We start from the raw sequence: 72,089 nt of genomic DNA, 5'->3' as shown, positions 1-72,089 counted from the left end.
ATTATAAGGAAACTTTAAGTATTGGTGATATGTTGATGGTACTACCTTCATTTCATGAATCCATGGCCTGCCTAGTAATATATTGTATGACAATGGAATATCGAGAACCTGGAAAAGGACATCTCTCTTTACCGGTCCCACTCTGATTGGTAATGATACCAAACCTTTGGAGGTCCTCTCTTCTTCATCATAGGCTTTAATTGTTATTTTCTTTCCTGGATCAATGACATTTTCAAAGAATCCTAGTTTTGTAAGCAGATGATAAGTACAGATATTCAACCCCGTGCCTCCATCTATCAAAACACATTTAACTCTGTGTTTGTGGATCATGTCTTCAATATGCAATGGTTGGTTATGTGGATGATTTAATGAATTGTCATCTTCCTTAGAGAAGATCAAATAGTGAGGGGAAGTCAGATGACCCACCATAGACTGAAACTGATCAATGTCTAAATCTTTTGGAATGTTGGTAGTGAGCAATGCTTTGTCTAGGATTTCCTTGTGAGCAGATGAGAGTTGTAGCAATTCAAAAATTGAAATTTGAGCATTTGTCCTTTTCAATTGTTCAACCACGCTGTATCCAAAGGATGATGATGAGGTTAATCTTTTAAATTTGTCCAAGGTTGATTCCTTTTGTTTATTTGGCACGACTGTTGGACTTGATGTTTCTTGAGCTAGTTTGGAAGAACTAGCTCCTTGGAAGGTTTGGAAGGTAACTTTCTTTTGAGATCTGGTTAGAGCTTTTGCATATCATGATTCATTTGGTTTATCTTGAACTATAATCACATTACAATATTCTAAGTGTGAAGGTTCAATCATGTTGATAACGTTGTCGTGGCTGGCATAAGCATAATTTACCTTGGCACCTCCTTTGGTCTTTGAGGAATCACCTTGTTCATAAGTAGGCAAAGGGTCTTTAAATTCTTTATGATCACCATTGGTTGGATGGTTCCCAACAACAACTTTACCAGCGTCTATTAGATCCTGAATCTCATGTTTTAGCTTCATGCAATTGTTTATGTTATGACCCTTATTCCGATGGAAGTCACAGTATTCATTTTCTCTCCACCATCTTGGTTTGACATCCGAATCATATGGTCTGGGGTTATTTGGTAGTGTTATCAAGTTGTTTACCAATAGAGTTTTGAAAATAGACTCATATGATTCTTCAAGAGGAGTAAAATCACGCTTAGGTTTGGAAAGCCAAGGCTTTTCTTTGAACCATTCCTTTGTTTTCTTTGGTAGATTTTCTGCTACAATCTCAGCAGCTTTAAGTGCTTGTGTACCACTAGCCAAATTGAATATTGTTGATTTTGAGTTGGTTTTGATAGTGTCTACTACTCCATCATTAACAACATTCTTTTTGTTGTCTTTGACAAATTTCCAATACTTGTTCTTCTCTTTAGAGCTAGATCCTATTTGTGTTTCTTTCCAAGGTGTGATATCTCCCTTCTTTATGAGCAAATCTTCCATTCAAATGGCATTATCTACCATTTTGTTAAATGATGGGTGTACTTGCATTTGTACATTATATTTCAGTTCAGAGACCAAGTCATTGACAAATATATCCATTTTCTCAGAGTCTGGAATAGGTCGTGGGTACCTAGAGAACATCCTTCTCCAGCATTGGAGAAAAGTAAGAAGAGGTTGCCCTATTTTCTATTGAGTATTACAAAGATCGATCATAGTCACATGATGTCGAATGTTGTATGAGTATTGTTGTAAAAATAGTTGGATTAGTTCTTCGAATGTTTTTATTCCTTTGGGTAGACTTGAGAACCATTCCATTGCTTGACCCCTTAAACTCCTTGGGAAGAGATGCATGAGGTACATTTGATCATGCATGAATTCCATACAAGCAGCACTAAATTCCCTAACATGATCTTGAGGATCTGAGGTACCATCATATTTATCAAATTTTAGGATTTCCACTCGTGAAGGGAATGGAGGCATGTGTGAATTCTTGTCAAATGGAAAGGGACATATTGTTTCTAGAGAATATTGTTTCGGGGACTTGTCCTTATTCTTCAGCTCTGTGAGCTCTGTCCACAAAGCTAGTAATTGTTTGTGTACCATGATTATAGGTGGGTCTTCTCTTTTAGTAACAAGTGTCTGAACATCATATCCAATAGGAAGTTTGGCACCTTGATTTGCTAGTTCTAATAAATAGTCTTCCCTTTCTCAGGTCATGATAGTTTTCATCATTTTTCTAAAGTCTTTGTCTTTGTGACAGTCAAGGATTTCTTTTTCTGGAGGTTCAACAACTTCATCAATCTCACTTGATGATGAGGAGTCATTATGATTTTTAGGAATATTACTGTCATAGGGAGATTTCAGTTCATCAAAAATTGGTCCGCCTGATGACAACAGCATGTCAGTGAGGGGATCCTTCACGTAGAATTGATTATCTTGATAAGGGAAGGTTTGTTCTTTGCCTTTGGCTTGTTTCTTACGAGAACTCTTGGTTTGAATAGGCATTTTTATAGATTAGTGTGACCTAGAGTTGTTTTGTGATGCAAAGGTCAAGATCAATTTCAGAGCTAGTTTTTCTGTTTAGAGTATTGTTTGGGAGAAACAACTGAGATTTTGTTCGATTTCAGGAATGATCTATCCTGTCTAAGACGTTATCCAAGTTGATTCTAAGCATAGTGTAAGATGCAATTTGATTTCAGGAATGATCTATCCTGTATAAGACATTATCTAAGTGACTAAAATTTGATAGGTAGTTGATTGAACTAGCTGAGAGGTGATCGACCAAATCGTGCAACGCAAATGGCAGAGGTACACTGTCTTGATTTGTTTATGCTCAGAAAAATGATAACCAATATTATGTTTGTTGTAAGCTATTTTGAGGCAAGTTTGATTATTCTGTTCTAACAAAACCAGAGACTCGTACGACAGGATTTTCTGGACTGGACAATAATTTAGCAGTTACAGGATGACAATAATTATGTTTCGTATGAGTTGCTGCCTCGTACCATATGACAAATGGGCATGTACAGGATGACAAAAGACTGAGAACAATTCTATTTTGTATGACACAAGATACAGAGTCAGACAACAGAATAAAATGACTCGTACGACGCAGAATTGGGTCTAGGACGACAAACCAGAAGACTCGTACGACATAGGATGTAATATTAGATGATGAATTATCAGACTCATACGACTATTCATAGGACAGAGCTTAAAAATTTTGAGTTTTTTCGATTGCTAAGTATGACCAATTCTGAGATGGACTGATTTTTTACCAGGATAGACTATTTTCTGACACAGATAGAGTTTCGACTTAGGATAGACTAGTTTCTGACACGAACAGAGTTTCGACTTAGGATGGACTAGTTTCTAACATGGACAGAGTTTCGACTTAGGATGCACTACCTTCTAAGACAGACAGAGTTTTGACTCACTAAGTTGGTTCTGATCTTCACTGATTTTTTGTATTTCAGTTTTTGTTTTAGGGATGAAAACACAGAAAACAAGTAGTATGTATAGTGACTCCAATCATAGCATGCAAACCCTAAAGAATTTGGTGAGGAAAGAAAACCTTTTCTTGTAGACTCAGGTACACACCCAATAGCTAATCAGAAGTCGATCATTGAGTCTCACGCAATGGATTCTCAACATCGTATTATTCGACTCCAAATGCTAATGGGAGCACAAAATGACAAGTATCTTGGGAGAGTTACTATCTCTCTTGCACAAAGATTATCCCCCTTTCGGAGATGAACCGGGTAGCTTCTAATTTTAAATTGGATTTAGTCAGGGATTTGTTCAGCATGTTGAGGTATAAACTCAATTAAGAGGTCTCCCAGCCTTGAAAACCAAGGTTTAATATACCCAAAGGTACGGAGGAGAGTTATTCTCGAGCACTGCCATTGACTTGATTTTCATCAAATCACGTTTATTTTATAGTGGGTTGGAGTACTTGGCATCTAGTCGTTCCCACTTAGGTCGTTCCTCTCACACCGACCATAATGATTTTAAGATTTTTTCAACCCCTCGAGTGGGCAGGCCTACTAAAGATGTACAAATCTCAAACAAAGAAAAAGCTTCAAGGGTCTGGATTTCTAATTGTTTAGAAAAAGACAAGAGCATACTCTCCTACCTCTCAGAATCTTCTAAAAGCACAAAAGACAAATTTGTTCTTTAACCAGATAGCAAGTTAGATTTCTAAAAATGAATTTAAAGAATACATGATGTTTAGTCGATTCTCCTTCAGGCAACCTGCAAAGACAACGAATCAGTAGTCATATTGTCTTTGTGCAACAAGCATATTCTTCGACAAGCATTCTGCAAAAACTAGTTAGGCTGTGAAAAACTCTGAGATAGACAGATAAACAGTCAGGGTCAGTCATCAGAATAATCAATCAGAAATGAAAAAAAAATATGAAATTTGCCTCCTTTACCAGAAAATACAGAATCGTATGACAAATACTTGACTCGTACGAGACAGAATGCAGTATAATACGAGACCAGATTGTTGATGATGTTGACTCGTATGACAGATGATTTCTGATCGTACAATAGAATATCTGCTCGTATGATAGAAGGTCTACTCGTATGATAATATGTTTGTAATTCGTGCAACACCTGCAATTTGTCATTTCAGCCTATAAGAATTGTCGTACGAGATGTACGGACGAAAAACCAAAAAATTTGAAACCTGGAAAATAACAAAAAGGAAAGCAGTCAGTCTTGGAGGCCGAAAAAAATGTAGTCTTCGGGCCCCACGGTGGGCACCGGAGATGTGTGTGTGAAAAAGTGAACCTGTAGCTGCAAGCACAACACTTCAATTAAGTCATTATATGCATGGTTAGTAATCAATAATCAAATAAGAAATAAACCATAGCAAAGCAACTAATTGCCTTCTAAGAGATGCAAGTATAAGATTGCTCTCAGATTTTTATAAGCAATACTAGTGACTAGACTACACCAAGATGAAGGATTTAATCTATATGATATTAAGCTATATGGATGCAAGATGGATGAATAATTCAAGCAATAATAACCAATTCAAGCAACAATGGATGCAAGCAATAATGAATGTAAAATGGATGCAAGTAATCTAAAATAGCACAATGATTTCAATGACTCCAGAGCGAAATTAGCGTGATAATAATCTCCAAGCGTGTTCTCAAAAATCTCTAGGGTGAATTGGAATGAGAGATGAAGACTAAATTTATAGAGAATCACAAAAAAGCTCAATTTAGGATTAATTGAAAATAATTGAGAAATCAAGTTGAGTTAACCTTGAGATAGATTCCAATTATAGTTTAATTGAAATGCATTCAAATTAGAAGTCCAAGTTGCATTGGAAAATAATAATAAATTAATTCCATGCACCTCTGATAAAAATAGATAATTCTTTAATTTATTCAAAAAAAAGGTCTTTTCAATGCAACTGAACTTCTTTTTCTGAAAAGCTTTGAGTTCCAATTTTAGAGAATAATTCCATAATTCAATTAAATTGCTTTTCTGATTTCAAGTTTTAAATTTAGAAAAAGAAATAATATCTCAAGTTTGATTTCTCTCTTAATTCAATTCTTTTATTTTATTTTTTGTTTTGTTTCAATTCAACTCTTTGTAATAAATGAATTCATCTTTTGTAATAAATTAATCCTTTTTACATGATTGAATGGAAAATTTATTAATTAATTAAATATGCAAGGATATTTAATAAATTAAAATGGGATAATTGATCAAAATGATATTCTTGGAAATGATTCAATTAATTAAATCAATATTTAATTAATGTTGAGTGGTTGATTTGCCATGTGATTTTGGATAATTAAAGAATTAATAATGTGCTCAAGATTGATTTAATTGTCTTTGGTTAGGACCTTGGTGATGTTGTCGAGATTAAGGGCCCATGGTTTAGATGACCAATTTTAGGGTATTACAACCGCCATCAAATTCTTCAAGGGATAAGAACTTGTTTCTATCATCGGTCATGTGGTGTGAGAAGCCACTATCTATTACCCATTCATCAGTACTATCCATGTGAGATAACAATTCCTTTTCATCAGTCATATATTCCTTCACAAATACAAACACTATCTCCTCATTGTCATCTTATTTTGACTCTTCATCAGTCACACCTTCATCCACTACAACATAGCAATGTCCCTATCCTTTTCTTTTAAATTTCTTGAAATTTTCTTTTCTATCACCATTAGAACAATTTGTAGTAATGTGTCCAATCTTATTGCAGGAAAAATACTTCAAGGGTAATTTACCTTTATACTTACCGGTGCCTCTAGGAAATATTTTAGCCAATAGTGCCTCAAGTTCCAGTAGATGATCTTCATTATCACCCTCACCTCTGCTGCCGCCATGACTAGATTTGCAGTCATGATTATAAAAAATATCCTTTCTTTTCATAGAAGATGTACCAGTTACATAAGCTTTAAAAGCATATCCAGATGGTTTTGAAACACTATTATCAAAGTTGTTTAACTCAAATGCAGTCAACTTTCCAATAAGAGAATCAATAGTAACTTTATCTTTAGAAATAGATCTCAGTTCTTGAATTGCAGAAACTCTAATAGCATATTGTGGTAGGAGAGTTCTAAGCATTTTAATAACAACAATATCATTATCAATCTTACCTCCAACACTCTTACTACCACCTAAAACTTCTTTAATCCTTTATGTTGGCCATTTGGTAGAATTGATAATGTGTTTCACTGATGTTTTGTCATTGATGCCAACACTAGCTATTTGGATTCTTTACCGACACCCTTCTAGTCCCAGTAGGTTGAGTGGTTTCTGGTTAATTTGGATCCAACATGATCCGGTAGGCTTCAGTATAGTTTGGTGATGGAATTGGCTTGTTCATGATACTCATGCTCATATCCGGTTAGTTGGTTTTAATCTAGTGATCAGATGCTATCTTGCTTGCTTAGAAGCTTGGTTTTTGGTTTCGGCAAGGGTTTCACCGACAGAGCTTTTGATGAAGATCTTTGATGAATTGCATAAGTGGTGTTGGTGCATCTTCTGGTGGAATTTCAGGATATTGTTGGTGATAATGTTCAAGACTTGGTAGATGGAGATCATTGTTGTAGTGTGTGGACCTATATTGGGTCCCGATTGATCTAGGTTATGGACTGACTTTAATGTAATGTGTAGATTGTGTTAGGTCCCAGAGGCAACTAAGAGGGGGGAGTGAATTAGTTGTCCAATAAATACAAACCAAAACTAACTTAACCAAACTTAATGCTTAATGTTGGTAAACCAAACTTTAATGTTGGTAGATAGTTTTGTTGGGAGTATTTAAATCTGAGTCAAGTTTATAGGCCCATTTCAAAATTTTGCCCTGCATTTCCAAATGATTAAAATAAGTCAGTTTGAATGGCCTAGTTGGCAAGGGGGTAAAATGGAGCCAGTTGATTTTCAGAGGGTAAGGCTCAGGATTCATGTCCCACAACTTTCATTTGGCCTATGCAGTGATGTGCAACTTTCAGAACTCAATTTGGATAAGTTTACTAGGTACCCATTTCGAGGGGTGAGCTGAAAGTGCATTCTAGGCACAAGTGCAAATTTTATTAAGTAGCCTACTTTGGGTGTTTATATCTTTTGCCATGTTTATTATCATGAATAATTTCAAAATGGATTGAATTTTATGCATAAATGTGAGTCAACATGCAAAATTTCAAGTCCTTATGAATCCGTTTGCTCAGTTTTCAAAGCTCAATCCATTTGTAGTTTGTGATGTTTGCACAAGTGTAAAAATGTCCTGGTGAGCATCATGTCAGAATGTTTGTTCCGGGCTAATGTTGGTATAAATGGTGAGCTACGTTTCAAATTTCAAGGCTCTACCAATCCGTTTGATCGGTTTTCAAAAGAGCTCATTTTGCCATCAAATTCAGTTATCCGCACTCGTGTTATATCAGTTAATGTAGCCATTTTGGTGAGCGCACCATTTGCATCCTGTCAGTCTGGTGATCGAACTGAGAATTCAAAGATTTAATATGTACTTTAAGGTACCTATGTTTCAAATTTGAGGACCCACGGAGGTCGTTTGATATTTTTGAGAAAGGCATCATGTGTTGCCAGAACATTGACTTCATCAGGTCCGCAGTCTTGCCAAAGCCAGTTGGCCGTTTTCAGAAATTAATATCTCTTCACTCGGGACTCGTCTTGAGAAACCGTTTGGTAGATGTCATCCTTGTATATTAAAGTACATGCCTGTCAGATGGCGAGCTCCAGAAAGGTGTTTTGACAGGTTTGAAAATTACGTCTTCGCGATTAAATGCGAAAATTGTGGCGTAATTGCCTGAAGGTTGTAAAATGTGGATTAATGATCCGAAAACGATGCCGATCGTTCCTAGAGGTATGTTTGAGGCCTGTGAAGATATTCTAGAGGCCAGTAGTTTGAAATTGAAAATTTTTTTAGTCGGACCCACTTTGGGGTTCAACCTGGCTCATGCCTGTGCTTTAATTTTAATGGTGAAATGTTTTTTTCTCCTGGCAATATATGTGTATCCATATTGGATCAATTTGAATTCGCCAGTCAGACAGTGAGAGAGAAGAGAAACTCCAATACCAAATGCAAATTGGTATGTGGAAAATTGAAAGGTTTTCAAATTAAATAGAGCTGGCATGTTTTGATGCAAATGCACTTGGCAGCCATGGAGTGGAGTATGGTAAAGTTTTTTTTTTTTAAAACTTCAATAACATTCATATTGGCAAATGTGTGAGCAGCTCCAAACAAAGCAAATGTGATATCAAGTTTCAATTGCCAAGCAAATCCCTTCATGTGGGAGCAGCACAATGAAGCCTCCAAGCAATCTCTTAACCATAATTCCTCTCTGCTGTAGCAAGGTGAGTAGACTACAGAGACTTTTAGCAAATGCTATGTGGGGGTTTTCAGACTCTATCAAATGAAAATACCAGTAGCTCATGCCTCCTCCCTTGTCCAACATGGGGGTTTTCAAAGTTCAGAAAATGCATAAACTTTGAAGTAAATGCAAATGGCAAGTGCACATTGGCAGCACTCTCCCTTTGCATGGAGTGGTGATTGAAGAAAATTAATTAAATCTTTCAAGCAAATAGCAATGGTAGATCCTCCCATCTCACGTGGCATGTTTGAAGCTTTATAAACCTTCTAAATGAAATGGGAAGTGAAGCATGGAATCAAATGCAATTTGCAAATGTCCTCTTTCCCCAACGTGGTGCAGAGCCTAGTCTCCTTTGCCAGCAGCTTCCCTACAACGAAAGGGCATTAAAAAAAAAAAACTTTCAGCCAAGTGCAATTACCTGTTTTGTCCCTGCGTGGAGAGTGGGAGAACATCACAGTTTTAAAACCAACTGAAATGGCTTCCCTACGTGGAGTTTGGAGGGCAGCAATGAAATACTAAGCAAATAAACAGCAGCAAATGCATTGAACTTTGCTTGCACCGTCCTCCCTGCCATGGTGTTGAAAGGGGGTTTTAGTTTTTTTTAAAAGCAAGTGTATCAGTAGGAGTAATTCTCCTCCCACATGAAGTTTGTGAAGTAGTTGAAACAACAGCAAATGCATAACCCCCCCTTGTGTAGTGTTTGGGGAAGAGGCAATATGAAATAGTTTCAGTTTTAAAACCAATGTATCCAATAGCAGTATGGACAGGTAAAAGCGTTGAAGATGGAATGGAGTTGAAGAAGTTTCCAATTTAGAAGAAATCGCCATGAAAGTCTCAGAAAAGAGCTCTAAAAGTTTAGCTACAGGCAAATCACTTTATCCCACATTGGCTGGGAACTAGTATTTTCTGGTATTTATAGGCAAAAACGCACAATAGTAATATGTCTAAGCCATAAAGGCTTTTCACGGATGGTGATTGATGGCGCCCAAGGTGGGCCCACATGCGAGCACGGATCCTGAGGCGATGGAGGAGTTGACTGGATGGCGACTAGGTGGACCCCACGTTGGCAATCTTCCCGAGGCAGGTAGGCAAAATTTTGCAAAGAAAGGTCGGGTTAACGAGTGAGCAAGTTCGAGATGGATCGACGGTGCACGCTATTTCGCGAAAGGAAGATGCACGCGAGTTACACACTACGAAATAGCGAAAGTGAACGAGAGCCGTCCATGTGTCATGATAGGTGGCAGTCCAGTAGGCGGGTCCCGGTGAGGTGGCACACAATTGGTGCACAGGTGGCAGTCCAGTGGTGATGACGTGGCGGCCAAGTGGCAGTGACGAAGCAGATGATGTGGCAATGATGCAGTGTCATCCTAGGTGGCGTCCGATCAACACCATCGACCAATCAGAGGCCGCCACGTGGCAAGGCGTCAGAGCACAAATGAAGGCAAAAATAAAAATTAAAATGAATAAATGATATAGTTCTAGCTATATTAAAATTTGAAATATTTAAATGATTGAACACCAATGGGAATTAATTCGCCGAGGGTCTAAATTTTGGCCAAAATATAAAGTATTATATATCGCCGGAAAGCTCTCGGAGTGAGGAATCTGATTATGAGTTTAATTTTGACAAATGTGGGATATTTTGGAGGCAGTTTCCATAGGAACAAAATTCAGTTAGAGAGGAGACACTTGGCAATTCAGTTGCAGATTTGATTTTCTTCCCTCCTCTTTTTATTTTGAATTCTTATCAGTTGTAAGAGTTCTAGAAATTTGGAAAATGCTCCAGATTTGATGGCTTCCACTTTCTGAGTATCATAACCCAGATTTGTGAATGCTTCTGTTTGGTTTCAGGGTGCAGAGATTGCAGTGCATTGTTGTAAATATGATTTTAGTTGTAGGTCTTGCTTGTGTCAGGCATGAGTAAATTCCTCACAGTATTGTCTCTAGGTATGCATTTCATTATCATAAATTGAATCCTCAAGGAGGATGAAGATTTGTCAATTTTAAGGAAATTGTGTGACTGTTAGTAGGTATCCTTCAAGGAAGGTTTTAAATTCTATAGTCAGTCATAAATAATGAAATGTATTTCCAGATGTGATAAATTTGTGAATGAATCAAATAGTGCATTAATATAAGATATTGATGCATGAATATCTTGTTTAAGGAAAACAAACTTGCATCTATGATTCATATTTGTAGTTCTCTGAGTGACTCTGCTGCCCAATGAACAAGGCACTAGTCTTTGATAGATTTGGGAATGGTCTCAGATATACATTTTAAAAGACAAATCTATTTCCCTTTATGTTTAGGGGTTAATGTTCTATCCTTCCAAAGCCCTATTTCACCTATTATTTGTATAAGATCCAGCCCATCTGTACATGTTACCTAATTTGGTGAGCTTGTGGAATGGTTTGTCTGCTCATTGTTGATGCAGTCTTATGTTTGTGATTGTTGTATTCAATGCATCAAAAGGGTGTCCCCCCCTAGGTCTAGGAGAACCTGAAGTGTAGGAGGATCATTAGGATCCTATGTTATGTTGTCCCAGCCCTGAAGTGTTTCATTGATTGAGATTGGCTATCTCATAGATAGATTTACAGGTGTTTTGGGTTATCACTTTTGGTGAACAACAAAAATGGTGACTCTGCTGGGGAATAAATGGATATAAATGCTTGATTGATATGGTTAGAGGTTGAATGTGTTCCTAGTCCTATCAATTTCATATCCAGCCAGTCTGTCCATGGTGTATGCACAGAGTGTAAATTGGTTTCATGGTGAAGAAAATGCTCCTTGTTTTGGATCTGCAAAATGATATGTGTTTCATTTCATACTTTATGAAGGAGTAACAGTGAACTCATGGTTGAAAGTTGTGAGAAGTTCTTTCAGCTGTATGTGAATTTTTCTCAATTCCTTAGTTGGGTGGCAACTCTATGGTTCATACCAGTATTGAACAACCTGGAAGAGTGTTTGTTGCAACGAGATCGAAGGAGTAAAGAGAATTAAATTTGTGATTGAATGGTTCTGCTGTTCAAAATATCCTCTGTGCAAGAGGTGGCGACTCTAATGTAAAAGACCATGCTAAAGGTGAAGTAAATCTCCAAATCTACAAGAGTTTATAGCTGCAAATCTCCAGGTATTTTCAGAGGTTTCAAATGCAAAGATATTTGTTTTGAAAATTAGAATGTATAATGTCATTTTCCCATTTAGTGAACAGCACTAGTCTAGAGGGAAAGAAGAATTTCAAGATTAATTTGCATATCTATGTTGCTGCAATATCCAGTGTTTATGATCTTCAGTAGTATGCAAATTTGGAAAATTAGTGACTGCAAGGTTTTAAAAGATTTTTAAAAAACAGTAAGATGCATGACAATGGTTCAGTTAATGCTATAAATCTGATGGATCCAGATGTAGTTCTTAGATCCGAGAATCCTTTGTCAAATTTGAAAGAGATCAATATGGAAAATGAAAAATTTCTTCAAATGATCCAAGAGAGATTTGTCTGGTTGTTAAAAGGGAAAGTAGGGCTAAGAAGTAAAGGAGAATCATCATATGTCTTCTATGAAAGATTTTTAGCTGCATTGAATGAGCTTCCAACGGATAATAGACCCCCTGAGTCTGTTTTAATTGAGATATTCTTAGAGCTTTATGAGCCTAACTCAGTTAATTGGTCTACTGCCTTCAGAGAAGAATGTGTTGAATCTATTAAAAAATGGATAGATATGATTGAAAGTAACCAATCTGAAAATATACAAGAGATTAAAAATAATGAAGGAGATGAGCCTCTGAGTGGATGTACCTCCTATGATGTTGAATCTGATTATTCTCATCATGAAAGTTCAGATGTGTATTCAGAGCGAGAAGAAATTTGTGAGAACAATGATTGTTCAACTAATTATGAACCCCTTGAGGTTTCAGATGCTAATGATGTAGATCACCTTGTTGTTGATTTCAATCCACAATATGTTTGCGACTCCAGTTATGAAACTATGTTGCAACATGTAGCAACACATTATGAGTAGCGTGATAAAGGATATGATGCAAATGCAAGTTGTTGTCATGATGAAATAAATGTGCATAGGGACATGAACACTACAGATCCAATACCTTTATTAGATTGGGACAATGTTTACAGCACAGAGGATGAAGCCAAGGAAAATAAAGAAGGAGGTTCACTATGTAGTGAGCAAATTTCAAAACTCTTAGCTGTTGATTTTCAGAGATGTGGATTCAAAAATGTGCACAATCTTTCATACCCACTCAGTATATGTTTTAATTCTGATGATGTTTTTGAGGGTGTAAAAAATGATACATATGATGTTGATTCTCTTCCTATGTTTGATAGACAAAATGATAATGCATATATGGTTGATAGGTATGATAATGAAGGTTCATATGTTGATATGAATTCTGGCTTGGATATGCATTATGAGGATCTACCTTTTAGAAGACATGACAGATGTGGGGTGTTTTTCTCAGATTTGCAAGGAGGAAATGAACCATTGGCAAGTAAAAATCATGTATTTTCATGTGTGCAAAGTGCTGATAGAAAATGTGATCAGCAAGTGGAAGTGCAGTCATGTTATGAGGAAGTTTTCCTCTCTAGTTTGCAAGCCATCATTGTGGAAGAGTGTTCATCATTTGAGAAAACTAGTAATATAGATGTGCCTAATGTTTTCAACTTTCAGAATGATTTAGACTACTTTTCATTCCAGATGGGAAAGAATGGTAAAGAGTATGGCACTCTTATGTCACCTAGTGATCAGTCCTTTCAGCATGTGTTTGATTTTCAGAGATATCATGATTATGAACATGCTGCTGATTATGTTTTATGTGATCAGCTGATTAGAAATGGAAGTGTTTTTGATCAGGCAGATTGGAATGATGATCTCAACTTACCTCCAGTCTGTGGAAATGAAAATCATGTGTTTCACAGAGTTAAGAATTGATTTCAGTTTTGATGGCTCGGGGCCATTTAGAAGTTTTATATTTTGTACAGTCGCTTTGCTTTCTGTTGTGTGGTTTTCAATGAAGTGCCCTGCTATTTGGGTAGAATAAGGAGGCCCTGTTTTGAGAAGAGAAGAATTGACAGAAGAATGATCCGTTTTTGGGTGCTTTGCATAACCAAAGATATTTGGATTCTTGTGTTGATCTTGCAATCAACCATCCCCAGTCAGAGCCACTGTTGGGAGTGTTTAAAACTGAGTCAAGTTTATAGGCCCGTTTCAAAATTTTGCCCTACATTTCCAAATGATTAAAACAAGTCAGTTTGAATGGCCTAGTTAGCAAGGGGGTAAAATGGAGCCAGTTGATTTTCAGAGGGTAAGGCTCGAGATTCATGTCCCACACCTTTCATTTGGCCTATGCAGTGATGTGCAACTTTCAAAATTCAGTTTGGATAAGTTTACTAGGTACCCATTTCGAGGGGTGAGCTAAAAGTGCATTCTAGGCACAAGTGCAAATTTTATTAGGTAGCCTACTTTGGGTGTTTATATCTTTTGCCATGTTTATTATCATGAATAATTTCAAAATGGATTGAATTTTTATGCATAAATGTGAGTCAACATGCAAAATTTCAAGTCCTTATGAATCTGTTTGCTCAGTTTTCAAAGCTTAATCCATTTGTAGTTTGTGATGTTTGCACAAGTGTAAAAATGTCCTGGTGAGCATCATGTCCGAATGTTTGTTCCGGGCTAATGTTGGTATAAATGGTGAGCTACGTTTCAAATTTCAATTCTCTACCAATCCGTTTGATCGGTTTTCAAAAGAGCTCATTTTGCCATCAAATTCAGTTATCCGCACTCCAGTGTTATATCAGTTAATGTAGCCATTTTAGTGAGCGCACCATTTGCATCCTGTCAGTTTGGTGATCGAACTAAGAATTCAAAGATTTAATATGTACTTTAAGGTACCTATGTTTCAAATTTGAGGACCCACGGAGGTCGTTTGATATTTTTGAGAAAGGCATCATGTGTTGCCAGAACATTGACTTCATCAGGTCCGCAGTGTTGACAAAGCTAGTTGGCCGTTTTCGGAAATTAATATCTCTTCACTCGAGACCCGTCTTGAGAAACCGTTTGGTAGATGTCATCCTTGTGAATCAAAGTACATTCCTGTCAGATGGCGAGCTCTAGAAAGGTGTTTTGATAGGTTTGAAAATTACGTCTTCGCGATTAAATGCGAAAATTGTGGCGTAATTGCCTGAAGGTTGTAAAAAATGGATTAAAGATCCGAAAATGATGTCGATCATTCCCAGAGGTATGTTTGAGGTCTATGAAGATATTCCAGAGGCCAGTAGCTTGAAAATAAACTTTTTTTTAGTTGGACCCACTTTGGGGCCCGACCTGGCTCATGCCTGTGCTTTAATTTTAATGGTGAAATGTTCTTTTCTCCTGGCAATATATGTGTATCCATATTGGATCAATTTGAATTCGCCAGTCAGACAGCGAGAGAGAAGAGAAACTCCAATACCAAATACAAATTGGTATGTGGAAAATTGAAAGGTTTTCAAATTAAATAGAGCTGGCATGTTTTGATGCAAATGCACTTGGCAGCCGTGGAGTGGAGTATGGTAAGGTTTTTTTTTTTAAAAACTTCAATAACATGCATATTGGCAAATGTGTGAGTAGCTCCAAACAAAGAAAATGTGATATCACATTTCAATTGCCAAGCAAATCCCTCCAAGCAATCTCTTAACCATAATTCCTCTTTGCTATAGCAAGGTGAGTAGACTATAGAGACTTTCAGCAAATGCTATGTGGGGGTTTTCAGACTCTATCAAATGAAAATACCAGTAGATAGTGCCTCCTCCCTTGTCAATTATGGGGGTTTTCAAAGGTCAGAAAATGCATAAACTTTGAAGTAAATGCAAATGGCAAGTGCACATTGGCAGCACTCTCCCTTTGCATGGAATGGTGATTGAAGAAAATTAATTAAATCTTTCAAGCAAATAGCAATGGTAGATCCTCCCATCTCACATGGCATGTTTGAAGCTTTATAAACCTTCTAAATGAAATGGGAAGTGAAGCATGGAATCAAATGCAATTTGCAAATGTCCTCTTTCCCCAACATGGTGCAGAGCTCAGTCTCCTTTGCCAGCAGCTTCCCTACAATGAAAGGGCATTAAAAAAAAAAAACTTTCAGCCTATTGCAATTACTAGTTTTGTCCCTACGTGGAGAGTGGGAGACCATCACTGTTTTAAAACCAAATGAAATGGCTTCCCTGCGTGGAGTTTGGAGGGCAACAATGAAATACTAAGCAAATAAACAGCAGCAAATGCATTGAACTTTGCTTGCACCGTCCTCCCTGCCATGGTGTTGAAAGGGGATTTTAGTTTTTTTTAAAAGCAAGTTTATCAGTAGGAGTAATTCTCCTCCCACATGAAGTTTTGGAAGTAGTTGAAACAACAGCAAATGCGTAACCCCCCCTTGTGTAGCGTTTGGAGAAGAGGCAATATGAAATAGTTTCAGTTTTAAAACCAATGTATTCAATAGCAGTATGGACAGGTAAAAGCGTTGAAGATGGAATGGAGTTGAAGAAGTTTCAAATTTAGAAGAAATCACCATGAAAGTCTTAGAAAAGAGCTCCAAAAGTGCAGCTACAGGCAAATCACTTTATCCCACATTGGCTGGGAAGTGGTATTTTCTGGTATTTATAAGCAAAAACGCACAATAGTAATATGTCTAAGCCGTAAAGGCTTTTGACGGATGGTGCTTGATGGCGCCCAAGGTGGGCCCACATGTGAGAATGGATCCCGAGGCGACGAAGGAGTTGACTGGATGGCGACTAGGTGGACCCCATGTAGGCACGCTTCCTGAGGCAGGCAGGTGAAATTTTGCAGAGAAAGGTCGGGTTAACGAGTGAGCAAGTTCGAGTTGGATCGACGGTGCACACTATTTCGCGAAAGGAAGATGCATGCGAGTTACACACTACGAAATAGCGAAAGTGAATGAGAGATGTCCACGTGTCGTGATAGGTGGCAGTCCAGCAGGCGGGTCCCGGTGAGGTGGCACACAGTTGGCGCACAAGTGGCAGTCGAGTGGTGATGATGTGGCGGTGATGAGGTGTCATCCCAGGTGGCGTCTGATCAACCCCATCGACCAATCAAAGGCCACCATGTGGCAAGGCGTCAGAGCACAAATGGAGGCAAAAATCAAAATTAAAATGAATAAATGATATAGTTCTGACTATATTAAAATTTGAAATCTTTAAATGACTGAGCACAAATGGGAATTAATTCGCCGAGGGTCTAAATTTTGGACAAAATATAAAGCATTATATATCGCCAGAAAGCTCTCGGAGTGAGGAATCTGATTATGAGGTTAATTTTGACAAATGTGGGATATTTTGGAGGCAATTTCCATAGGAACAAAATTCAGTTAGTGAGGAGACACTTGGCAATTCAGTTGCAGATTTGATTTTCTTCCCTCCTCTTTTTATTCCGAATTCTCCTCAGTTGTAAGGGTTCCAGAAATTTAGAAAATGCTCCAAATTTGATGGCTTCCACTTTCTAAATATCATAACCCAGATTTGTGAATGCTTCTGTTTGGTTTCAGGGTACAGAGATTGCAGTGCAATGTTGTAAATATGATTTTAGTTGCAGGTCTTGCTTGTGTCAGGCATGAGTAAATTCCTCACAGTATTGTCTCTAGGTATGCATTTCATTATCATAAATTGAATCCTCAAGTAGGATGAAGATATGTCAATTTTAAGGAAATTGTGTGACTGTTATTAGGTATCCTTCAAGGAAGGTTTTAAATTCTATAGTCAGTCATAAATAATGAAAAGTATTTCCAGATCTGATAAATTTGTGAATGAATCAAATAGTGTGTTAATATAAGATATTGATGCATGAATATCTTGTTTAAGGAAAACAAACTTGCATCTATGATTCATATTTGTAGTTCTGTGAGTGACTTTGCTGCCCAATGAACAAGGCACTAGTCTTTGACAAATTTGGGAATGGTCTCAGATATACATTTTAAAAGACAAATCTATTTCCCTTTATGTTTAGGGGTTAATGTTCTATCCTTCCAAAGCTCTATTTCACCTATTATTTGTATAAGATCCAGCCCATCTGTACATGTTACCTAATTTGGCGAGCTTGTGGAATGGTTTGTCTGCTCATTGTTGATGCAGTCTTATGTTTGTGATTGTTGTATTCAATGCATCAAAAGGGTGTCCCCGCCTAGGTCTAGCAGAATCTGAAGTGTAGGAGGATCATTAGGATATTATGTTATGTTGTCCTAGCCCTGAAGTGTTTCATTGATTGAGATTGGCTATCTCATAGATAGATTTACAAGTGTTTTAGGTTATCACTTTTGGTGAACAACAAAAATGGTGACTCTGTTGGGGAATAAATGGATATAAATGCTTGATTGATATGGTTAGAGGTTGAATGTGTTCCTAGTCCTATCAATTTCATATCCAGCCAGTCTGTCCATGGTGTATGCACAGAGTGTAAATTGGTTTCATGGTGAAGAAAATGCTCCTTGTTTTGGATCTGCAAAATGAAATGTGTTTCATATCATACTTTATAAAGGAGTAACTGTGAATGAATGGTTGAAAGTTGTGAGAAGTTCTTTCAGTTGTATGTGAATTTTTCCCAATTCCTTAGTTGGGTGGCGACTCTATGGTTCATACCAGTATTGAACAACTTGGAAGAGTGTTTGTTGCAACGAGATCGAAGGAGTAAAGAGAATTAAATTTGTGATTTAATGGTTCTACTATTCAAAATATCCTGTGTGCAAGAGGTGGCGACTCTAATGTAAAAGACCATGCTAAAGGTGAAGTAAATCTCCAGATCTACAAGAGTTTAAAGCTGCAAATCTCCAGGTATTTTCAGAGGTTTCAAATGCAAAGATATTTGTTCGGAAACTTAGAATGTATAATGTCATTTTCCCATTTAGTGAACAGCACTAATCTAGAGGGAAAGAAGAATTTCAAGATTAATTTGCATATCTATGCTGCTACAATATCCAGTGTCTATGATCTTCAGTAGTATGCAAATTTGGAAAATTAGTGACTGCAAGGTTTTAAAAGATTTTTTTAAAACAGTAAGATGCATGACAATGGTTCAGTGAATGCTATAAACTTGATGGATCCAGATGTAGTTCGTAGATCCGAGAATCCTTTGTCAAATTTGAAAGAGATCAATATAGAAATTGAAAAATGTCTTCAAATGATCCAAGAGAGATTTGTCTGGTTGTTAAAATGGAAAGTAGGGCTAAGAAGTAAAGGAGAATCATCATATGTCTTCTATGAAAGATTTTTAGCTGCATTGAATGAGCTTTCAACTGATAATAGACCCCCTGAGTCTTTTTTAATTGAGATATTCTTAGAGCTTTATGAGCCTAACTCAGTTAATTGGTCTATTGCCTTCAGAGAAGAATGTGTTGAATCTATTAAAAAATGGATAGATATGATTGAAAGTAACCAATCTGAAAATATACACAAGATTAAAAATAATGAAGGAGATGAGCCCCTGAGTGGATGTACCTCCTATGATGCTGAATCTGATTATTCTCATCATGAAAGTTCAGATGTGTATTCAGAGCGAGAAGAAATTTGTGAGAACAATGATTGTTCAACTAATTATGAACCCCTTGAGGTTTCAGATGCTAATGATGTAGATCACCTTGTTGTTGATTTCAATCCACAATATGTTTGCGACCCCAGTTATGAAACTATGTTGCAACATGTAGCAACACATTATGAGCAGCGTGATAAAGGATATGATGCAAATGCAAGTTGTTGTGATGATGAAATAAATGTGCATAGGGACATGAACACTGCCGATCCAATACCTTTATCAAATTGGGACAATGTTTACAGCACAGAGGATGAAGCCAAGGAAAATGAAGAAGGAGGTTCACTATGTAGTGAGCAAATTTCAAAACTCTTAGCTGTTGATTTTCAGAGATGTGGATTCAAAAATGTGCCCAATCTTTCATACCCACTCAGTATATGTTTTGATTCTGATGATGTTTTTGAGGGTGTAAAAAATGATACATATGATGTTGATTCTCTTCCTATGTTTGATAGACAAAATGATAATGCATATATGGTTGATAGGTATGATAATGAAGGTTCATATGTTGATATGAATTCTGGCTTTGATATGCATTATGAGGATCTACCTTTTAGAAGACATGATAGATCTGGGGTGTTTTTCTCAGATTTGCAAGGAGGAAATGAACCATTGGCAATTAAAAATCATGTATTTTCATGTGTGCAAAGTGTTGATAGAAAATGTGATCAGCAAGTGGAAGTGCAGTCATGTTATGAGGAAGTTTTCCTCTCTAGTTTGCAAGCCATCATTGTGGAAGAGTGTTCATCATTTGAGGAAACTAGTAATATAGATGTGTCTAATGTTTTCAACTTTCAGAATGAGTTAGACTACTTTTCATTTCAGATGGGAAAGAATGGTAAAGAGTATGGCACTCTTATGTCACCTAGTGATCAGTCCTTTCAGCATGTGTTTGATTTTCAGAGATATCATGATTATGAACATGCTGCTGATTATTTTTTATGTGATTAGCTGATTAGAAATGGAAGTGTTTTTGATCAGGCAGATTGAAAAGATGATATCAACTTACCTCCAGTTTGTGGAAATGAAAATCATGTGTTTCACAGAGCTAAGAATTGATTTCAGTTTTGATGGGTCGGGGCCATTTAGAAGTTGTATATTTTGTACAGTCGCTTTGCTTTCTGTTGTGTGGTTTTCAATAAAGTGCCCTGCTGTTTGGGTAGAATAAGAAGGCCCTATTTTGAGAAGAGAAGAATTGAGAGAAGAATGATCCGTTTTTGGGTGCTCTGCATAACCAAAGATATTTGGATTCTTGTGTTGATCTTGCAATCAACCATCCCCAGTCAGAGCCACTGTTGGGAGTATTTAAAACTGAGTCAAGTTTATAGGCCCATTTCAAAATTTTGCCCTGCATTTCCAAATGATTAAAATAAGTCAGTTTGAATGGCCTAGTTAGCAAGGGGGTAAAATGGAGCCAGTTGATTTTCAGAGGGTAAGGCTCGGGATTCATGTCCCACACCTTTCATTTGGCCTATGCAGTGATGTGCAACTTTCAAATTTCAATTTGGATAAGTTTACTAGGTACCGATTTCGATGGGTGAGCTAAAAGTACATTCTAGGCACAAGTGCAAATTTTATTAAGTAGCCTACTTTGGGTGTTTATATCTTTTGCCATGTTTATTATCATGAATAATTTCAAAATGGATTGAATTTTTATGCATAAATGTGAGTCAACATGCAAAATTTCAAGTCCTTATGAATCCGTTTGCTCAGTTTTCAAACCTCAATCCGTTTGTAGTTTGTGATGTTTGCACAAGTGTAAAAATGTCCTGGTGAGCATCATGTCAGAGTGTTTGTTCCGGGCTAATGTTGGTATAAATGGTGAGCTACGTTTCAAATTTAAAGCCTCTACCAATCCGTTTGATCGGTTTTCAAAAGAACTCATTTTGCCATCAAATTCAGTTATCCGCACTCTAGTGTTATATCAGTTAATGTAGGCATTTTGGTGAGCGCACCATTTGCATCCTGTCAGTCTGGTGATCAAACTAAGAATTCAAAGATTTAATATGTACTTTAAGGTACCTATGTTTCAAATTTGAGGACCCATGGAGGTCGTTTGATATTTTTGAGAAAGGCATCATGTGTTGCCAGAACATTGACTTCATCAAGTCCGCAGTGTCGACAAAGTCAGTTGGCCATTTTCGGAAATTAATATCTCTTCACTCGGGACTCGTCTTGAGAAACCCTTTGGTAGATGTCATCCTTGTATATCAGAGTACATGCCTGTCAGATGGCGAGCTTCAGAAAGGTGTTTTGATAGGTTTGAAAATTACATCTGCGCAATTAAATGCGAAAATTGTGGCGTAATTGCCTGAAGGTTGTAAAATATGAATTAAAGATCCGAAAATGATGTCGATTGTTCCCAAAGGTATGTTTGAGGTCTGTGAAGATATTCCAGAGGCCAGTAGCTTGAAAATAATTTTTTTTTTTAATTGGACCCACTTTGGGGCCCGACCTGGCTCATGCCTGTGCTTTAATTTTAATGGTGAAATGTTCTTTTCTCCTGGCAATATATGTGTATCCATATTGGATCAATTTCAATTCGCCAGTCAGACAGCGAGAGAGAAGAGAAACTCCAATACCAAATGCAAATTGTTATGTTGAAAATTGAAAGGTTTTCAAATTAAATAGAGCTGGCATGTTTTGATGCAAATGCACTTGGCAGCCGTGGAGTGGAGTATGGTAAAGTTTTTTTTTTTTTTAAACTTCAATAACATTCATATTGGCAAATGCGTGAGTAGCTCCAAACAAAGTAAATGTGATATCACGTTTCAATTGCCAAGCAAATCCCTCCAAGCAATCTCTTAACCATAATTCCTCTCTGCTGTAGCAAGGTGAGTAGACTACAGAGACTTTCAACAAATGCTATGTGGGGGTTTTCAGACTCTATCAAATGAAAATACCAGTAGCTTGTGCCTCCTCCCTTGTCCAACATGGGGGTTTTCAAAGTTCAGAAAATGCATAAACTTTGAAGTAAATGCAAATGGCAAGTGCACATTGGCAGCACTCTCCCTTTGCATGGAGTGGTGATTGAAGAAAATTAATTAAATCTTTCAAGCAAATAGCAATGGTAGATCCTCCCATCTCACGTGGCATGTTTGAAGCTTTATAAACCTTCTAAATGAAATGGGAAGTGAAGCATGGAATCAAATGCAATTTGCAAATGTCCTCTTTCCCCAACGTGGTGCAGAGCCCAGTCTCCTTTGCCAGCAGCTTCCCTACAATGAAAGGGCATTAAAAAAAAAAACTTTCAGCCAAGTGCAATTACCAGTTTTGTCCCTACGTGGAGAGTGGGAGAACATCACTATTTTAAAACCAAATGAAATGGCTTCCCTGCGTGGAGTTTGGAGGGCAGCAATGAAATACTAAGCAAATAAACAGCAGCAAATGCATTGAACTTTGCTTGCACCGTCCTCCCTGCCATGGTGTTGAAAGAGGGTTTTAGTTTTTTTTAAAAGCAAGTGTATCAGTAGGAGTAATTCTCCTCCCACATGAAGTTTGTGAAGTAGTTGAAACAGCAGCAAATGCATAAACCCCCCTTGTGTAGCGTTTGGAGAAGAGGCAATATGAAATAGTTTCAGTTTTAAAACCAATGTATTCAATAGCAGTATGGATAGGTAAAAGCGTTGAAGATGGAATGGAGTTGAAGAAGTTTCCAATTTAGAAGAAATCACCATGAAAGTCTTAGAAAAGAGCTCCAAAAGTGCAGCTATAGGCAAATCACTTTATCCCACATTGGCTGGGAAGTGGTATTTTCTGGTATTTATAAGCAAAAACGCATAGTAGTAATATGTCTAAGCCATAAAGGCTTTTGACAGATGGTGCTTGATGGCACCGAAGGTGGGCCCACATGTGAGAATGGATCCCGAGGCGATGAAGGAGTTGACTGGATGCTGACTAGGTGGACCCCATGTAGGCACGCTTCCTGAGGCAGGCAGGTGAAATTTTGTAGAGAAAGGTCGGGTTAACAAGTGAGCAAGTTCGAGATGGATCGACGGTGCACGCTATTTCGCGAAAGGAAGATGCACGCGAGTTACACACTACGAAATAGCGAAAGTGAATGAGAGTTGTCCACGTGTCGTGATAGGTGGCAGTCTAGCAAGCGGGTCCCGGTGAGGTGGCACATAGTTGGCGCACAGGTGGCAGTCCAGTGGCGATGACGTGGGCGATGACGTGGTGATGACGTGGCGGTGATGAGGTGTCATCCCAGGTGGCGTCTGATCAACCCCATCGACCAATCAGAGGCCACCACGTGGCAAGGCGTCAGAGCACAAATGGAGGAAAAAATCAAAATTAAAATGAATAAATAATATAGTTCTGACTATATTAAAATTTGAAATATTTAAATGACTGAGCACAAATAGGAATTAATTCGCCGAGGGTCTAAATTTTGGCCAAAATATAAAGTATTATATATCGCCAGAAAGCTCTTGGAATGAGGAATCTGATTATGAGGTTAATTTTGACAAATGTGGGATATTTTTGAGGCAGTTTCCACAGGAACAAAATTCAGTTAGGGAGGAGACACTTGGCAATTCAGTTGCAGATTTGATTTTCTTCCCTCCTCTTTTTATTCTGAATTCTTCTCAGTTGTAAGGGTTCCATAAATTTGGAAAATGCTCCAGATTTGATGGCTTCCACTTTCTGAATATCATAACCCAGATTTGTGAATGCTTCTATTTGGTTTCAAGGTACAGAGATTGCAGTGCATTGTTGTAAATATGATTTCAGTTGCAGGTCTTGCTTGTGTCAGGCATGAGTAAATTCCTCACAGTATTGTCTCTAGGTATGCATTTCATTATCATAAATTGAATCCTCAAGGAGGATGAAGATTTTTCAATTTTAAGGAAATTGTGTGACTGTTTGTAGGTATCCTTCAAGGAAGGTTTTAAATTCTATAGTCAGTCATAAATGATGAAATGTATTTCCAGATCTGATAAATTTGTGAATGAATCAAATAGTGCATTAATATAAGATATTGATGCATGAATATCTTGTTTAAGGAAAACAAACTTGCATCTATGATTCATATTTGTAGTTCTGTGAGTGACTCTGCTGCCCAATGAACAAGGCACTAGTCTTTAACAGATTTGGGAATGGTCTCAGATATACATTTTAAAAGACAAATCTATTTCCCTTTATGTTTAGGGGTTAATGTTCTATCCTTCGAAAGCTCTATTTCACCTATTATTTGTATAAGATCCAGCCCATCTGTACATGTTACCTAATTTGGTGAGCTTGTGGAATGGTTTGTCTGCTCATTGTTGATGCAGTCTTATGTTTGTGATTGTTGTATTCAATGCATCAAAAGGGTGTCCCCCCCTAGGTCTAGGAGAACCTGAAGTGTAGGAGGATCATTAGGATCCTATGTTATGTTGTCTCAGCCCTGAAGTGTTTCATTGATTGAGATTGGCTATCTCATAGATAGATTTACAAGTGTTTTGGGTTATCACTTTTGGTGAACAACAAAAATGGCGACTCTGCTGGGGAATAAATGGATATAAATGCTTGATTGATATGGTTAGAGGTTGAATGTGTTCCTAGTCCTATCAATTTCATATCCAGCCAGTCTGTCCATGGTGTATGCACAGAGTGTAAATTGGTTTCATGGTGAAGAAAATGCTCCTTGTTTTGGATCTACAAAATGATATGTGTTTCATATCATACTTTATGAAGGAGTAATAGTGAATGCATGGTTGAAAGTTGTGAGAAGTTCTTTCAGCTGTATGTGAATTTTTTCCAATTCCTTACTTGGGTAGCGACTCTATGGTTCATACCAGTATTGAACAACCTGGAAGAGTGTTTGTTGCAACGAGATCAAAGGAGTAAAGAGAATTAAATTTGTGATTGAATGGTTCTGTTGTTCAAAATATCCTCTGTGCAAGAGGTGGCGACTCTAATGTAAAAGACCATGCTAAAGGTGAAGTAAATCTCCAGATCTACAAGAGTATATAGCTACAAATCTCCAGGTATTTTCAGAGGTTTCAAATGCAAAGATATTTGTTCAGAAAATTAGAATGTATAATGTCATTTTCCCATTTAGTGAACAACACTAGTCTAGAGGGAAAGAAGAATTTCAAGATTAATTTGCATATCTATGCTACTACAATATGCAGTGTTTATGATCTTCAGTAGTATACAAATTTGGAAAATTAGTGACTGCAAGGTTTTAAAAGATTTTTTAAAAACAGTAAGATGCATGACAATGGTTCAGTGAATGCTATAAACTTGATGGATCCAGATGTAGTTCGTAGATCCGAGAATCCTTTGTCAAATTTGAAAGAGATCAATATAGAAATTGAAAAATGTCTTCAAATGATCCAAGAGAGATTTGTCTGGTTGTTAAAACGGAAAGTAGGGCTAAGAAGTAAAGGAGAATCATCATATGTCTTCTATGAAAGATTTTTAGCTGCATTGAATGAGCTTTCAACTGATAATAGACCCCCTGAGTCTTTTTTAATTGAGATATTCTTAGAGCTTTATGAGCCTAACTCAGTTAATTGGTCTATTGCCTTCAGAGAAGAATGTGTTGAATCTATTAAAAAATGGATAGATATGATTGAAAGTAACCAATCTGAAAATATACACAAGATTAAAAATAATGAAGGAGATGAGCCCCTGAGTGGATGTACCTCCTATGATGCTGAATCTGATTATTCTCATCATGAAAGTTCAGATGTGTATTCAGAGCGAGAAGAAATTTGTGAGAACAATGATTGTTCAACTAATTATGAACCCCTTGAGGTTTCAGATGCTAATGATGTAGATCACCTTGTTGTTGATTTCAATCCACAATATGTTTGCGACCCCAGTTATGAAACTATGTTGCAACATGTAGCAACACATTATGAGCAGCGTGATAAAGGATATGATGCAAATGCAACTTGTTGTCATGATGAAATAAATGTGCATAGGGACATGAACACTACAGATCCAATACCTTTATTAGATTGGGACAATGTTTACAGCACAGAGGATGAAGCCAAGGAAAATGAAGAAGGAGGTTCACTATGTAGTGAGCAAATTTCAAAACTCTTAGCTGTTGATTTTCAGAGATGTGGATTCAAAAATGTGCCCAATCTTTCATACCCACTCAGTATATGTTTTGATTCTGATGATGTTTTTGAGGGTGTAAAAAATGATACATATGATGTTGATTCTCTTCCTATGTTTGATAGACAAAATGATAATGCATATATGGTTGATAGGTATGATAATGAAGGTTCATATGTTGATATGAATTCTGGCTTTGATATGCATTATGAGGATCTACCTTTTAGAAGACATGACAGATCTGGGGTGTTTTTCTCAGATTTGCAAGGAGGAAATGAACCATTGGCAAGTAAAAATCATGTATTTTCATGTGTGCAAAGTGCTGATAGAAAATGTGATCAGCAAGTGGAAGTGCAGTCATGTTATGAGGAAGTTTTCCTCTCTAGTTTGCAAGCCATCATTGTGGAAGAGCGTTCATCATTTGAGCAAACTAGTAATATAGATGTGCCTAATGTTTTCAACTTTCAGAATGAGTTAAACTACTTTTCATTCCAGATGGGAAAGAATGGTAAAGAGTATGGCACTCTTATGTCACCTAGTGATCAGTCCTTTCAGCATGTGTTTGATTTTCAGAGATATCATGATTATGAACATGCTGCTGATTATGTTTTATGTGATCAGCTGATTAGAAATGGAAGTGTTTTTTATCAGGCAGATTGAAATGATGATCTCAACTTACCTCTAGTTTGTGGAAATGAAAATCATGTGTTTCACAGAGGTAAGAATTGATTTCAGTTTTGATGGGTCGGGGCCATTTAGAAGTTGTATATTTTGTACAGTCGCTTTGCTTTCTGTTGTGTGGTTTTCAATAAAGTGCCCTGCTGTTTGGGTAGAATAAGGAGGCCCTGTTTTGAGAAGAGAAGAATTGAGAGAAGAATGATCCTTTTTTGGGTGCTCTGCATAACCAAAGATATTTGGATTCTTGTGTTGATCTTGCAATCAACCATCCCCAGTCAGAGCCACTGTTGGGAGTATTTAAAACTGAGTAAAGTTTATAGGCCCATTTCAAAAAATTTCCCTAAATTTCCAAATGATTAAAATAAGTTAGTTTGAATGGCCTAGTTAGCAAGGGGGTAAAATGGAGCCAGTTGATTTTCAGAGGGTAAGGCTCAAGATTCATGTCCCACACCTTTCATTTGGCCTATGCAGTTATGTGCAACTTTCAAAATTCAGTTTAGATAAGTTTACTAGGTACCCATTTCGAGGGGTGAGCTAAAAGTGCATTCTAGGCACAAGTGCAAATTTTATTAAGTAGCCTACTTTGGGTGTTTATATCTTTTGCCATGTTTATTATCATGAATAATTTCAAAATGGATTGAATTTTTATGCATAAATGTGAGTCAACATGCAAAATTTCAAGTCCTTATGAATCCGTTTGCTCAGTTTTCAAACCTCAATCCGTTTGTAGTTTGTGATGTTTGCACAAGTGTAAAAATGTCCTGGTGAGCATCATGTCAGAATGTTTGTTCCGGGCTAATGTTGGTATAAATGGTGAGCTACGTTTCAAATTTCAAGGCTCTACCAATCCGTTTGATCGGTTTTCAAAAGAGCTCATTTTGCCATCAAATTCAGTTATCCGCACTCCAGTGTTATATCAGTTAATGTAGGCATTTTGGTGAGCGCACCATTTGCATCCTGTCAGTCTGGTGATCAAAACTAAAAATTCAAAGATTTAATATGTACTTTAAGGTACCTATGTTTCAAATTTGAGGACCCACGGAGGTCGTTTGATATTTTTGAGAAAGGCATCATGTGTTGCCAGAACATTGACTTCATTAGGTCCACAGTGTCGACAAAGCCAGTTGGTCGTTTTCAGAAATTAATATCTCTTCACTCGAGACTTGTCTTGAGAAACCGTTTGGTAGATGTCATCCTTGTATATCAAAGTACATGCCTGTCAGATGGCGAGCTCCAGAAAGGTGTTTTGATAGGTTTGAAACTTACGTCTTCGCGATTAAATGCAAAAATTATGGTGTAATTGCCTGAAGGTTGTAAATTACGTCTTTCCCCAACGTGGTGCAGAGCCCAGTCTCCTTTGCCAGCAGCTTCCCTACAATGAAAGGGCATTAAAAAAAAAAACTTTCAGCCAAGTGCAATTACCAATTTTGTCCCTACGTGGAGAGTGGGAGAACATCACAGTTTTAAAACCAAATGAAATGGCTTCCCTACATGGAGTTTGGAGTGCAGCAATGAAATACTAAGCAAATAAATAGCAGCAAATGCATAAACCCCCCTTGTGTAGCATTTGGAGAAGAGGCAATATGAAATAGTTTTAGTTTTAAAACCAATGTATTCAATAGCAGTATGGACAGGTAAAAGCGTTGAAGATGGAATGGAGTTGAAGAAGTTTCCAATTTAGAAGAAATCACCATGAAAGTCTCAGAAAAGAGCTCCAAAAGTGCAGCTACAGGCAAATCACTTTATCCCACATTGGCTGGGAAGTGGTATTTTCTGGTATTTATAAGCAAAAACGCACAGTAGTAATATGTCTAAGCCATAAAGGCTTTTGACGGATGGTGCTTGATGGCGCCCAAGGTGGGCCCACATGCGAGCACGGATCCCGAGGCAACGAAGGAGTTGACTGGATGGCGACTAGGTGGACCCCACGTAGGCATGCTTCTCGAGGCAGGTAGACAAAATTTTGCAGAGAAATGTTGGGTTAACGAGTGAGCAAGTTCGAGATGGATCAACGGTGCACGCTATTTCACGAAAGGAAGATGCATGCGAGTTACACCCTGCGAAATAGCGAAAGTGAACGAGAGCTGTCCACATGTCGTGATAGGTGGCAGTCCAGTAGGTGGGTCCCGGTGAGGTGGCACACAGTTGGTGCACAGGTGACAGTCTAGTGGCGATGACATGGCGACCAAATGGCAGTGATGAAGCAGATGACGTGGCGGTGATGAGGTGTCATCCCAGGTGGCATCCGATCAACCCCATCGACCAATCAGAGGCCACCACATGGCAAAGCGTCAGAGCACAAATGGAGGCAAAAATCAAAATTAAAATGAATAAATGATATAGTTTTGACTATATTAAAATTCGAAATATTTAAATGACTGAGCACAAATGGCAATTAATTCGCCCAGGGTCTAAAGTTTGGCCAAAATATAAAGTATTATATATCACCGGAAAGATCTCGGAGTGAGGAATCCAATTATGAGGTTAATTTTGACAAATGTGGGATATTTTGGAGGCAGTTTCCATGGGAAGAAAATTCAGTTAGAGAGGAGACACTTGGCAATTCAGTTGCAGATTTGATTTTCTTCCCTCCTCGTTTTATTCCAAATTCTTCTCAGTTGTAAGGGTTCCAGAAATTTGGAAAATGCTCCAGATTTGATGGCTTCCACTTTCTGAATATCATAATCCAGATTTGTGAATGCTTCTGTTTGGTTTCAAGGTACAGAGATTGCAGTGCATTGTTGTAAATATGATTTTAGTTGTAGGTCTTGCTTGTGTCAGGCATGAGTAAATTCCTCACAGTATTGTCTCTAGGTATGCATTTCATTATCATAAATTGAATCCTCAAGTAGGATGAAGATTTGTCAATTTTAAGGAAATTGTGTGACTGTTTGTAGGTATCCTTCAAGGAAGGTTTTAAATTCTATAGTCAGTCATAAATGATGAAATGTATTTCTAGATCTGATAAATTTGTGAATGAATCAAATAGTGCATTAATATAAGGTATTGATGCATGAATATCTTGTTTAAGGAAAACAAACTTGCATCTATGATTCATATTTGTAGTTCTGTGAGTGACTCTGCTGCCCAATGAACAAGGCACTAGTCTTTGACAGATTTGGGAATGGTCTCAGATATACATTTTAAAAGACAAATCTATTTCCCTTTATGTTTAGGGGTTAATGTTCTATCCTTCCAAAGCTCTATTTCACCTATTATTTGTATAAGATCCAGCCCATCTGTACATGTTACCTAATTTGGTGAGCTTGTGGAATGGTTTGTCTGCTCATTGTTGATGCAGTCTTATGTTTGTGATTGTTGTATTCAATGCATCAAAAGGGCGTCCCCCCCTAAGTCTAGCAGAACCTGAAGTGTAGGAGGATCATTAGGATCCTATGTTATGTTGTCCCAGCCCTGAAGTGTTTCATTGATTGAGATTGGCTATCTCATAGATAGATTTACAAGTGTCTTGGGTTATCACTTTTGGTGAACAACAAGTTTAACAGTTAATTGCAGTACCAGTAAAGTTTAATGCATGAAACAGAAAGACAAATAACATACACAACACATAACATAGTTATTTGTACGTGGAAATCTTTTAAGGGGAAAAACCACGGTGGGAAACCTTACCCACAATCAGATGATACTACTGCAGATAGTATGTGCGTACAATATGGATTTTGCACATGCACAAAGGCCAACTACCTAGAGCTCACTACTCAATCACAAAATGAGAGTCACACTAACTACAATTGGATGGTTAAATCCAATGATAATGTACTACTCAGATTAGCATCTTCATATGCTGGATTTAGTACCGGTTAAGCTCTGATTTGCCTTCTTTAAACCTTCCTTTAATCTTGAATGATGTTTGTGTGTATAGCTTTGCTTATATTCGCATATACCTTATTACAATCCTTTTTCCAAACCTATATAAATCTCATAAATGAGATCTTACACTTATACCATAACCTAAGACAAAATGAGTAGGTCATCTCACTAAAGATATTACAATAAAATTAATTACAAATGAATCAATATGTGATGCATGATTTCAGATCAATGCATTTACAATAATATTAAATCATCTTCATGACGTGTTGTACTGATCTGGAATAGATATGCTTGTCGGTCCATAACCTAGACCTATTTGCCGGTAACAACAAATATGCAAACCCGATTAGACCAATGAATAAATCACCAAAACCAAGTGTGCAAACAATTTCTTCGACATAACCAAGTATTCTCCAAGTCATTCCAAGTGTCGGTGAACAATATAACCTGCTGGTGAACTAGATATTGGTGATGGTGCATAAGTCACTGATCATGCCGGTGAACATAACCAAAGATCTCTAAGTGTTCTGAAGTGTTGACAAGTGTTAACATCAATGAAAAAACCATATCAGCATATCCAAAATACCAACAATCTCCCCCTTTGGCATTGATGGCAACACAAGATGAAAAAAACATCAAGTGCCAAAGCAGAAATGCCAAAAACCAAAAACTGACAATCTCCCAAAGAGATCATTAACCAGAAATTAAAATACATAATATCTCTCCCCAAAAGATAGTATTTTTGCATAGATATCTCTCCCCCTTTGACATCAGATGCCAAAGAAATACAAAACCAAATACAATCAGTTCAAAGAACTTATCACAAAATATCAACTTATCAATTTATCCAATTACTCCCCCTAAGAAGTAGCTCTCCCTATTAAAGCCGTAAAAATATTTCTTTGTTAATTTTGTCAGTCTGATATCATGCTCCAACTGTCTAAGTTTCTACCGATGAGGGTATAACTCCAAGCTGCTCTCTTAGATATTCAAAATTTTCCTTAGGCAAAGGTTTAGTAAAGATATCTACAATCTGCTCTTTAGTATTTACATAAACCAATTTCACTTCTTTTGTTTCAACATTCTCTTTTAGAAAACTAAATTTGATAGAAACATGTTTAGTTTTTGAGTGAAATACCGGATTATTTGATATATCAATTGTTGCCATATTATCACAATAAATTATTATAGGTTCCTTGCATTTTACCTTCATGTCCTTCAACATTTGCTTAATCTATAATACCTATGTATAGTTAGTTGCTGCTGCAACATATTCTGATTCTGTTGTTCATAAAGATGTACAACTTTGTTTCTTGGTCAACCAAGAGATTAATTTGCTACCAAGAAAAAATGCTCCACCGGTGGTGCTTTTTCTGTCATCTATATCTCCTGACTAATTTGCATCTATGTATGCACATAAGTCAAAGTTTTCATCTCTAGGATACCATAAACCAAGATTTGTAGTTCCTTATAGATACCGGAAAATCCTTTTCACTATTGATTCATGATTTTCTTTAGGATTACTCTGAAATATTGAAACAATACATACTGCATTCATAATATCAGGTCTTGTTTGTGTCAAATACAGTAAACCTCCTATCATAGACTTGTACCTAGTTGGATTAACTGGTGTTGATTCATCCTTCAAAGATAGTTTATCAATTGTAGTCATAGGTGTGCTTACTGGTTTAGAGTTTTCCATGCCAAATTTCTTTAGTAATTCCTTCAAGTACTTTGATTGATTTATGAATATACCTTTATCAGTTTGTGAAATCTGCAATCCTAAAAAGAATTTTATTTCTCCAATTATAGACATTTCAAATTCTTCCTGCATCTTTTTAGAAAAGTCTTTACATAATCCATCTTCTCCTCCAAAGATTATATCATCAACAAAAACTTCAATAATCAAGATGTCATCATTAGTCACTTTGTAATATAGATTGTTGTCAGCATTACCTTTAGTGAAACCAATCTTCAAAAGATATTTGTCCAACCTAGCATACCAAGTTCTACGAGCTTGCTTCAATCCATATAAATCTTTCCTTAACCTGCAAACCATATTTTTGTCATCTGTCAAAGAAAATCCATCAGGTTGTTCAATGTAAACTTCTTCCTCAAGATCTCCATTCAAAAATGCACATTTAACATCCATTTGATATAATTTATAGTTCTTATGTGCTGCAAAAGCTAAGAATAATCTAACTACAATTCTAGCTACCGGTGCAAAGGTTTCATTATAATCAATTCCTTCTTTCCATGAATATCCCTTACACACTAGTCTTGATTTATTTCTGATTACCTTACCATCTTCATTAAGTTTATTTTTGAATACCCATTTAGTTCCAATTACATTTTTGTCTTTAGGTCAGGGAACTAATGTCCATGTGTTATTCTTTTCAATTTGTTCCAATTCATCTTCCATAGCTTTAATCCAGTTTTTATCTTCACATGCCTAATTAATAATTGTTGGTTCAATTTGAGAAATAAGACATACCTCTTCATTTTCTAGTCTTCCTCTAGTCATGACTCCTTGATACTTGTTCCCAATTATCTGATTTTCAGAGTGATTCAATCTTACATACCGGGGTGTTTCTACTTGCTGTTGTTCTTCAATCACCGTGGAATTCTCAAATGATGCCAGTGTGACTGGATCAACGTTTTGTACCGGTGTGCTTATAGTAGGTTCATTTTTTATTATCTCAACTACCGGTTCAGAGTCTATATACCTTCTAAACTGCTCATCAATCTTCACATTTGCACTCTTAATAATTTTCTGCAATCTTTATTAAAACATTTATATGCCTTGCTCTTAGATTAATAACTAAGAAATATTCCTTCATCACTTCTAGGATCAAATTTTTCAATATACTCATCCCTTCTAATATAACATTTACTTCCAAATATTCTGAAATATTTAAGAGTAGGAGCATTACCAAACCATAGTTCATGAGGGGTCTTACCGGTTTCACCTTTGATGTGAACTCTGTTGAATGTTTAAATAGTTGTATTGACTACTTCTCTCAAATACACATGAGGTAGATTGGCTTCTGATATCATGCTTCTAGCTGCATCCTAAATAGTTCGGTTCTTCCTTTCCACAACTCCATTCTACTAGGGTGTTCGAGGTGCTGATAACTATCTTTTAATTCCATTCACTTCATAGAATGTATTAAATTCCTTAGATGTGAATTCACCTCCTTGATCTGATCTCAAGCATTTGATTTTCTTATCGGTTTCATTCTCTATCATGACCTTGAATAGTTTGAACTTCCCAAAAGCTTCTGATTTCTCCCTGAGAAAAGTAACCCAACACATTCTAGAATACTCATCAATGATTAGCATAAAATATCTATCTCCTTGTAAACTTCTAGTTCTTGCTGGACCACATAAATCAGTATGAATTAAGCCAAGAACATTATTGGATTTTTTTGGTATACTCTTAAAATATGTTCTAACTTGCTTTCCAAATTGACATTCCTTACATACCGGATTGTGAGGCTTAACAATCTTAGGTAAATCTCTTACTGCCTTAATTGTACATATCTTCACAATGCAATCAAAATTTACATGACACATTCTCTTATGCCATAGCCAACTTTCATCAATATGTGCAATCAAGCATGCCCTCTCATTGTTATTCAAGTGAAAGATATTACCTCTTATCTGATTATCAGTTGCAATTTCCAAACTAGTTCTATTCATGATTTTGCATTTACCATTCTTGAATTGTAACTGAAATCCCTTTTCAACTAATTGACCAACACTCAAAAGATTATGCTTCAAACCTTCAACATAGTAATTATTATCAGTATTATGCTTACCATCAAAAGATATAGTGCCTTTTCCTCTGATCAAACAAGCTTTGTCATCTCCAAATCTTACTAGACTTCTATTGTATTCTTGAAAGGTTAAGAATTTACTCTTATCACCAGTCATATGATGTGAACATCCAGAATCAATAATCTATTCATCTTTATCTTCAATTTTAGTTGCCAGGGCTCGCTCTACCGATTGAATAGTAGGTGTTGTAGACACCTAAAATTGTCCAGTCTAATTAAATAAATATTTTATTTATCTAATTATCTAAGCCTAATTCTTCTATTAATTAAATAAATCTTTATTTATTTAATTAATTCATTTATCCTCTTCTAGTCTTATTTCTCATTTAAATAAATACTTTTATTTATTTAAATTACCCTTTTCCTAAATTAAATAAATATTTTATTTATTTAATTGATCCCACTTCTTCTATTAATTAAATAAATCTTTATTTATTTAATTCATTCATTAACCTTTTCTACCTATGACACATGCCATTTATCTCTTAATTCATACACTACCTACCCTTCCCTTATTTTATTATTTCTTTTACCTACCCTTTAATGATAGCCGGCCATTTATCTTTTACACCTCTCAATCTTATCCCTCCATTTCTTATAGTGTCTTGTATATAAGGAGATGCTTCCTTCATTATCAAACCCTAACTACTTGATTACTCGACTACACTACGCCTTTGCACTTTCATATGCGATCCTACTTGCAACCACACTTCTGTTCTTTGTTGAGCTCTTGTGCACATAAAATCTGAGAGCAAATATATCAATCAAGATCAATGGAGATAGGAAGAATGGAGATCTAAACCCTATTAGACATGTCATGGTATAATCTTTGTGATTTCATTTGATTTGCATTGTCTTAGGTAATCTCCATATGTTATGGTGGATCTTTGTTGTTGTTAGGCTAGGGTTTTGTGGTTGATTCTATTTGGTCTTTCAACATTGTTATTATCCATTTTCACTGTATATATTTTGGCACGCCTAGTGGGACTCTTGTCTCTTTTGCATTTAACATCTTTTGTTGCAGTTTTTGTTTTGAAGTTGCAGATTTGACATTTCTGACAACATTTTGATATTTTCGCATTTGCGCACTTTCGAATCGCATTTTTTATTTTCTGTTGCGTCTATGACATCTGGAACCACGTCTGTGTCTTCGATAATATTTTATTTTTTTGTAGATTTTGGAAAACACGTATGTGTTTTGTAGTCGCATCTGTGAAGTCTTCAAGCGTGTCTGCGTTAGGGAGCCACGTCTGCGTTCGGGAGCCACGTTTATGTCAGATCTAGGCGCGTCTGTGTGTTCTTGCAGTGTTTGTGTCTGTGACAACTGCATTTGTGTTTGGTTGTTGCATTTTTGGTTTCTTTGATTTAGTTTTGGTCGTTTAAGTTTCAGATCTGGTTTATTTTGAGCTAACATTTTCAAATCTAGCTAACGAAATTGGTGTAGCTTGTCTTGAAAGAAAAATCGTTTTGTTAAAGGCCCCTATTTTCACAAAGTCTTTTGGATCTAAAATTTACTAAACTTGTGTGCTTGCAGGAAGGGGTGATTATTTGAAACAATCTAAACTACTAATAGATCTTTGTTGTAGGACCTTGGCAAGGGTTTTTGATCTTTATTGTGTGCCTTATTTTCATAGACTAGCAAACACTTCAATTGGTGCACTAAAATTGAACCAATGTCCTTTGTGTCTTGGGCAATAGGCTCTTTTTGTTTAATCGTTAGAGGGTTTGTCTCCCTGTGTGGTCATTAGGACTACTAGTGAGGAGAGAATGACCCAAGTGGTAGCAAAAGAAAAGCCATCTTCTTCCAAACCACTATAAATAATTGTATCCATGGTGAAAACTATGGATAACGTGTGCTGATTAGTTCATACTGGCACTATGTCTCCCCATAAACCTGTTTGATCAAATTTATTTGATCAGTTATAGGGCGTAACCCCTACCAGTTGGGAGCCTTATGTATTTATAGAGCTGAAAGTGCCACATGTATGGCCACACGAGCGGATGCCCTTACTAGCACCTTTTTGTTTTAGAAGCCAAAATCCTTCTAGTTGTTGGGGCAGGAGGTCGGACCTCTGGTAGCGGCCCACACACATACGGTTCTTAGTAGAGATACAAAGTTTTCCATGAGGAGTTTTTGTGGGGACTGATGCTTGGCTTCCCTGAGAAGTGAGTGCTGAGGGTGGAGCCAGTGAGGTCAAGCATCTAAGTATCCACTCTGAATAGTGTAGCCTCAGGGGAAACTCCATGTGGGATCAACAACTATTGTCTTGGCTAGCCATAAGAATTGTGCTTGACTTATTTTGAACTATTAAACATTCAAGAGAAAACATCAAAACACTATGTGTTTTGTGTCTTCAAGTGTATGCAAAACAATTTTACATCAAACAACACACTTTTCTTTGAGTCATTTTGATTCTAAACACTTTCAAACATTGAGTCCTCATCAACACTGTGTTCTCTTGTCACGAAAAACAGTCAAACATTCAGATTTGGTCACAACAAAACAACTTCATAGATTGGAAAAATTGCACAAAGTTTGTAGAAACGCGTCTGTGTTTAACAGACCCGTGTTTGTGTCATCTAAATGCATCTGTGAAGGGCATAAACACATCTATGTCTTTTGAGCAACATTGTAGCATCTCAAAAATGCATCTGTATCTAACAGAATAGCGTCTATGTCCTCTAAGCGCATCTGTGAAGTATATAGGCACGTCTATGTTCAGGATTGAAAACTTTCATAATTCAGCAAACAAGAACAGTTAGTTTCAGACTTATTGAGCTTCCTAGGTTATCTCTCTGGGGTTTTCATCTAGCATTCAACCTTTCTTTGGGTCTCACAAAGTCCATCATTTCTTTACACCTTACATTACATTCACATTTGTCTAAACTTGAGTCAAAAGGTCACTTGCTTGTCCTCATCTTACTTTGTCAACATACTACATACAACAACATTTTGTTAAGTGGTCCCTCATCAAGGTCTCTCACCTTTGGGTCTCATTTGGTCTTACTTAGAGTCAAGGTCAACTTACCTCATCAAGAGAAACTATCATCTCTTTGGAAGCCACACCTACTCTACTACATACATACTTGGTCTTACACTTTGGACATTGCAAGTACACCTCAGATTCATTTACATTCCATCCAACTCTTGGTCTTCCATACTCTTTCCATTTTCATCTAGTCTCACACATCTTGGTCAAGACCTAGTTCATGGTTGAAACTCGTTCCCAAAAATCTAGAAGAGAAACTAAAGAGGCTCAAGAGTCTGCAAACATGAGTTCCTATGAGTATGACAATGATATCTTTTTCAATTCTGATCATACTACATTACCTAACATGGATGCTTATAGAAACATTCCAAATGTTGAGCACATGGACACTACAAACAATAATGATACACACAATGACAATATGGACAACATTTCAGTACATTCAGAAGAAGTGGAAGACACCATTATGAATCCCCATTTCAATCGATTGGTTGAGGAAATAACGAGGAGAAATAGACAATACTTCTTACAAGTGATGGCACAAAGTGGAGCCAAGATCCCTCATGATTTTGACATGTCTCAAATAATGGAAAATCGACCTTTGCAACAATCTCACTCCAACATGGATCAAAGGAGGCCTAATAGTGGAGGCAATAGAGGACCACATATGGTGCCTGAATCACCATCATTTTTGTTTCAAAAACTAGAGGTCCCATACACACATGGTCAAGCATATGATACTCACCTTCGCAGACCATTATGGAAGTCTTATGTAGAAAAATATGCTCAATCACATACCAATGCTAAGGATCAACCACCAAAGCAATTGGATATTCAAAGGCATGCTCAAAATTTGGACACAAGGAAACCCCGTGTCAAATTTGGGGGCAACACACTAGAGCAAACTCATGACATTCCTATAGAGTATGGTATACATGGACAAAATAGATATGCCATTCCTCAACGTGAATCTATACCAAGTGGTCCATATACGTAGCATCATTATAGACCTCCTCCATATGAACATGTGTATGATCAATATCATCCATATATGCAACATGCTCCTCCTCCAATTGGTGCCTCAAGCATGGGGTATGGTCCAAGAAGTCAGTCTCCACCGAAGAACAATTTGGAGCAACAAATCAGGGACTTACAAAAGAAAATGGAGGACATAAATACACTGAAGCCAACTTACAAAATGAGAGACATATGTCCCTATCCATTTGACAAAAGCATTCCAATGCCTCCATTTCCTACACACTTTGTGACACCTAAGTTTGATAAGTACAGAGGCAAAGGGGATCCTAAGGCACACATAAGACACTTTTTCACAGCTTGCATTAAGGTAGCAGCAGAAGAGACATATTTGATGAGATTATTCCCACAAAGCTTAGGTGATCAAGCTATGGAATGGTTCTCTCAACTCCCACCTGGAATTAAGTCATGGGGTGACTTAGCAGAGGCATTTATCCAACATTTCTCCTACAAAATAGAGACAGACATATCAGTCACTACTTTGTGCAACACCAAGTAAAAAGATGGAGAGTCTTTTTCATCATTTTTATAAAGATGGAGGAATCTAGCCAACAGATGCTCTTGTGAAATTCCACAAAAACAAATGGTAGAAATGTTCACCCAAAATGTTAACAAAGACATTGGCTATGATCTAAGGAAAGCTTGTTTGTCCACCTTCAAGGACATCATTGAAAAAGGCTTAGCAACAGAGAAGGTCCTAATTGAACAAGGAGTCATTAAGATATTCAAAGAAAACAAAGAGGACTTTAAAAGAAAAGACAAGCCAAAATTTTGGAATAAAAACAAGAACATAGTCAATGATGGCATTGTTGATGCCAATACAGTATGACCCAAAATCATTTTTTCTAGATCAAGCTCTATAAACAATCAAGTGAATACTCAAACAAATTCAAAGTCATGAAGGAAGTACACCCCATTGGGAGAACCACTTGAGTCATTTTTCAAGAAGCTAGTGGCAAACAAGATAATCACAATTCCAGATTTTCCTCCATATGAGCCAAAGGCCAAACCAAATTGGTGGAATGATGATGAATATTGTGAATTTCATAAGAGAAAAGGGCATAAAATAGGAAATTATCATCGACTAAAGAACATCATACAACATCTCATTGATAGAGGTGACATTGAGATTGAAGGACACTCATCCAATCAAGAACATGAGATGTTTAAGGAACCCTTCCCAAAGAATGACAAGGGAAAAGCTAAAGCCACAGATGAGCAGACCAATTATACCAGAGCATCCTATAACTATGATTCAACTATCAATCACATTTCAATGGACAATTATGTCTCTACCATTATCATCAAGGACAAAACACCTGAGAATTATACACAAAGGCCCAAGATCATCCTGAAAGGAATTGGATCTTCTTTCGAACCTACCTCTGAATGTAATGTCACAACTCGTTGAGGTAAACTCACCTTGCAAGGTTCTCCAGCTAAAAAAACTGCTTCCTCATCAACCAAACCTAAGTATGACCTTGTAGAATAGTTGGGGAAGACACTCGTGCTCATATCCATTCTTGAGCTCTTACACATATCCCCCACACATAAAGCTATTCTTGACAATATCTTAAGAGACACTGCTGTCCCTACTGATCTGAACATGGACCAGTTTCAAGCTATGGTGGGATACCTTTTTGTTCCACACTCCCTTACATTCACAGAAGCCTATGACGCCTCCATAAGTCATCCACATAATTCACCATTACACATTGAAGCCTTCTTACACAAACATCAAATAAAATGAGTCCTAATAGATGGAGGAGCAGGTCTGAACATTTGTACATTGAGCACTCTTAAACAATTGGGATATTCTGATAAAGCTATGAATTCTACAAACAAAATTACCATCAAGGCATATGATGACGAAGAGCGCTCATCCAAGGGCACAGTCACCCTACCTCTTAGAGTTGGGCCAGTTATAAAGGATGTGGTTTGTCAAGTCCTAGACCTAGATCTCACATACAACATATTTCTAGGACATCCATGGATTCATGAGATGAGTGCAGTCCCATCTACATATCATCGATGCATCAAGTTTCCACACCTTGGAGTTGAAGTGACCATCAAATCTGACCCAAATCCATTCATATATTGCAATAATCTGAAACCTAGATCAGAAATAACAATCCCAGACAATTGAGAAGTTGTTTCATCTTCAACATATGTGGATCCAGAATCATTGAAAGCTTCTACATCAAAACAAGCAGAGATCAAAGAAAAGTTCAAGTTTAAAGACATGGGATGTGGTGAGAGTATCTTTCATGTTGATCAAATCCCACTATCTCCTAAGGTATTGAGTCAACAGGAACATCCTACAAACAATTTGCAATGCCAAGGAATTGGGTGAACCACCTAGTGTTGTGGCTACTAAGTCTGAATGCAAATGTCCTCTAGTGGTGCAAGCATCTCTTGATATCAATAGTCCTAAGAGTGGTCCTAGAAAATATTCTATTGAGCATATCACCAGCCCTCTTGATAACTTACATAGATTTACCATATCATCCACTCATTCCATTTCTACTCCTTTCCCAGACTTGGATCAACAAGAATTACAAAAGCCCTTACTAATTGGTGATCAAAAATCAAGCTTTGAAAAGAAAAATCTAAAAGTTAAAAATAAAGAAAAGTCCTTTAATCCAAATCCAAATAAAAAGCTATTGGACTCTGAAAAAATAAAGGTCAAGGATCAAAATCCTATGAAAGAAAAAGAACAAGAAATGATCTCCCCTAATATCAAAATAACTGGGGGCAAAATTTCTAAAATTTCAAGTGAAAAAGCATCCTTGTTGATCCTAAGTCACCATCATGCTATCCTACTTTCACTTCTTTTTGCAATCATAAGCCTTCATAACTCATCCTCTTGTTCCACACATCCTTTCCCTTCTGGCAATACATCATGGACCTTTGATGGAGCTTCCTCAAAGGACTTTGTTATTAGGGGTGCCTAAACTTCTTTAGGTGACACAGATATGGGGCTGTGTAGTCCACACACTAGTAATTCTATCTTAGTTCCTTCATCAAGGAAGACAATCACTCAAGCTACATATCATTCAGTTAAGGAACATTGCATCTACAATCATAAATTGAAGCCTTTCACATTTGAGGTAGGTGATTTGGTTCTCAGAGAAAATCCTAAAAATCAGCAAGACAGAGAGAAGAAGGGCAAGTTTGAACCGAACTGGTTTGGTCGCTACATTATCATAGCAGCCTATGAATCTAGTGCATATCAACTCTCAACTACAGAGGGTGAACCTTTGGAGGATCCTATCAATAGCATACATCTTCGTAGGTCTTACACATAGCTCTTTAGAGTATCCTATTTGGAAAACACAAAAAAAAAAAATCAAAAAATATCAAAAATACAAAAAAAATCATAAAAACATAAAAATTGTTACATGGTGAAAACCTGGCAAATAGGCACCTTGTGACACAAAAAAAATAAAAATTGAAAAACAGAAAAACATTTCATCCAACGGTGAAAACCACTTCAGTGGTGCCCTGGGCAAGTACCATGGTGAAAACTAGGTCGCCAACGCCATGTGTAGAGACATTCCTCCTTCCTCCTTTAGGATTCACTTTCATCATTTCACTTTGCACACACTCACAACGTATCCATCCATAATAAACTTACCCATTCCCATCATGGCTTGTTATTGATCTACCCAAGATTGGTTCACCATTCTTAATAAACATTCCTTTTCACCCCTTTCCATCCATAATAAATCAGCTCCTATCTTTGGCTAAGGCAAATCCTACATCTAGTAATGGGTGTGGAACTAAGAACATCAAATGTTTTGAGGAGTACAATTTCTTCTAGTTTTCTTCAGTCTATTCATGTACAATCTGCAATAAAGGAACATTTGCATCGCAAATCCACAATAAAGTTCTATCTTCTTTGCAATAAAGTATCAGTTTCAGATGAGACACAGTAGTAATAATGAGCTTCAACAAATCAAATCTTTCAACAGACTCAGACAACATTATGGTTCAGTGCAATCTATCCTTTTTGTGAAAGTAAACATTGTGATCACAATCAAATAAGACTTATACAAGTGATAAGAGACACTAAACTTGAGGACTACAGTGGATGTTGGTGTCGAGTCTTGGTGTTATTTTGATTTTATCTTTTGGTGACATGTCTTTTAGCTTTTCTAGGATGTCTCTAACTAGAGATTCTATCTCTGGGATGTCTTTGACTAGAAAGGGAAGGATGGGGTATCATCACCTATTTTTCTTTCTTGTCTGTGGATTGTCTCTTAGTAATGCTATGACTTGTCCAAGGATATGAGGACGCTGTGAGTCTAGTATGAACTGGGGCATTCCTTGTTTGCGACTGTCTTATCTCCATGAAAATAGGTACAATGACTTTCTGGGTCGAACATATGCCTCGATTGTCATAACCTACTTGCCATAATAAAGCTCAATGATGATAACGTACAAGAAGCTCTTTTCACTTTCATATCTTTTGTCTTCCATCCCCGTTTCTTGATTGACTTCCATCATTCTTCTTGAATCCATGTAGCCTGCTATCACACGACTGAGTATAATGACACACCAAAAACATTTGCATCTCATGTAGTTGCACCTGCATTACCACATATAAGCATTTCATACATACATATAGCTATCACAGTTGCATCAAATTCTGCACACAACACATGTTAGCACATTCTACACTCTCATCATATTTATCTGCATTTCATACATTCACATTTTCATATGCATAACATTTAAAAATATAAAAGAACAAAAATAGTGCATTACAACATGTACATATTTGCATCCATATCATAATCATCACATAGAAACATACATCATAAAACATCTCTGTAGACACCTAAAAATGGTCAACGCTTGCGGAGTCATATTTTAACATTTGCGCATTGCCTCATTTTAGGTTTTTACGTCGCATTAACATTTCTCCTATGTCACGCACTTGGTTTTTATCATTTGCGAACATCGAGTCCTTCTTCTACATTCTTCATTCATCTCGCTCTCAAATTTGGTCTTGTCGACAACACTATCCAGTCATGATTTTGATCGATTTTATCCTATCGCATCAATGTGCGTGCTCATTTGTCATCATTTTGGACATCGTCAATCCTAATTAGGGTTTTGTCCTCTTATCAATCTTGTCATCTGGCGATCGATTTATCATCAATCCTTATCATTTTCAATCTTGTCGTTTAATGATCGATTTGTCATTGGTCGTTGTCATGTTCGATCTTGTCATTTTGCGATCGATTTGTCATCAATCGTGGTCATTTTCAATATTGTCGTTTTGCAATCTATTTTGTCATCAATCATCGTTCTTTTCAATTATGTCAATTTGGATCAATTAGTCATTGTTCCTCATCAATTGGTGCATTTATCAATTAAATCATTTATCACATTGGTCCTTTGTTAGTCAGAATCATGATCGAGTCAATTATCCTTCATCAAGACCTAATTCATCTTCTAGGGTTTCGTGATTTAATCATTTAACCTGGTTTGTCATTTCCTCCTTTAGGATTAATAAATTATTTATTTATCCTAAGTCTTCTTGTCACAATTAAATGTTCATTTAATTGGCTAATTATTCCTCTTTGTGAATTAATTAATAAATGACAAATTATTAATTAATTTACCTAATTTCTAATTTTCATCAATTTCTTAATTTTCTAATTTCCTATTTTCCAAATTTTCTAATTTTCAAATTCGTAATTTCAATTTCCTCCTATTTCTCTCCTAAATTCATGGAAATGACATGTCAATTTGTCATAATTTGTCATAATTGACAATCAATCAATTTTTGACATAGAAGTTGTCATAATTTGTCATAAATTATCAATCAACAAATTTTGCATAGAAAGTGCATAATTTGTCATAATTGATTTGCAATTTCCATTTGAATTGAATCATGCTAATTTGATCCATCTCTCCAATTTGTCTATAAATTGGATGAATTTCTTCAATCAAACCCCTTGATTCTTGATCGCTAATCAGATTATCGAATTTCTAATCAATCACGCTTCGAGTACTTTTGAGCAATTTTCTTATCTACTTGCTTTCAATCATGTATGTGCACTTGTAGGTGAGATCCACAACCAAACTATTTGAAGAGGAAAGAAGAACAATGGAGCTACATGAAGGAAGCATTTTGATTTACCTCCGGTTTGCATAATCTTTTTGAATGTTTCAATCTTTATGTCTCTATTGAATGTGTTTAGGATAGATCGTTGCAATGAGTTTTCATGATTGAGCTAATGATTAGTATGTTTATAATGTTTGTGATGATTTCCTATTTCCTATGCTACAATCTCATCACATAGGTACATATGTATATAGCTGCTACAAAGATGAATCATTTCATATATATAATCAAAAGTGTCATGATACAATGATGTCAAAATCATATGGCTACAATCACCCGAAGGTGTCTACATCATAATACAAAATGGTACAAAACTGATAGATAGGGAGCCCTCTAAGGCTATGTTGAACTCCCTCCCTCGAAGCTGCCTGGCCTTGACGGAGTCTGAGCCCTAGAAGGACCCACCCTAGGATCATCTCTCCTGGCCCCTCTATTTGGTGGTGGTGGAGGATGCATAACCCCATCGCTGGATGCCTATCTCCTCTGACTCCCTCCAGTAGCCATCACTGTTCATGATGGTCTGCGGAAGCTCCTCGCCCATTGCTCTGGTGGCACTGCCTCGTAGTATAGGTCTTGCCAATAACCTATCTCCTCCCCTGCCTGCAGAACATAGGCGTATCCAACCCTCAGTGCTATCTCAGCCTCAGTATAGCACTGGATAGCCTGATCCTAGTCTCGCTTAGTATCCCTGAGCTATCTCATGAGCCTAGATGTCTCCCTCTCCACATCCTGGATCTCATCTGCCTGTCCCTAGTAGATATCCCTCATCTCAAATAGCTCATCCTCCTCCTCCTCGGGCCCCAGTTCCTATGGCTCCCCCTGTACTAGTGGTTGTGCCTATGCCTATGCCTATACCTGTACATGCCTCTGCCCCTGTCCCTGCACCTGTCTAGGACCCTGTGCTGCTAGCACCTATAGTGGCAATCCACTCCGACCCCTCACCACCCGAGCCTGCCTCTCCTCTCCACCCTCTCTCCATGGAGCCACTCTTCTCTCTCCAACTGTACCCCACCTCCTCCATCAACCTCTACCTCCACCATCTCCATCATCATCCTCATCCCCCTCACCCTCTCCATCTATCTGCTCACCTGGGTCTGTCAAGCATGGAATTGGATTCTCTACCTAATATGCAGTATACTCTGCATCCATCCCTGCATCATCAATCTCAGGCCACATATCCCATGGCATGGGAACCATCTCTACCAGCTGCATCATGGCCTAATCATATGATAATAGTGGCCCAAAGTGTGCCTGGTCTTGCACTGTCCGCACATACATACCGAAACCCCATGGCATCCGCTGAATCCTGCCAAACTATCTGCATACCCTATCCACTAACTGCCTCTCTAGTACATAGGGCATCCGCCCAATTAGACATCTGCTCCTGAATGTGTATGGTAGATCCACTGCATCATCCTCCCACTGCTCGCACTTGCGGTATGACCTCCATATCACAATGTCAATCTCATCGATCACCCTATGCCAGTACTCCAACCTGCCAATCTGTGGCTGTGAGGTAATCATATCATATAGATGAACAAAACTGCATCCATGACCCTGACCTCTGAAATGTATTGGCCATGTGACTAGTAGATGCTCATATGCCCAAACCTGCAACAATGTAACTCTGCAGCCCAATCCTATGGATCCATGATAAACAAACAGATGAAGCTCATAGTACAAGTGTGCCAGCACGCACGGTCCCCAGGCATTTCTGGTATGTTGTGTAACTAGTGTTTCCAAGGTGCTCCCCCAACCCACAGCCAACCCCCGTGTTGCCCTGTCTGAACACAGGAACCCACTAATCACTCCTCCTAGCACTACTGGTAGTGCCAGTCCTATCACTGTCATCGTGTCCCATTCCACATGTCCAGCTCTCATCTCCAGTCTCGGATCCTAGAACACTCATCTCAAGGCCTCCCTATCTCCATCTCGATCATAGGGTATCAGCTCCCCATCGATTGATATCCTCAATATCTTGTAAACATCCTCCAAGGTGACTATCATCTCACCCATAGGCAAATGAAATGTGCATGTCTCAGCAAGCACAGTTAGCAAACCCATGTTCGCCCAAAACTCAAGCACATACAAAATGTATCTCAAACCCATAACCTTAATGGCAGTCCTTTCCTCGAATGTCAACTCTGGTTGTAACCTCTAAGTTGATGGGAATCTCTCCCGTGACTCCAGCATAGGCAAGTACTCCTGTAGTTAAGCAAAGCAATCATGTCAGTCAAAGTGACACTCACTGTTCATCACAAAGTGTTGCTATCTATCCTAGTGACACTCACTGTTCATCACAAAGTGTTGCTTCTATCCTAGTGACACTTACTATTCATCACAAAGTGTTTCTATCTATCCTAGTGACACTCACTGTTCATCATAAAGTGTTGCTTCTATCCTAGTAGTACTCCCTGTTCATAATAAAGTACTACGTGTTTTGCACTCCCTATTCATCACAAAGTGCTGTTCATATTTGCACTCCCTGTTCATCACAAAGTGCCGCTCATATTGACACTCACTATTCATCACAAAGTGTTGCTCATATTGGTACTCCCTGTTCATCACAAAGTACTATGTCTTGGTACTCATTGTTCATCACAAATTGCCTCAATCTATCCTAGTCTTCCCTAGAGGACCTACTTGAGTGTATCCTCTCAGCAACTTATCCAATCGACAGCGTATGTTCATCATAGAACTACCAATTTGACCTTGAAGATATAAACGTGCTTACAAACTGCACAAATGTGCCTACTCTGCATAGACGCGCCTGAAATACATAGACGTGCCTATGCTCTACACAGATGTGCCTGTCCTACACAGACGTGCCCACTATTCACAAATGCGCCTGCACAACGCAGACGCACTCGTATCTGGCACATACGCTTTTCCCAGCATAGACGTGCTTGACACAAAAGCAGATGCGCCTAGCCAACATAGATGCACTTGGCACAAACGCAAACGCACCTAGCCAACATAGACATGCCTGGCACCAATGTAGATGCACCTCCATGTTTTTGACATTTTTTGACATTATCCTAAAGCGCATTTATTGCACTACCTAGCATGCATTTATGACAACAATTAATGCGACAAAGTACAAAGAGGTTTTTGTGGTACTCATCGGCTCTCCTACATCTGCTGGCCTCTGATATCAATGAATGTGATCGAATCTATGAACCAATGCCATCGCTGCTAACTGCTACTGCTCAATTCTGTCTCTTCACTCTGATTTCTTGGATGTGTGGATGCCAATGAGGATGTTTTCCCCTCATGGTCTATCTTATAGACTACCCTAGCCCTAGTTTCCCCGGTCAGTCTTCTTTATCCCGTGACTTTATCACTCTATCCGGTCAGTCCATTCTAGCCTTTCTTTCTTATCGAGAGATTGTTTGCGATCTTTCTAGATATTTTCATCCAATCTCTCGAGGGGGCATATCATTCCCATCTTGGGGCAACTTTGTATCAGTTCATCTTATCTTCTTTGAAACAACGCGACAAGCTGCATTGTCTCAAAGAGGGACAAAATGTAGAAACCTAAAATTGTCCAGTCTAATTAAATAAATATTTTATTTATTTAATTATCTAAGACTAATTCTTCTATTAATTAAATAAATCTTTATTTATTTAATTAATTCATTTATCCTCTTCTAGCCTTATTTCTCATTTAAATAAATACTTTTATTTAGTTAAATTACCCTTTTCCTAAATTAAATAAATATTTTATTTATTTAATTGATCCCACTTCTTCTATTAATTAAATAAATCTTTATTTATCTAATTAATTCAATAACCTTTTCTACCTATGACACCTGTCATTTATCTCTTAATTCATACACTACCTACCCTTTCATTATTTTATTATTTCTTTTACCTACCCTTTAATCATAGCCAACCATTTATCTTTTACACCTCTCAATCTTATCCCTCCATTTCTTATAGTGTCTTCTATATAAGGAGATGCTTCCTTCATTATCAAACCCTAACTACTTGATTACTTGACTACACTACACCTTTGCACTTTCATATGCGATCCTACTTGCAACCACACTTCCATTCTTTGTTGAACTCTTGTGCACATAAAATCTGAGAGCAAATATATCAAGCAAGATCAATGGAGATAGGAAGAATGGAGATTCAAACCCTATTGGACATGTCATGGTATAATCTTTGTGATTTAATTTGATTTGCATTGTCTTAGGTATTCTTCATATGTTATGGTGGATCTTTGTTGTTGTTAGGCTAGGGTTTTGTAGTTGAATCTGTTTGGTCTTTCAACATTGTTGTTATCCATTTTCACCATATATAGGTGTCAGTTGATCTTCTCTTATATAAATAAAATCCCATCCATTGTCCATCGGTTCTTCATCAGAATCATCAGTAACTCCTTCATCAGCATAGTAACAAGATTTGTCTCTATTCTTCTTAAATCTGTACCTTCGATATTCAGGGTTAGCCTTATATGCTCTTTTAGCTTCTTCTTTCAATCTTCCATGTCTCTCAGGACACCTAGATGCCATATGACCAATTTTATTGTAGTTAAAACATTTAAATGGTGCTTTACCTTCATACTTACTTCCAACTAGACCTTTAGGAATTTTGCTTGCAAATAATGCTTCAAGTTCTTCCAGTTCTTCATTCTCCTTTCTAATTTCTTCAAGTTCTCTTACATAAAAAGCTTTCCAATCAGATTTCTCAGATGATGATGATGATGCTACCGATGATGATGATGCCTTGAAAGCTAAATCTGTCTTAATGGTAGCAACAAGGCCAAATTCTTCAAGTTCAAAAGCTAAAAGTTTTCCAACCAAAGTATCTCTAGATATTGATGCATTAGGCATTGTTCTCAATTCATTAATAGAAGTTACTTAAATTTTGTATGCCAGTGGAAAAGCTCTTAAAACTTTATAAACAATTTCATCTTCAATTAAGGATCCTCCACAACATTGTGTACTCAGAAAAATTTCATTTATTCTTTCCATAAAAGCAAAATTTCTTTCATCTTCTTCCATTTTCAGATTTTCATACCTAACCCGGAAGCATTCCAGTTTTGCAATTTTGACTATGGTATCACCATCATTCAATGTTTCTAATTTGTTCCAAATAGCTTTAGCAGTAGATCTATCTAATAATCCCATGATTTTTTGATCTGACAATGCGCTCAAAAGTGCTTCTCTTGCTTTGCAATAATTTTCCTCATCTTTAGCCAAGGTTGGAGGAATAGGTTGACCTTGAGTAGGAACAATATAGCCATTCTTTGTAACATCCCATATGTCCTTCCCAATGCAATTCAAATGAGTTTCCATCCTGATCTTCCATATGCCATAGTTAGTTCCATCAAGCTTTAGATTGTCCTTCCTGCAATATTTAGAAGACATTGGATCTCCTCAAGCTGCTAGACTTCTGCAAAAAGAGGACTAGACTCGGATACCAATTGTTAGGTCCCAGAGGCACCTGAGAGGGGGGGGTGAATTAGTTGTCCAATAAATACAAACCAAAACTAACCTAACCAAACTTAATGCTTAATGTCGATAAACCAAACTTTAATGCCAACAGACAGTTTAACAGTTAATTGTAGTACTGGTAAAGTTTAATGCATGAAATAGAAAGACAAATAACATACACAACATATAACATAGTTATTTGTATGTGGAAACCCTGTAAGGGGAAAAACCATGGTGGTAAACGTTACCCACAATCAGATGATACTACTGCAGATAGTATGCATGTACAGTATGGAGTCTGCACATGCAGAAAGGCCAACTACCTAGAGCTCACTGCTCAATCATAAAATGAGAGTCGCACTAATTACAATTGGATGGTTAAATCCAATGATAATGTACTGCTCAGATTAGCATCTTCATATGCTGGATTTAGTACCAGTTAAGCTCTAATTTTTCTTCTTCAAACCTTTCTTTAATCTTGAATGATGTTTGCATGTATAGCTCTGCTTATATTTGCATATACCTTATTACAATCCTTTTTCCAAACCTATATAAATCTCATAAATGAGATCTTATATTTACAACATAACCTAAGACCAAATGAGTAGTTCGGCTCACTAAAAGATATTACAACAAAATTAATTACAAATGAATCAATATGCGATGCATGATGTCGGCTCAATACATTTACAATAATAATAAATCATCTTCATGATGTGTCATGCTGATCTGTAATAGATATGCTTGCCAGTCCATAACCTAGACCTATTTTTCGATAACAACAAATATGCAAACCCAATTAGACCAATGAGTAAATCACCAAAACCAAGTGTCGAAACAATGTCTTTGACATAACCAAGTAATCTCCAAGTCATTCCAAGTGTCGGTGAACAATATAACCTGCCGGTGAACTAGATATCGATGAACGTACATAAGTCACTGATCATGTTGGTGAACATAACTAAAGATCTCTAAGTGTTCTCAAGTGTTGATAAGTGTTGACATCAATGAAAAAACCATATCAACATATCCAAAATACCAACAGATTGGACCTCTCGATGTGTTTCCGGGATGTCTTATGTGTTGGACATTATTTGTTTGGTCTAAGGTCGACATGGTTTGTAATTATGTAATTGGTTTATTATTTGGTGGCCGACCTAATTGTTTATGGTCAAGGGTTTGTATATATAGATGTAAGATCTGAATGTAGATCATCATTGTATGGGATATGGATATGTAATGTGTGAATAATGTAATATTATTTAGGCAGAGGATTTGGTCAATCATTGGAGATCAAATTGGGTTTATGTAACAGGATTTAGTCCTCCGGTATTGAGCTTAACTGGAACTGTACTCAGGCATAGGAGATGCTATCTTTTGTAGTTCAATAGTTCTTCAGATTGTAGTCTGGATTTATATGTAGTCAGTGAGGCTCCTTTTGTGATGAACAGTGCACTCTAGGATATTGGCCTTCTTGCAAGTGCAAGCCCCTCAATTGTAATTCACATACTTACTGCAGAAGTATTATCTGACTGTGGGTAGGTTTTCCCACCATGGTTTTTCCCTTTATCGGGTTTTCCACATACAAATCTTAGTGTCACGTGGATGGTATTTATTTTGTGATTATTGTTTATGCTTAATTGGTTTAATTGTTATTCCGGTATTAATGTTTTGGGTTCCGGTATTAAAGTTTTAAATTTCTAATAGTTCCGGTAATCTGTGACAACTGATTCAGCCCCCCTCTCAGTTGTCTTCTGGTTATTTGAACTGTCTAACAATTGGTATCAAAGCTTTGGTCCTCTCTGTAGAAAGCTTAACCACTTGAGGAAGATCCTATCGTGACTAACAGTTCAAGTTCATCTAGTTCTTCTGGAGCTATCTTTTAGAGGGATATTCTGAGGCTTGATGGAACAAATTACATAGTATGGAAGATTTAGATGGAGACTCATTTGAGATGTCTTGGCAAGGAGATTTGGGAGATCACACAAAATGGTGTCACACCTTATTATCCGAGATCTGGCAATCCTCCTCCAGTCAACTTGGTCAAGGAGCTTAAGAATGATTGTAGAGCAAGAGAAGCCCTCTTGTGTGCACTTTCTGATCAGCAAATAATGGTATTAACTGACAAATCATCTGGAAAGGCTATATGAGATAAGTTGGAGCCTCTTAATGAAGGTGACCCTACAGTGAAGATTGCTAAACTTGGTGGTTATCGGGTGAGATATGAAAACCCGAAGATGGAAGAAGATGAAAGGATTAATGCATTAATGAAAAGGGGAAATGTGATTGTTATGGGAATTCAATGTTGTGGTGGAACTCTAAGCGAAGATGAAATTGTTTCTAAAGTTCTGAGAGCCCTACCACTGGCTTACAAAATGAAGGCTATTGCTATTAATGAATTGAGAAAAATGGCTAATACATCTGTCAACAGAGATACTTTGGTTGGGAAACTATTTTCTTTTGAGCTTGAAGAATTTGGACCTTCTGGAGCTGTGAAGTCTGAACTTGCTTTTCATGCATCTACATCTACAACCAGTAAGCAAGACTAGAAAGTTTTGTATGCAAAGGAATTAGAAGATATGAAGAGATAAGATGATGAGTTTGAGAAACTTGAAGCACTATTTGCTAGAAGATTACCTAAAGGACCAATAGGAAGCAAGTATGAAGGAAACGTACCTTTCAAATGTTTTGCATGTAATAAGATTGGTCATTTTGCTTCTAGATATCCTGAATGGAATTCAAGATTTGAAGAAAGAGCTAGAAGTTCATTTAAGCCTAACCCTGGATATCAGAACAAGTACAAGTGAAAGAAAAATAGAGATAAATCATGCTACATAGCGGATGAGGAAGGCATTACTGATTCTGATGATGAATCGACAAAAGACTCTGCTAGTGGTTCCGACAATGGGAAGGAATGGGTGTTCCTGGCTATCAAGAAAGATGTTCTGGCACTAGAAGTGAATGTACCTAAAGAGAAAGCACTTGCTGCTAAAATTAAAGACAAGTATCAATGGGTAATTGATAGTGGTTGTTCACATCATATGACTGGAGATAAAGGGAAGTTTCTATCTTTGCAAGAATTTGATGGCGGTCTAGTTAGATTTGGAGATGCCAAAGCATGTATGATCAAAGGAAAAGGAACTATATCATTGGATGGTAAGAACAATACTGATAATTTTTATTATGTTGAAGTTTTAAGACATAATATTTTGAGTGTAGGACAATTGGTAGATAAGGGATTTCAATTACAATTCAAGGATGGAAAATGCAAAATCATTAACAGATCTGGTTTGGAGATTGCAACTGGTACACAGATGAAAGATAACATATTTCATTTGAATTTTGATGAGAAGACATGTTTGATTACAAAAATTGATGAGAGTTGGCTATGGCATAAAAGGGTGTGTCATGTGAATTTTGATTGCATTGTGAAGATCAGTTCAACTAAGGTAGTTAGGGGTATACCTAATATTATGAAGCTAATCTGGTATATAAAGAATGTCAAATGGATAAATAGGTCAGAACCTCTCTTAGAAGTATACAAGATAAATCAAATTATGTTCTTGATCTTAGTCATATTGATTTGTGTGGCCCTACTAGAGTTAAAAGTTTTCAAGGTGACAGATATTTCATGTTAATCATTGATGATTATTTTAGAATGATGTGGGTTACTTTTCTAAAGGAAAAATCTGAGGCATTTGAAAAGTTTAAAATATTTAAGGCTAAAGTGGAAACTGAGATAGGATTGAATATTAAATGTTTGAGGTTAGATCATGGTGGAGAGTTCACATCTAGTGAGTTTAATAACTTTTGTGAGAAGCATAGTATAAGAAGACAATTTTCTACTCCCCGGACACCTCAACAGAATAGAGTTGTGAAAAGGAAGAACAAAACTATCTTGGATGATGCTAGAACAATGATGATGGAAGCTAGTCTACCTCATATCTAATGGAGAGAAGCAGTAAGCATAGTGGTTTATACATTCAACAGAGTATATATCAAAGGAGAAATCGATAAGACACCTTATGAATTATGGTTTGGTAATACACCTACAATTGAGTATTTCAGAATTTTTGGTAGTAAATGTTATATCAATAGAGATGCTATCATTGGGAAATTTGATCCTATATGTGATGAAGGCATATTTCTTGGTTATTCTAATGAAATAAAAACATATAGATGTTATAACAAGAGATTACAGAGAATTGTGGAGAGTGTTAATGTCAAAGTAGATGAGATGAACATAAGTCAAATCAAAGTTTATGAGAAGGAACTGGCAGTGGAAATGATTATATCTGAACTGGTAGCACCTTTACTGGAATAGAGTGTTGAACAAGTTACTCCGACAGTATCGAAGAATTCTATGTTAGGTCCTGGAGACAACTGAGAGGGGGGGTGAATCAGTTGTCTAATAAATTTAAACCAAAACAAATTAACCAAACTTAATGCTGGTAGATATTTTATCAGTTAATTACAGTACCAGTAAAGATTAATGCATAAACAGAAAGACAATAGCATCCACAACACATAACACCAATATTTGTATGTGGAAACCCTGTAAGGGGAAAACCCACAGTGGGAAACCTTACCCACAATCAAATGATACTACTACAGATAATATGTAGCTAATAAGGCAGCAGAGCCCGCCCTGCCTTTAGATAGTAGGGGGCAACCGGGTTGGCCCCCCCTCAGATTCAATTGTGGGAGGAGTTCATCGGGCACATGTTGAAGAAAGAGTACGAGCCACTTGATCCAGTTGAACCAGCAGAACCAGTAGCAGACCTTATAGTCCCATATCCAAATTATTTTGTTTGAGCATAACCAGTGGATTCATAACCCCTACAATTCTATGGGGCGTATCTAGTAGCGTATCCAGTAGCTTATCCAATAGTTGATCTAGTCCTTGTAGCTTCCTTCGCTCTGTTTCCCTTCACACGGTTCCAGTCCCATAATAATCTAGGTCCGTTCCATAGTCTGTTATGCCATCCCTTCATCTAGTTCCATATCCATATCTTGTCCCTGTTAGAGATCTAGTTCCAGAAGCAAGAGAAGTCTCGTAGAGATGGAAGTATATTCTCTAGTTCCAGATCCTCCAGCCATTGGTACTTTCTAATTATAGGGAGCCTACCTCGCAGCAAAGGAAGGAGCAGCACCCATAGTTTTTCCTATTGATTTAGTTTACCAAGTGATGGCATGGGCATAGGCCTCATAGTCAAAGGCAGGGCATCATCATATGAACTCGTAGCAAAGGCATCCGAAGAAGCAGGGGCAGAGGAGCCTATTCTTTTCTTTTGGTTTGGCCTATCAACAGTGCAAAAATCTTCTCAGAGGAACGACTAAGAGTCTAGCTACCGGAACATGACTAGCCACAACAGTCTCTCTCTTGTATGGCCACAGCCCCTTACAAAGTGTTTCCTACGGCCACTGCAGTAGAGATTAACACCAATTCTACAGCCCTATTTACCCATATTATGAAGGACGGGCAGCCACTAATCATAAAGGTAGTGCTGGCCATAGGTTATTCCATATGGAAATGAATAGCCTATAGAATGGTAGGGTGGGGCGTCACGTTTACTTTATGACTGTCCAATGGTAGGCATAGGAACTATGATTGTAAGGTCAGCTTGCTGCTTTCTATGAATTGATTGGCAGCAGAGCACTTTCTTATGATTAATCTGGGTCCAGTGTCGCGCTTGCTAATGTATGATTGGTCTTGGGCGTCCCGAACTATATCTGACTAGACTCTACATCAACAGAGAAAGCATAAGAGGCAAAGATAGAGGCATAGGCTAGGTGTTTTTTGACTCGAGCCGGTTGCTGGGGTTTACCCAGTGCCCCATAGATCTCATCGGCCAGTTGACCGATAGGAGGTAGCATATCCATCGGTTCCATATGCAGATGTGGATTCCCTACTCTTATAATAGTAGGGATCAACTGATTATTTGTCATGGCATCAACTTAACCCTGGACTGTCTCTCGATCTTGATTTGCTGATGTTAGTGGTGTTGCTACTGAAACTGAGCGTGCTGCTTTCGCAATAGCTTTTTGGCTTGCTGCTACCCATGCCTCTGCTGCTTTTGACTCTGCCGTTGCCCCAGTCAAATGGAACTGGATCCCATGCTGCTGAGACCGAATCTGGAACTATACATGGAACTGGAATAGGCCCTGGGCTAGAGGAGATAAAATAGGCATCGGAACCGCTTCGCGGGCAACGAGGTCCAATACTGTAGGGCGGGATGCCTTCTCCGTAACTGCAGCAGCAGTATGTGACCTATCATTTCACCTGTTACGTCGCACACTATGGATCGTGGGAGGCCCTGATTGCCTACCTAATAAAGTCCCTCTGGTCTGCATTGGTCATTCATTCCCCGGCTGGGTTATGTTGGCTGTGGTAGGAATAAGCTGCCTGGAATCTTTTGTTTTGGCCATGCCTCTTCAGCCTCTGCCTTTCCCACCTCCTCTCCTTTTGCTGGTGGATTTGGAGCCAAAACTGGTTGTTATAGGTTAACGGGTGCTGCTTTAACGCCTCGATCTTGATTTGCTCGATCCGTACCTTTGTCCTGCTCTGCCTATGTCTCTGCCACTTGTTATTGCAGCCCTTGCTTCTTACTAAGCCTCTACTTTATTTGCTCTTACTGATGCTTGCCCCAATTATTACTAACCCCAGCGCAATGGGGGGTAAAGGGTAGACCGGTAGATTCTATACGTAACATGCTTGGGTTGCTATTATAGTTTATTCAACAAGCCCGGTTGCCAATTGCTAGTTGCCGGTTGCCGGCTGCGAATATAGTTTAGTTTAGTTGTTCTAATCTACCTCCTTACGGAATCCGAGAACAGTTGCTAAATGGCATTTGAAACACCGCCCTACTCTCAACTATAGTGCCGGGGTGGGGTGGCCCTACCTTCCCTACCGCTACTAGCTATCTCCGGGGGTAATGTTTCCAGGGTGGGAGGCCCCATCACTTTCCACCCACTCAACCCGCCAATTCGAGCAGCTTGCTAGAGTAAGCCCCATAGAATTTATTTGAGGGAATCAGCTTGCGGGGGCATAGTCATTTACTGACTCGCCCTATGGGACTGATGCCATGGCAGCCCCTACTATTCTATGGTGGAGGATATCCCTTATTGCATTGCCACCCACCCACCAGTTCAGCCTACCACCCTCCAATTATAGTTGTTGGCCACAATGATAATATGGAGGGGAACTATAGCTATAATTCTAATCTTGAGGGGTGAACCATACTTTTGAGAAAGTGCCAGTAGGGGCCCACCAGTTCAGCCTGCCAAATAAAGGCCAGGGAATTTAGAAAGGCCACGACCACTATTATAGTTCAGTCATATGTAGCGATCAAAATGATCCAACTAGGCATCTTCAACAATTCTAGTTGGGGAATGGGGTTGGGTCACAATATAGTTTAGTCATATGGGCGATCACTTGTTGATAATAGGGCCTCAATTCCAATCTCGTCCCAAAGCAACTATCTAGAATTGTGAACTAACAATAATCGGGTTGGCCAAATAAACTCTAGGCAGTCATGTGAGCCATACTTTTGATCAATGGATAGAGGCCCCAACTATAAAGGAAGGGAACCCAACCTCTATCCATTTCCTTGTTGTTGGCATGTTACGTATATAATCTGGTGAACCTTTTGGCCTTTAGAATAGTTCGGATAGCTCTCATTACCCGCTACTGAGCAGCGGATAGCAGTAATTATCCAACTGAACCAACTGGCCCTCTCTTTATTGTTCGATCGGATAAACAAACTCTTTGGTCAGGGATTCGCATAGGGAAAACCACACCCCCTAGTCCACTCACTATCTATTCACTATCTATCCATCCATCGATTTGAACCTCCAGTGCCTATCCTCCATCCATAGACTTTACACGCATATCGTAAATCCGACCCAATTATAGTTATAGTTTTGTAGATAGGCCCGTATGCAACATGTGGATTGATCAATTGCTCAGTGTAGGTAGGTGGAGTGAGGTGGTATTCGGGTTTATAGCTTGCCTGCTTTATTCAGGTAGATAAGTTTCTTCTGATAACAAAGCAGAATATACAATAGGGGGTCTGCACATGCAGAAAGGCCAAGCGCTGAGAGCTCATTGCTCAAACACAAATAGGAGTCACACTAACTACAATTGGATGGTTAAATCCAATAATGATGTACTACTCAAAATAGCATCTTCATATGTTGGATTCAGTACCGGTTCAGTTCTGATATGTCTTCACAAAACCTTCCTTCTACCTTCAAATGATGTCTACGTGTATAGCTCTTCTTATTGTTTCACAAACCTTATTTCATTCACATTCCACACTTTTTGTTCGATCAAATAAGATTTTACATATATACCGAAGCCTAGGACCAAAATGTATAGGTCAGCTTTACAAAATATATTACAATAAAAATAATTTACAAGTAAAACAATAACTGATGCAATATCCGATTCCACATGTCGGCTTAATGCATTTACAACATTAATAGATCATCTCCATAGTGTGTCGTGCTGATCTGGAATAGATAAGCCTATCGGTGCTTATCCTGGACCTATTTGTCGGTAACAACAAATGTGCAAACATGAATATACCAATGAACAAATCTTCAAGACAAAGTGTCCAAATGATGTCTTCAACATAACCAAGTGTTTTCCATGTCATTCCAAGTGTTGGTGAATAATATAACCTACCGATGAACAAGATACCGATGAGTATGCATAAGTCACTAGCTTGCCAGTGATCATTGCCAATTCTCCAAGTGCCAAAGTTGATAAGTGTTGACATCAATGACAAAACTATATCAACATATCCAAAATACCAACAATCTCCCCCTTTGGCATTGATGGCAACACATCAAAGTGCCAAAATAGAAATGCCAATTACCAAAAACCAACAATCTCCCAAAAGATATCAAAACCAGAAATCAAAATTTAGGTACAGAGAGTAATGAATCTCTCCCAAAATAACAACCTCTCCCTAAGGGATAAAGTCTCTCCTCCTAGGAGTAACATGTGTTTTTCCATCTCAATCTCTCCCCCTTTGACATCAAATGCTAAAGTAGTACAAAAACTAGGTTCAAATACAAAATACCAACTTATTCAGTATACCAACTACTCCCCCTGAGAAGTAACTCTCCTCATCAAAGTCGGAGTGAAAGATTTCTCCGTTAGTTTTGTCGGTTGATGACAAACATCAACTATCTAAGTTTCTACTAGTGGGGGTATGACCCCAAGCTGATCTCTGAGATATTCAAAAGTCTTCTTAGGCAAAGGCTTAGTGAAAATATCTGCAATCTGTTCTTTAGTATTCACATAAACTAGTTTGACTTCTTTTGCTTCAATATTCTTTTTTAGAAAATTCAGTTTGATAGAGACATGTTTAGTTTTAGAATGTAGTACCGGATTATTAGATATATCAATTGTTGTTGTATTATCACAATAGATAGTTATAGGTTCCTTGCATTTTACCTTTATGTCCTTCAACATTTTCTTAAGCCATAATTCTTGTGTACAGTTGGTTGTTGTTGCAACATATTCTGATTCAGCTGTTGATAAAGATGTGCAACTTTGTTTCTTTCTCAACCAAGAAATTAATCTGCTTCCAAGAAAAAATCCTCCATTGGTGGTGCTTTTTCTGTCAACTACATCTCCTGCCCAATTTGCATCTATGTATGCACATAATTCAAAATTTCCATCTCTAGGATACCATAGGCCAAGGTTTGTAGTGCCTTGTAAGTACCGGAAAATCCTTTTACTATTGATTCATGATTTTCCTTATGATTACTCTAAAATCTTGAAACAATACATACTGCATTCATAATATTAGGTCTTGTTTGTGTCAAATATAGTAGGTCTCCTATCATAGACTTGTACCTAGTCAGATTAACAGGTGTAGATTCATCCCTTAGTGATAATTTGTCATTTTTAGGCATAGGTGTGCTTATTGGTTTAGAGTTCTCCATCCCAAATTTCTTTAGTAACTCTTTCAAGTATTTGGATTGACTCAAGAATATATCTTTATCAGTCTGTGAAGTCTGCAATCCTATAAAGAATTTTATCTCTCCAATCATAGACATTTCAAATTCATGTTGCATTTCAATAGAAAAGTCTTTACATAACTCATCTTCTCCTCCAAAGATTATATCATCAACAAAAACTTCTATAACAAAGATGTCATCATTAGTCACTTTATAGTATAAGTTGCTATCAACATTACCTTTAGAAAAAACAATCTTCAAGAGATATTTATCCAATCTAGCATACCAAGCTCTTGGAGATTGCTTCAACCCATACAAAGTTTTCCTTAACTTGCAAACCATATCTTTGTTATCTATCAAAGAAAATCCATCAGGTTGCTCAATGTAAACTTCTTCTTCAAAATCTCCATTAAAAAATGCATATTTAATATCCATTTGATATACTTTGTAGTTCTTGTGTGCTGCAAAAGCCAAGAATAATCTGATTGCCTCAATTCTAGCTACCGGTGCAAAGGTTTCATTATAATCAATTCCTTCTTTCCGTGAATATCCCTTACACACTAGTCTTGATTTATTTCTGATTACCTTACCATCTTCATTAAGTTTGTTTTTGAATACCCATTTTGTTCCAATTACATTTTTTGTCTTTAGGCTGGGGAACTAATGTCCATGTGTTATTCTTTTCAATTTGTTCTAATTCCTCTTCCATAGCTTTAATCCAATGCTTATCTTCACATGCCTCATTAATTGATGATGGTTCAATTTGAGAAATAAGACATACCTCTTCATTTTCCAGTCTTCCTCTTGTCATAACTCCTTGATACTTGTTCCCAATTATCTGATTTTAAGAATGGTTCAATCTTACTTATCGGGGTGTCTTCATTTGATGTTGTTCCTCAGTTACAGTGGAATTTTCAGATGATACCAGTGTAACTGGATCTTCATTTTATACCGGTGGGTTCAATGTAGGTTCATTTGTTAGTATCTTTGTTGCCAGTTCAAAGTCTATATACCTTGAAGTTCCTCTAAACTGTTCATCAATTTTCAATTTGTACTCTCAACGATTTTTTGCAATCTCTTGTTAAAACATCTATATGCTTTGCTCTTAGATGAATAACCAGAAAATATTCCTTCATCACTTCTAGGATCAAATTTTCCAATAGACTCATCTCTCCTAATATAGCATTTACTTCCAAATATTCTAAAATATTTAAGAGTAGGAGTAATGCCAAACCATAGTTCATGAGGGGTCTTACCGGTTTCACCTTTGATGTGAACTTTGTTGAATGTATAGACTGTTGCGCTTACTGCCTCTCTCCAATATACATGTGGTAGACTTTTTTCAGATAACATACTTCTAGCTGCATCCAAGATATTTCTGTTTTTACTTTCTACAACTCCATTCTACTGGGGTGTTCGAGGTGTTGATAACTGTCTTTTGATTCCATTCACTTCATAGAATGTATTAAATTCCTTAGATGTAAATTCACCTCCTGGATCTGATCTCAGACATTTGATTTTCTTACCGGTTTCATTTTCTACCATCACCTTCAATAGTTTGAACTTCCCAAGTGCTTATGATTTTTCTCTGAGAAAAGTAACCGAACACATTCTAGAATATTCATCAATGATTAGCATGAAATATCTATCACCTTGTAAGCTTTTAGTTCTAACTGGACCACATAAATCAGTATGAATTAAGTCAAGAGCATTATTGGATTATTCTGGAATACTTTTGAAAGATGCTCTAACTTGTTTTTCAAATTGACATTCCTTACATACCGGATTGTGAGGTTTAACAATCTTAGGTAAATCTCTAACTGCTTTGGTTGTACTGATTTTCACAATGCAATCAAAATTTACATGACGTAGTTTCTTATGCCATAACCAACTTTCATCAATATGTGCAATCAAGCATATCTTTTCATTATTATTCAAATGAAAGATATTACCACTAGTTTGATTACCCGTTGCAATTTCCAAACTAGTTCTATTCATAATTTTGCATTTCCCATTCTTGAATTGTAACTAAAATCCTTTCTCAACTAATTGACCAACACTCAATAGATTATGATTTAAACCTTCAACATAGTAAACATTGTCGGTATTATGCTTACCATCAAGAGATATAGTACCTTTTCCTTTGATTAAATAAGCTTTATCATCTTCAAATCTTACTAGACCTCCATTATATTCCTAAAAAAGTCAAGAATTTTCTTTTGTCACCAGTCATATGATGTGAACATCCTGAATCAATGATCCATTCATCCTTAACTTCAACTTTAGCTGCCAGGGCCTACTCTACTGGTTGAATAGTAGGTGTCAATTGATCTTCTGTTATAGCAACAAAAACCCATCCATTGTCTATCGGATCCTCATCAGAATCATCAGTGACTCCTTCATCAGCAAGATAACAAAACTTGTCTTTATTCTTCTTAAATCTATATCTCTGATATTCAGGGTTAGGCTTGTATGTTCTTCTAGCTTCTTCTCTTAATGTATCATGTCTATTAGGGCATCTTGAAGCCAAATGACCAATCTTATTATAGTTAAAATATTTAAAGGGTGCTTTACATTCATACTTGCTTCCAATTGGACCTTTAGGCATTTTTCTTGCAAATAGTGCTTCAAGTTCTTCAAGTTCTCTTGGATAAAAGGCTTTCCAATCAGACTTGTCAAATGATGGTGCAGATGATGTTGATTCCTTAAAAGCTAAATCCGTCCTTATAGTAGCAACATGACCAAATTCCTCAATTACAAAAGTTGGATGTTTTCCAGTCAATGTGTCCCTAGTTACTGATGTATTAGGCATTGTTCTTAACTCATTTATAGCAGTAACTTTCATTTTATATGCCGGTGGAAATCCTCTTAAAACTTTTGAAACAATTTCATCTTCACTTAAGGTTCCTTCACAACATTTAATACCCAAAACAATTTCATTAACTCTTTCCATAAAAGCAGAAAACCTTTCATCTTCTTCCATTTTCAGATTTTCATACCTGACTCGAAAGATTTCAAGTTTTGCAATTTTGACTACGGAATCTCCTTCATTCAATGTTTCCAAATGGTCCCAAATAGCTTTAGCAGTAGATCTATCTAATAATCCCATGATTTGCTAGTCAGATAATGCACTCAAAAGTGCTTCTCTTGCTTTGCAATCATTTTCTTCATCTTTTCCTAAGGTAGGTGGATTAGGCTGACCGGGAGTAGGAGCAGTATAGCCATTCTTTGTAATTTCCTAGATATCCTTTCCAATGCAATTTAGATGTGTCTCCATTCTAATCTTCCATATGCCATAGTTGGTTCCATCAAGTTTAGGATTGTCCTTCCTGAGAAAGTTAGTAGACATTGGATCTCCTCAAGCTATTAAACTTATGCAAAAAGAGGACTAAGCTTTGATACCAAGTGTTAGGTCCTGGAGACAACTAAGAGGGGGGGTGAATCAGCTTTCAAATAAATTTAAACCAAAAAAAACTTAACCAACCTTAATGCTTAATACCGATAAACCAAACTTTATGTTGGTAGACAGTTTATCAGTTAATTGCAGTACCAGTAAAGATTAATGCATGAAATAGAAAGAAAATAACATCCACAACACATAACACCAATATTTGTATGTGGAAACCCCGTAAGGGGAAAAACCATGGTGGGAAACCTTACCCACAATCAAATGATACTATTATAGATAGTATGTGTATACAAATGGGGTCTGCACATTCAGAAAGGCCAAGCACCTAGAGCTTACTGTTCAAACACAAATAGGAGTCACACTAACTACAATTGGATGGTTAAATCCAATAATGATATACTGCTCAAAATAGAATTTTTATATGCTAGATTCAATACCAGTTCAGCTCTGATATGCCTTCACAAAAACCTTGCTTCACCTTCAAATGATGTATGCATGTATATCTCTGCTTATTCTCACATATAACTTCTTACAAATCCTTTTCCCAGTCGCTTATCAATCTTATAAATAAGATCTTACATATATACCATAACCTAAGACCAATTTTAGTAGGTCAGCTCTAAAATATATTACAATAAAAACAATTTACAAGTAAATCAATAACCAATGCAATATCCAATTCATCATGTCAGCTTAATGCATTTACAACATTGATAAATCATCTCCAAAGCATGTCATGCTGATCTGGAATAGATAAGCCTGCCAGTGCTTATTCTGGACCTATTTGCTAGTAACAACAAATATGCAAACATGAATATACCAATGAACAAATCTCCAAGACAAAGTGTCCAAATGATGTCTTCAACATAACCAAGTGTTTTCCATGTCGTTCCAAGTTCCAGTGAACAATATATCCTATCAGTGAACCAGATACCAGTGACTGTGCATAAAGTCACTTGCTTGCCGGTGAACATTGCCAATTCTCCAAGGTGCCAGAGTTGATAAGTGTTAATAGGTGTTGACATCAATGACAAAACCATATCAACATATCCAAAATACCAACAGTAATGAGGTTGGACATATTGCTAAACTCTGTAGAAGCAGGAATCAACCAGTTGGTAATGGAGGATCAAATGAGAAAGGGAAAGAAAAGGTTAATGAAATCCGACAAAATCATACCCAGAGATGGGTCAGGAAGACTGAAGATCAATCTGCAGATGGTAATGCACCGGTTACTTATCTGATAGAGGAAGTTCCTCCTGCATCAGCAAGAAGCTCATCTGGTAACTAAGGCAGATGCCTTAGGGGTAGGAAAAAATTCATGAAGATGTTGCATCTGCCCCGAGAAGAGGTTCTGTAAGATGTTCCAGATATTGGAGATGCTTATCTAACATGGAGATGTTTGTTCAAGATCTGACATCTTTCACCTAAATTCATTGATGTTAATGAAAGATTAGGGTTTTTGTTGGAGGATAAAAGGTTGAATTCACTTAATTTTTTATCACCTTGCATTCAAAGTGATTAAGGGCGATTCAGTGCGATCATATATCTTCTTGAGCAATTTCACCAAAGATTGGAAGAGGTCTTTAGGGTTTTTTACTAGCAGTGATTCATGGGTATTTATCTTCAATCATGGAAGCAGGATCATCATCTGTAACTATCTTTGTTTCAAATCCGACTATAGTTGAGGTTAAGGACCGTCCCAGGCTGATTTTCAAGCGATATCCACATGTGGCTACCCTAGATGATTCAGTTGGAGTTTTTTCTCATGTTTCAGAAGGAGTCATGTATGTCGAAGATGTAAGAGCTTGTATTCATTGTCATATTGAGGATTTGGGAATGACTGATATCAAGAGAATGTACATGAATGAGCTAATGGGAGATTTTGGAAAGGTTAAACCTAAATACCAACATATTGTTGATCTAGGGTTTACCGGCATTGTGGATATTCTAAAATTTGAAGATGGAATTATTAGGTATGTTTTGAGAAGATTGCATGGAGAGTTTATTTGGTTAGATAGACCATATAAGATTACAAAGGAGGCCATCAGGGTAATCACCGATTTACCATAGGTTGGACAACGTCTGGATAAGAAGGTTTCTAATGGTCATGTCAACAAGATTATTGATGCAACTTCGAATGGGTGATCTATGAGAATCAGTACTATCACCAACACAAACATCAGATTAGATAGTATGGTCATCGGTTACAATGTAACTCAATCAAACTGACAGAATTCTATTTATAGCTCTTGCATTTCCGTAGCTTACAAAATGATGAGAGAAAATGAGAAATTGGATCTATGTGGTTGGATGTTGTATGAACTGTTGATAAACCTAGGAAAGATTAAAGGAGAAAAGAAATGGACTTTCCAGTATGGTAACCTAATTGTCTGTTTAATTCTATTTTTCATCAATGAGACTCATGGTTTTGGGAAGAGACAATGGGCATTTGATATCCCGGTAGGGAGGCAACTAAAATAGTCTATTACTATATTAGGTAGTTAAAGAGATGACAAAGTATGGGGATATTTTAAAGCATTTCAAAAGGCTATAAATTCTAGGATGAGGGTTCCTAAGAACATTGTTGACAAATACTCAACTGACATATGCTTCATGGTTAAGAAAGATGAAACACTCATGGAAGCGGTCAAACCTCAGAAGATCTGGATTGAGGAGATGGATAAGACACTTGAGGTTGTAGATAGGAAAATCTTTAACAACAAGCATAGAATAATAAGTCTTATGTTAGGAAGAATAAATGAGATAATCAAGGAGACCTACAAGGCATGGGTTAAGCTCTTTGAAGAGAACCATGGTTTTTATACTTCACTGGAAACTGAGATAGATACTACAAACATCCCAGTTCAAGGGAAAGGAAAGGGTATTTGATGGTATGATGAAAGAATAAGGATCTGGTCGACTACTGAGAAGGGGGGGGTGAATCTATAGATAGAAAAACATATAATAAACTTTCACCAATCTTAGAATAAACCTCTCAAAGTAAACTTAGAACTGACAAGTTAAACCACTGAACTATAAATGCAATATCACTGTTAGAATAAACCGGTTCACTGTTACAATAGATTCATAGTAAACAACTTGATACTCATAAACATCCAAATACTTTTACTGACATAAGTAGAACTTCATTTCATATTGCTAGCAGTTATCACGACTTATCAAAGTGGATTAAGTAGTTAAGCAAATCAGCCATAGAAAACTTAACCAGAAAAACATTCACCACTTGACACAATATTTTTGACGTGGAAACCCAAATGGGAAAAACCATGGTGAGATGAGACTCACAAGATAACTATCTAAACTCTTCTGAAGTTTTCCCTATTAAGAGCCGAGCTTGTTAAAGCTTTACAAAAAGTCCTATTAAGAACATATCCTCTTAGGGACCACCCGCTTAAGGGATTGACTATAATGCCTTGTTAGAAGCAATACCCTATGAGGAGTAACCTCAGTAGAGGATTTGAAATCCAAGCTAATGGACTACATGGTTATAGTATTTAAATAACACCAAGCTTGTTAGAGCTTACCCAATTAGGGGATTTCAAAGTACTGTAATTGTTAGAAAATAACAAGGGTTTGCTTATCCATTTGAATAGCACTACACTTGCTTGTTTAGATCCTTTTTATGCTCCTATCTGCCTTTACACAAACTATAGATACATCATTTGGTTTGGCAACCACAGTCTCACCTAAAAATTTACCAAATCTGAAACAAAACAACTCATCGACCTTATAAACAAACCAATAGGTCGATAACACAACAAAAACCTAATTCTCTTATAGAGATTACAAACAAGTCAGTTCAAGTATGACCTTTGGATTACATAACAATCTTTGGACATCATTCAAGAAATCCTTGATTGCTCCTTGATCACTGCTTCATTGAACTCAGTAACTCATCACATGCTTTCCATTACAAGCAATATACTTTCTCATTCCCTAGACACAAATCGTTATCTCAATGTGCCAAAAATACTTTGAAGCTCTCTTCATATAATATACATGTGTGTCATAATCATTACCGCTCAACATCAGATCATAAACCAATACAACCAATTCAATCGGTTAGGTTTTATCAAATCAATAGGTAGGGTTTATTGGTTCAACTCTCCAATACATAGCAATACCGATTCACTCCACAAACTTACCTACCAATTACATTTTCCTTCACTAGTTCTTCCTATTGGTTACAAAACAACATTATAACAATATATGTTGGTATTTTGGTATGGTTTTGTCATTGATGTCAACACCTACTGAAAACAAGCATTTTGGAGATCCAGCAACATTCACCGGCAAGTGAGTAACTATTGCACAGTTACTGGTATATGGTTCATCGACAGGATATAATATTCACCGGTACCTAGAATGATATGGAAGACACTTGGTAATGTCGAAGATATTGTGTGGACACTTTGTTTTGAAGAATTGATCATTGGTATATTCATATTTGCATATTTGCTTTTACCAGCAAATAGGTCCAGGGTTATCTAGGGTTACACCGACAGGTTTATCTTTTCCAGATCAGCATGGTACGATATGGAGATGATTTATTATTGATGTTAATGCATTAAGCTGACATATTTAATCAGTTATTGCATCAGATATTATATTGTATGTAAAATGTTTTATTGTAATATCTTGTAGAGCCGACCTACAAAAATTGGTCTTAGGGTATGGTATAAATGTAAGATCTTATTTGTAAGATCAAGTGTGGAATGCGAAAGAATTGAGTGAAGGAATATGTGAGCTTAAGCAGAGGTATACATGAAGACATCATTTGAAGGTGAATCTAGGGTTTTGTAGAAGCATATCAACATTATACTGGTACTGAATCTAGCATCTGAAGATGCTATTTTGTGCAGTACATTCTTATTGGATTTAACCATTCAACTGTAGTTAGTGTGACTCCCATTTTGTGATTGAGCAGTGAGCTCTAGGCTATTGGCCTTTCTGCATGTGCAGACCCCATTTATGTACAGTTACTATCTACAGTAGTATCATCTGATTGTGGGTAAGGTTTGCCACCATGGTTTTTCCTTTACAGGGTTTCTACATACAAATATTGGTGTTATGTGTTGTGGATGACATTATGTTTATGTTTCATGCATTAAACTTTACCGATATAGCAATTTACTGTTAAAACTATCTACCAGCATACTTAACTGGTTTACCAGTATTAAGCATTAAGTTGGTTAAATGGTTTTTGGTTTGAATTTATTAGACAACTAATTCACCCCCGCACCTCTCAGTTGTCTCTGGGACCTAACAATTGGTATCAGAGCTTAGTCCTCTTTTGCAGAAGTTTAACAACTTGAGGAGATCCAATGTCTACTAATTACTTTAGGAAGGACAGTCCTAAACTTGATGGAACCAACTATGGGATATGGAAGATTAGGATGGAGACACATCTGAATTACATTGGTAAAGACATCTGGGAAGTTACAAAGAATGGTTATACTGCTGGTATAGCTGGTCAGACTACTCCAACTACCTTAGCTAAAGATGAAGAGAATGATTGCAAAGCAAGAGAAGCACTTTTGAGCGCATTATCAGATCAACAAATCATGGGATTATTAGATAGGTCTACTGCTAAAGCTATTTGGGATCATTTGGAAACACTAAATGAAGGAGATTCCATAGTTAAGATTGCAAAACTTGAAAGCTTCCGAGTTAGGTATGAACATCTGAAAATTGAAGAAGATGAAAGGATTTCTGCTTTTATGGAAAGAGTAAATGAAATTGTTTTGGGTATGAAATGTTGTGGAGGAACTTTGAGTGAGGATGAAATTATTTCAAAAATCTCAAGAGGTTTGCCACTGGCATATAAAATGAAGGTTACTGCTATTAATGAGTTGAGAACAATGCCTAATACATTAGTAACTAGGGATACATTGATTGGAAAACTTTCAGCCTTTGAAATTGAGGAATTTGGTCTTGTTGCTACTATAAAAATACATTTGGCCTTTAAAGCATCAACATCATCTGCTCCATCATTTGACAAATCAGACTGGAGAGCCTTTTATGCAAGAGAACTTGAAGAAAACAGGGAGGAGAATGAAGAACTTGAAGAACTTGAAGCACTATTTGCAAGAAAAATGCCAAAAGGTCTAGTTGGAAGTAAGTATGAAGGTAAAACACCCTTTAAATGTTTTAACTGCAATAAGATTGGTCATATGGTTTCGAGATGCCCTGATAGACATGCTAGACTAAGAGAAGAAGCAAAAAGAACATATAAGCCTAATCCTAAATATCAAAGATACAAATTTAAGAAGAACAAAGACAAATCTTGTTACATTTTTGATGAAGGTGTGATTGATGATTCTAATGAGGATCTATCAGACAATGGATGGGTTTTTGTTGCTATAATAGAGGATCAACCGACACCTAATACTCAATCGATAGAACAAGCCCTAGTAGCTAAAGTTGAAGCAAATGATGAATGGATCATTGACTCAGGATGTTCACATCATATGACAGGTGACAAAGGCAAATTCTTGAACTTTCAAGAATACAATGGAGGTTTAGTAAGATTTGGAGATGACAAAGCCTGTTCAATCAAAGGTAAGGGTTCAATATCTCTTGATGGTAATCATAACACTGACAATGTCTACTATGTTGAAGGATTAAAGCATAATCTTTTAAGTGTTGGTCAATTAGTTGAGAAGGGATTTCAGTTATAATTTAAAAATGGAAAATGCAAAATCATGAATAGAACTGGTTTGGAAATTGCAACCAGTAATTAAAAAAGAGGTAATATCTTTCATTTGAATAACAGTGAAAAGGCATGCTTAATTGCACATATAGATGAAAGTTGGTTATGGCATAAGAGACTATGTCATGTAAACTTTGATTGCATGGTAAAAATCAGTACTTCTAAGGCAGTAAGAGATCTACCTAAAATTGTGAAACCTCAGAATACAATTTGTAAGGAATGTCAATTTGGAAAACAAGTTAGAGCTAGTTTCAAAAGTATTCCAGAAAAATCCAATAATTCTCTTGATTTAATTCACATTGATTTATGTGGTCCAGCTAGAACTAAAAGCTTACAAGGTGATAGATATTTCATGCTAATTATTGATGATTATTCTAGAATGTGTTGGGTTACTTTTCTCAGAGAGAAATCAGAAGCACTTGGAAAGTTCAAACTATTCAAAGCAATGGTTGAAAATGAAACCGGTAAGAAAATCAAATGTTTAAGATCAGATCAAGGAGGAGAATTCACATCTAAGGACTTTAATACATTTTGTGAAGTGAAAGGAATCATAAGACAGTTATCAACACCTCGGACACCACAACAGAATGGAGTTGTTGAAAGGAAAAATAGAACTATTTTGGATGTAATAAGAAGTATGTTATCTGAAGCAAATCTACCACATGTGTATTGGAGAGAGGCAGTTAGCACTTCTATCTATACATTCAACAAAATTCACATCAAAGGTGAAACCGGTAAGACCCCTCATGAACTATGGTTTGGTAATACTCATACTCTTAAGTATTTCAAAATTTTTGGAAGTAAATGTTATATTAGAAGAGATGAGTATATTGGAAAATTTGATCCTAGAAGTGATGAAGGAATATTTCTTGGTTATTCATCTAAGAGCAAGACATATAGATGTTTTAATGAGAAATTGCAGAAAATTGTTGAAAGTACAAATGTAAAGATTGATGAACAATTTAGAGGAACTTCAAGGTATATAGACTCTGAATTGGCAACATAATTTGTGACAAATGAACCTATACTGAATCCACCAGTGTAGAATGAAGATCCAGTTACTTTGGTATCATCAGAGGATTCCACAGTAATTGAAGAACAACAACAAACTAAGACACCCCGGTATGTAAGATTGAATCATTCTAAAGATCAGATAATTGGAAACAAATTTAGAGTTATGACAAGAGGAAGATTGGAAAATGAAGAGGTATGTCTTATTTCTCAAATTGAACCATCATCTATCAATGAGGCATGTGAAGAAAATTTTTGGATTAAAGCTATGGAAGAAGAATTAGGACAAATTGAGAAAAATAATACTTGGACATTAGTTCCCTGGCCTAAAGATAAAAATGTAATTGGAAGCAAATGGGTATTTAGAAACAAACTTAATGAAGATGGTAAGGTTGTCGGAAATAAAGCAAGACTAGTGTGTAAGGGATATTCTCAGAAAGAAGGAGTTGACTACAATGAAACGTTTGCACTAGTAGCTAGAATTGAGGCAGTTAGATTATTCTTGGCTTTTGCAGTTCAT

Source organism: Cryptomeria japonica, chromosome 3 (genome assembly GCF_030272615.1).
Source record: "Cryptomeria japonica chromosome 3, Sugi_1.0, whole genome shotgun sequence".
NCBI lineage: Eukaryota > Viridiplantae > Streptophyta > Pinopsida > Cupressales > Cupressaceae > Cryptomeria > Cryptomeria japonica.
Note: the sequence above shows the minus strand (reverse complement) of the source record.